The sequence below is a fragment of the Malus domestica genome, chromosome 02 (genome assembly GCF_042453785.1).
Source record: "Malus domestica chromosome 02, GDT2T_hap1".
Lineage (NCBI taxonomy): Eukaryota > Viridiplantae > Streptophyta > Magnoliopsida > Rosales > Rosaceae > Malus > Malus domestica.
In genome coordinates this window covers 14,839,104-14,900,051 of record NC_091662.1, presented here as the reverse complement: position 1 = coordinate 14,900,051, position 60,948 = coordinate 14,839,104, and the positions used below count along the sequence as shown (strand labels likewise).

The 60,948-nt window shown below is 37.2% G+C and overlaps 4 protein-coding genes, 1 long non-coding RNA gene and 1 pseudogene across 11 annotated transcripts in view; 4 read left to right on the top strand and 2 right to left on the bottom strand.

Moving 5' to 3' along the window:
- Nucleotides 1-3,048: 3,048 nt before the first annotated feature.
- LOC103403203 (transcription factor SPATULA-like) lies at nucleotides 3,049-6,317 on the top strand. Of its 6 annotated transcripts, none has more exons than XM_029092008.2 (8): nucleotides 3,049-3,619; nucleotides 3,956-4,051; nucleotides 4,181-4,246; nucleotides 4,343-4,408; nucleotides 5,073-5,387; nucleotides 5,466-5,535; nucleotides 5,696-5,789; nucleotides 5,879-6,317. In XM_029092008.2, the coding sequence occupies exons 1-8, from the start codon at nucleotides 3,278-3,280 to the stop codon at nucleotides 5,910-5,912; spliced, it is 1,083 nt and encodes a 360-aa protein (XP_028947841.1). In that variant the 5' UTR covers nucleotides 3,049-3,277; the 3' UTR covers nucleotides 5,913-6,317. The 6 variants fall into 6 exon arrangements, with proteins under 6 accessions (XP_028947841.1, XP_070672035.1, XP_008340273.1 ...); XM_070815934.1 differs by having other exon boundaries at nucleotides 5,663-5,789; XM_008342051.4 differs by having other exon boundaries at nucleotides 5,657-5,789.
- Nucleotides 6,318-7,525: 1,208 nt separating this feature from the next.
- LOC103403192 (nicotinate phosphoribosyltransferase 2-like) lies at nucleotides 7,526-13,127 on the top strand. Its single transcript, XM_029091984.2, has 15 exons — nucleotides 7,526-7,919; nucleotides 8,056-8,203; nucleotides 8,318-8,437; nucleotides 8,562-8,696; nucleotides 8,809-8,870; nucleotides 9,064-9,139; nucleotides 9,639-9,740; nucleotides 9,986-10,102; nucleotides 10,216-10,274; nucleotides 10,947-11,121; nucleotides 11,325-11,459; nucleotides 11,534-11,632; nucleotides 12,328-12,436; nucleotides 12,576-12,688; nucleotides 12,790-13,127. Exons 1-15 carry the CDS (start codon nucleotides 7,771-7,773, stop codon nucleotides 12,865-12,867), a joined length of 1,677 nt encoding a protein of 558 aa, XP_028947817.1. The 5' UTR covers nucleotides 7,526-7,770; the 3' UTR covers nucleotides 12,868-13,127.
- A 359-nt stretch (nucleotides 13,128-13,486) lies between these two features.
- On the bottom strand, nucleotides 13,487-26,649 carry LOC103403174 (DNA polymerase alpha catalytic subunit-like; annotated as a pseudogene).
- A 12,112-nt stretch (nucleotides 26,650-38,761) lies between these two features.
- On the top strand, nucleotides 38,762-41,885 carry LOC103403182 (probable serine/threonine-protein kinase At1g01540). Its single transcript, XM_008342017.4, has 7 exons — nucleotides 38,762-39,690; nucleotides 40,033-40,137; nucleotides 40,275-40,397; nucleotides 40,502-40,672; nucleotides 40,765-40,894; nucleotides 40,992-41,201; nucleotides 41,401-41,885. The coding sequence occupies exons 1-7, from the start codon at nucleotides 39,068-39,070 to the stop codon at nucleotides 41,557-41,559; spliced, it is 1,521 nt and encodes a 506-aa protein (XP_008340239.1). The 5' UTR covers nucleotides 38,762-39,067; the 3' UTR covers nucleotides 41,560-41,885.
- Nucleotides 41,886-45,715: 3,830 nt separating this feature from the next.
- LOC103403151 (PI-PLC X domain-containing protein At5g67130-like) lies at nucleotides 45,716-50,104 on the bottom strand. 2 transcript variants are annotated; one of them, XM_070815921.1, is made up of 9 exons: nucleotides 49,831-50,104; nucleotides 49,622-49,723; nucleotides 49,379-49,501; nucleotides 49,132-49,269; nucleotides 47,254-47,352; nucleotides 46,807-47,110; nucleotides 46,418-46,641; nucleotides 46,081-46,167; nucleotides 45,716-45,989 (listed from the first exon to the last, which is right to left on the bottom strand). In XM_070815921.1, exons 2-9 carry the CDS (start codon nucleotides 49,700-49,702, stop codon nucleotides 45,804-45,806), a joined length of 1,242 nt encoding a protein of 413 aa, XP_070672022.1. In that variant the 5' UTR covers nucleotides 49,703-49,723; nucleotides 49,831-50,104; the 3' UTR covers nucleotides 45,716-45,803. The 2 variants fall into 2 exon arrangements, with proteins under 2 accessions (XP_070672022.1, XP_070672025.1); XM_070815924.1 differs by having other exon boundaries at nucleotides 49,811-50,078.
- Nucleotides 50,105-57,988: 7,884 nt separating this feature from the next.
- The window catches only part of LOC103419113 (uncharacterized), a 3,332-nt gene continuing 372 nt past the window's right edge, over nucleotides 57,989-60,948 (top strand). The window contains exons 1-3 of the long non-coding RNA XR_003768197.2: nucleotides 57,989-58,451; nucleotides 60,698-60,781; nucleotides 60,926-60,948. The exon at nucleotides 60,926-60,948 is cut by the window's right edge and continues 372 nt beyond it. This is a non-coding gene — a long non-coding RNA (uncharacterized lncRNA). The remainder of the gene's footprint in view (nucleotides 58,452-60,697; nucleotides 60,782-60,925) is intronic.

Sequence of the window (60,948 nt, the reverse complement as noted above, 5' to 3'; positions counted from 1 at the left end):
CAAAATCTTTTGGCCATGAAGGAAGAAGGGGATAGGGAGCAAGAAATGTTCAAAATTAATTTGATGATGGAGGACCTCGACAAATACACTCCAGAGAGGAAGAAGTGCTTACATGGTAAGCAAAATGACATTTTACGAAGGAATGCCACAAGGAGTATATTTCAAGATAATGATTCATCTCAAAACTATCACCCAAGTCAAGATGGTGGATATCATTATTAAGTTTATGTAGTTTATGAGTTTTCGATTGTATTAAGTTTATGTGGTTTATTAATTGTCATTTGTATTAAGTTTATGTGGTTTATTAAATGTCGTTTATGTGGTTTATCATGATTTTCATGTATTGATTTAGTGATTTTTCAAAGTCTATCGGAATTTAAATATTTTTAGGTTAAAATGTTCATAAAATTAATTTAGGATAGTCTACATAATTTTTTTTTAAAGTTAATTTAAAAAAAAAACCTAAAATCATTCTTTAATAATCTGGCGCTAAAATTTTAGGTCAAAATGGTTGAAGTAGAACTATTGTTTTTGGGCTAAAACCTAAATTTTCTAGGCTAAATATTTTTAGGTTTTAGGTCAGAGTTGGAGATGGTCTTAGTGGTGTTGCCTCAATGGTTACTAGCAAGACTTTCGTGGCGACTATGATGGCAGACTCTGCTTTCTGCAGTTGGAGATTAGGGATTAGAGTTTTTGTTTTTGTTTTTGTTTATTTAATTAGGCTAGGCTTTTTGTGTATTTTTCTCCCCCAACATATTTTGGGTTATTTTGCCTTCCTTTGGATTGGGCTGTAATTGGTTTTACTTAATGAATGTTACTTTTCAACAACAAAAAAAGTTTATTTTTTATAAATAAATAGTTTGAAATTTAATTACAGCTTGCTCAGTGGATGGTGTTATTGCATAAATAGTTCACATTTTGTGCCTATATCACGTAAATTTCTTGGTAACATTGTAAATTTTCTTCACGGTATATATCAATGAGTGGTTAGAAAATCAAACGGTTCAATCTTGCATAAAATTCAAATTATTGAGTGAGACGTACTATTATAGCAGATCCGTAACTTATATATACTTTTATAAGTTTTTTTATAATTTTTTTTTTTAGTAAGTTAAAGAGCATACTTGCTTTTGTTCTAATTCTACAAGTCCTAATATTGATTTTTTATTTGAAAAATAATGAATGATAATATAAAATGTAGTGGATTTTGTGAGTAGCTGGTAGCTTCATATGTAGGGAGGGTACAAAAGCACTCAAGAAATTCGCAGCGTTCTTCTTCGGTCGAAATCCAATTCAGACTTGTCAATGTACTTGCGGTCCTTTGCCTCCAAAGATCATGATAACCTTTGATAGGTGGCGATTACTCGACAGAACACAACACCACTGACACGGAGCGTTGTGTCCTTCGGATTCTACTTCCATTTTTGCCTGACATACATTGACATTTGACAACGAGCTCGTCCCTCCTTCTCCCTTTCTTAAAAGGCCTTTTGGGAACTTTGTCAAACTGCAAATACATTACAACATTGAGGCTTGAATCCTATGACAATTAAATTTAAGGAAAACTAATGAAAAATGTTTGAAAACTTTGAGTTTTAATGATAAGGACAAAATAAAAGGTAAAGTGAATAGTAGCAGGTTTGACTTTTTAGTGTAAAAATGTGATTTTTCGTTAAAATGAGCAATACCGTAGGTTTTTCGTTAAAACTCTCTTAAATTTATAAGGTTATTGTTTTATGTTTTGGGGTTCAAGAAAATTAGTGAGTATGAGGTCATAGATTGGAAATGCATGTGACAATAATGAGAGGCCCTAGTATTTTTTGGCTATAACATATTTTGTGAAGCATAACTCGTAAATGAGAAAGAATATGAAAAAAAAAAAAAAAACAACACAACAACGCTGAGTAAAAACTGATATAATTGTAAATTTCAAGTTTTGGCTTGATTCACATTCTTCAAGTGAATTGTTGTTGCAAGTAGAAAAATTTACGGTTCAAAAGTTCTCATATATTGTAGTGTAACTTATGCACCAAAATTTTTAGCCATTAAATTTTGATGTTTTAATTCTAGACTGAGAATCTAATGGCCAGCAGTATGGGTCAATAAAATACACATGGCTCCCATGTTTGCAGTTAGACATACAAAGTTTTCGAAATCTGTAGTGTCCCAATTACTGTTCTAAAAATTCCCGTCAAACGATACTTAGGTGCTAGGTGGTTAGCTACCACCCCAATCAATTCGTAAGCATTTAAAAATTAAGAAAATGTGCATGGACCTACCTTGGCGTTGACCTAGACACTCACCTAGGTAGCGACTCTCATTTAAACAGAAAATAAATAATTTTCGTTTTGCATTTTATGTTTTATTAAATTATAAAGATCTATTGAATACTTTGATGAACACTTATTATATAAGTGTTCTCTATATTTTTAATATGTTCTGACACTTTATAATTTATATGTCACTCTATTTTGCAATTTATGTATCCAATACAATTATGTATTCTTTATAATTAAAACTAAAAAACCGCCCAGTCCCACATAGACACCTAGGTTCTAGAATTCTTAGTGCTACTCGATCTTGTAGCTTTTAGATTTGGACCTGGCTTCTCTGCCACACTCTCATTCCTTCCTATTTTATGCGATCACAGTTAAGTCACGTCAACATTTTATATTGATTTTTTATAGAGATAATAATATAAAAAATAATAATAATATAAAATGTTGACGTGACTTAACTGTGACAGTACAAATAGAAAGGGATAAGAGTGTATGGAAAGTGGGAGGGCAGAGAAGCCAGATCCTTTAGATTTTCCTCCTAATATAAAACTTGGTTCCATTTTCCTAGTTTCCTACAAATGAAACGAAGAATAGGAAAGCTCAATCCGGTTACAACAAAACTAAAACCCCATTCAAATTAGACAAAAATCCTTCTCCGTACGAATTCCACAAAAACTATCAAATTAATTATTACTTAAAATAAACGGAGAGTCAGTTTCCAAAAAAATAAATAAATAAACGGAGAGTCTACACGGATTACGGAGGGAAAGAGTCAGAAGACTCAGAAATCTCTGCAATATTAGTACTCAGTGCCCCTCACCTGCAGTATTAGTACTCAGTGCCCCTCACTCCTCGTCTTCCTTAATTAAATTTTAATTTAATTAGCTTTAGTTTAATCTGCAGACAAATGTAAACCCGCCCACTCCGCCACGCTCCCAGACGCAACAAAAGCTTAAAAATCCAAAGCAACACAAAAAAGCAGAGAAATATTTGCAGCAATGGGGGACACTTACGAATGCGATCATTATTACAAAAACGCCACTTGTTCTTCTTCTCCTCCAGCTGCTCCGCCGCATTCGGCCGCCGACGACATGTCGCTTTTTCTGCAGCAGATTTTGGTGCGCTCGTCTACTTCTTTGGCTTCCGGGAAGGCCCCGCAGTCTTTATTTTCGTCCTCGCCGTCCGTTGGTGCTCTTCTGCCTGGTAATCTCGACCGTCCGTGCCACTCTGGTTTCTTAGGTGACGGCATCCCGGCCGTTGATTCTTTTGCCGCGTTTGTGTCCGGTCATCCCAACGAGGCGAGTGAGAACGAGGCCGACGAGGATGACTGTGAAAGCGAGGTACTTTGTTCTTCTAAGAATTGGAATTTTAGAAAGTTCCATTTTTTTTTTTTAACAAAATTCTTAGTTAAGGTGCGTTTGGTTGCTGAGAAAATGTAGGGAAGGTGCAAGAAAATTGTAGTCTTTACTTGGTTAGTTGAGGTTTTGATCCGTTAAAGTTCATATTTTTTTTCTTCATGGTCCGTTTGGTTAGTGAGAAAATGAAAGAAAAGAAAACATACTTGTTTTGACTGAATCAGTGAGCTGTAAGTTAGAGGCTGTAACTAAGAAGTTAGAAAATAAATAAAATTTTCCCATTTTTGTCTTTTGTTAATGTGAATCTTTCAAGTTGAATAGGAGGGTCTTGAAGCGTTTGTGGAAGCAAGGCCAGGTGGCGGTCGGAGTTCTTCAAAGAGAAGCAGAGCTGCAGAAGTTCATAATTTGTCTGAAAAGGTTGGCCTATAATCTGAAAGCTTCTTAGTAGAATTATGTGATTTGAAAATTTCTGAATTTGGTTTTGCTTTTTCGTGACAAAATCGCGTTGTTCTGATGGTTTTCTGATGTAATCGGTTTGTTGGGCAGAGGAGGAGGAGTAGGATCAATGAGAAAATGAAGGCATTGCAAAATCTTATCCCAAATTCTAACAAGGTAAGCCAGACACACCAACATGCCTTGATTTTTGATCTGTAGTGTATGATTCGTTTTTATTAGTGAGTTGACGGTTCATCTTGTTAATGTGGGCAGACGGACAAGGCTTCAATGCTTGATGAAGCCATTGAGTACCTCAAGCAGCTTCAGCTTCAAGTTCAGGTATTAGCTTTTGTTTTTTCATCTTAGTTTGCGATGAAGCTTCAAGTACTCTTCATAATTCGTTGTCTCGGGTCTCATGTTAATTCTAGTACCCCTTATGTTGAGTGCATTCCCCATTCAATGAAATGTCAAGGTAAGACCTTTGTTGCTGGTTTTATCATGAAATTGAGAAACAGATAGGAAAACACGAATATGATTTGCGTGGTTCGACCATGTGAATGCGCCTAGGGGGATAAATAGGATCCGATAACAGAGCAAGGAGCCAAAGAGAGTCAGGTTGTCACACAATTTCTTGCTGCTCTGCCTTTCAACCTCTTCGAGAAAGCAATTGGTAGATGCGATTCAATGAGGTAGTCAGACTAAAATTAAAGTTTTTAGATGATGCTCTCACTCTCACACGATAAGTCTGTGCTCAGATAACATTTAAGGTCTTTTATTCTTGTATGGTTAGCTTTTGTCAGCCGTGAACCAGATGAGGAGCCCTAATGTTGCATGAAATTGGTCAGCTTTTAGCTTAGCAACATTGACTGCTGTCTGTAGACTCTTCGAAAAATCTTATGTTCTGGTTGAAACTTGCCTATGAAATGCCAGCTGCACTGATGATCGTAGAAATAAAAATCGAGGATTTGGTTTTGATTGATTTACTTTGTGATTTGTATATCAGATGTTATCAATGAGGAATGGCATGAGTCTACATCCTTTGTACCTACCTGGAACTCTGCAACCCGTACAGCTCTCCCAGATGAGAATGGAGCTTGGTGAGGAAAATAGGCCTCTGCATTTGGACATGACAGGCACACTGCATATGAACCTGGAATCCTCAACACAAAATTTGTTCAATTTATCCAACCAGTGCACTGCTGCAAATGAGTCATACGTACCAGACATGTCAAATGTAGTTAATTCAGAAACGTCGTTTGTGTTAGAACCGTCAATTCAGTCTCACTTGGGACCCTTTCAACTGCCAGCCTCATCTCAGGTAAAATTATCGCCCTGTGAACAATGCATACGGAACTAGCAAAGATATTTAACCTTTTTACATTATTTCCATACGAAGGAAATCTGCAGGGACGACCTTTTGCAGCACCAAAAAATTGATGTAAATCATTCGGAGATGAATCTTTCAGGTGGGTCGATGATCCTACAGTTGTCCTTTCAAATAATTCTTAACAGTATGTGTACAGGATCCTAGTGTTGATCTAACATGTATTTCACTATTTTGTTTGTTGGAAAATTTTGAATTGGTAGTCACAGCTACTGTTTCACTTCCCTTTGCACAAGTATCAGATCCGAAGAGCACTTTTGATACATGCATCATAGGAAGGGACAGACAGGAAGTTGGGCTCCTAAGGTCTATAGAACAAAACTTTCACATTGATAGGTAAGTACATTTGATCAATACGATGTTTTATCCTTTCCTCGCATGGTTGCCTACGTTCGCTGTGTAATTTGCATTTAGTATGCGCACAGGAAAAAGGGTCTCGAACGATACCATCAAGACTGAAAGAAGGCACAAATGATGCATGTTAAGCCCGGCTACTCTAGCACATTTTGGATTTGGTGTAGCTACTTGTAACAGCTTTTATAATTCTCCAAACTTTCCTACACCCTCAGTTGCGCACTCGAGTTTTACATATACCTCATAGCAGACCTGCAATTCGTAAGAGTTTTCTCTTCAATGCTTTTGGCAAGGCTTTTCGTAACTGGTAGAAATAGTAAGGTTGGGGGATGAGACACATGTAAACTCCATCTATCCCTTTTTTCTATGGTTTTTTTTATTTGGAATTAAGCTCCTCGTCACGTTATAAATCATCTGTCATGTCTGTGAGAACACACGCCCGCTGTTCGTTATGTATAAACTATATGAAAATCTTGTTCATAACATCAAGCTTTGTATTGTATTGTTTCATTGCTCTGGTATTACTTTATCATTCTGGTTTAGCTTCTTCGAAGCTGCATATAGATTGTGTAATACTTGATTTCTGCAGATGTCTCGGGATCTTCGAGCTTTCGTAAAACGTATTGATCACTGAAACTTAAAAGGTTGAGCTTGAAATGTGCAATGCTTTCCATATTTTTTTTGTTTTCTTTCGTGGTCTGTTCATCGAACAAATGGTTGGGATTGGGATAAACGTTGAAAAAGAAAAGTGGAATTTCCAACAGTTGAAATTTGACTTGGATATCTCCACAGGTGACTTAGAAATTCATACAACTCAGAGGGTCAAGAAAGTTTTAAGAGATAAGTTTCGGGTACAATACGTTAACAAGACTCAAAGTCAACACGAACGACTAAACTGTCCACATAATATTAGACTAACAAATTGATGATGGCTTTTGTCCTTTTTTTATGATGCGTAAGTTATCGTGTCATCATGTTGTTTTTTTGTACCAACTTGCATGTTATAGATGAAGAATTCACACAAACATGACAAAGATATAAATAGATAACACTACAGATTGATACGTTTTATACGCTGATTCAGTATTGTGTTTGTCTTCAACTTTGAAGGAAAGTTCAACGCAAAAAGGGAAGTCAAAGCGTATTACATTCACCGAATTCATCTACTTTTTCTTTCTCTTTATTTTTTCTGGTCTAAAGATTCAACAATACTGGACTGGGGGAATTATTCCCTAGAGTTGGAAAAGAAAAAGGAAGAAAGAAAACTATTTGAGGGTTGTGAACTTGTGAACTAGGTTCTTATCTTGACTTGTTCATTTGGAGCACATTCATTGAACCAACCAATCTATTATATTATATGGGTAAATTATATTTTAAGACTTCAATTTTGGATCACAACATTATTTTTTAACAATGTAAATTCATGAATTAATCCGTCAGATAATGATGTGCCAATTATAAAAATAAAATAGAGCAAATTTTGGGTTTTTTTTTTTTAAAAGACGACTTTAAGTTCAGGTTTAAAATGAAATTAAAATCAAATTCCATGAGTAGGTATAAATAAACCTTGTTTAAAAACAAAATGGACTTGGATGTTTTGACACATGACAAACATATAAAGGCATGAATTACAACAGAAAACAAATGTAAAAAATAAATATAGAAAATAAACCGGAATATATTCAAATATATATGGTTGGTAGACGAAGCTGCCTGCGTAACACCATCAGCGACACGTCAGCAGCACACCCCTTCTCTCTCTCCTTCGCTTGGATGATAGTACGAGAAAGCTCCCTCTGCTTTCTTCTTCCTCGTTTCTGACGCTCTCTCTCCTCTCTTTCTCTCTCTACCCTTTCGGTCATCGTAACTATTTTTCTCTCTCTCTCTCTTTCTATATATATACACAAACACACACATATCTACCAGACGCAGAAGAAGCAAAAGAAAACTAAGCAATACAAAAATGGCGGCGAAATCGAACGGCCCGATTGATACGGGGAGGGTCATTCCGGGCCCCACCAATCCAATGGTCACGCCCCTGCTCACGGATCTCTACCAGTTCACCATGGCCTACGCTTACTGGAAAGCCGGCAAGCACAACGAACGAGCCGTGTCAGTCTTCTCTCTCTGCTTTCTCACTGCGTTTGTTTCCCGGGAAAATTCTACACTTTCCCGGCAACCAAACAGAAGCTTTACATTCTATGGTTGCATAATAATCGAAATATGTTTGTATATGAATTTGTTACAGGTTTGATTTGTATTTCCGGAAGAACCCCTTCGGCGGCGAATACACAATCTTTGCCGGTTTGGAAGAATGCATCAGATTCATTGCCAATTTCAAATTGACTGAGGATGAAATTGCTTTCGTCCGCGAATCGTTGTCTTCTTCGTGCGAGGTAAATCAATTCTGAAACTTTCATTATAAATTTTACTGCTTTCTGTAGTTTCAAATTGTGATTTTGCATGTGTATCGAAAGCTCGAATAATCAAATTGCAATGGTGAACTGTAGGATGGATTCTATGACTATCTTAGAGGAGTTGATTGTTTGGGAGTTGAAGTGTATGCCATTGCTGAGGGTACAGTTGTTTTTCCAAAGGTTCCCCTGATTCGAGTCGAAGGGCCAATTGCGGTGAGAACCGTTAGTCTACTTTTGTTTTCGGGTTTTTGCAACTCTTGTGGTTAGTTGTTGTTGTTGTTGTTTGTCAATCTAGTTGTTATGCTGTGTGTTTTGATTTACAATTTTATTGTTGCAGGTGGTTCAATTGCTCGAAACTCCCTTTTTGAATCTTGTTAATTATGCATCTTTAGTTGCTACGAATGCTGCAAGGCATCGTTTTGTTGCTGGAGAATCGAAGAATCTGCTTGAGTTTGGGCTTCGACGGGCTCAGGTATCTGGAACATGCTTGGGCTGTGACAAGCTCAGGGTTTTCACTTTTTGAGTTCTCTTTTCTGAAGTTCTGAGGTCGGTCGTAACAAAGAAGTCTTTGTTTTGATGTTTAGGGACCTGATGGGGGCATAGCGGCATCAAGGTACTGCTACCTGGGAGGATTTCATGCAACAAGGTAATGCTTTTGGATGATGTTTTTCCTTTTTCTAAAGCATATTACTTCTCTTTATAAATCATATAATCATATTCACACATTTCTGATATTGGAAAATGATGAATTTCATTTTACCTTAAAATTAGCGGCCCTTTTGTTGTTGTCAGTAAAAACCTGGAATAACTTATCTTTATTTCTATGTTATATTTGACAGTAATGTTGCAGCTGGGAAGTTATTCGGGATACCACTTCGTGGAACCCATTCTCATGCTTTTGTCAGCTCATTTGTGGTAGGTAACTCTTGCATTCTTATTGGGAATTCAGAAAGAACAACTTCAAATGCATATAGACTTGGGATCTATATTGCATAACATAATAGGTTACAAAGAAACATTGTAGTTCATATCTACATTTATATCATCAGTGGTAACTAGAAACGAGTAAGTCTGTTTTAACTATTAAAATACCATTGTATTTATATTATAAGGTAGGTTTATCAATGTTTGAGATGCATTTCTTGTATTAGTTGAGCGCTAAAGCTATGTAGTTTCTTCATTAAATCTGAGATAAAACTTCACGACTTTAATGTTATTGTTTTCATCTGATAAGGAAATTACAAACATGATATATCATGAATCCTTAGTAGACTACTCAATTGTGTTTAGTGTCTAGTTCTTGTTCCATGACATTGGAACACTAAATGCTATGAGCATTATGTTGTGGTCATCATGATTTTTATGCCTTTGCATGTGAAGCTACTGTTTTTCTAATTTATCAAACCATTTGCAGAGCCCTGACGAGATTATTGATAAAACACTTCGTAGTAGTGATGGCCAGAGTACTTGTGAGGATTTTGTTAGCCTGGTTCAGACTTGGTTAAGCAAGATTAAGGTGTATGATTTTGTTCTTCACTTTAAAATTCATATGCTTTTCTTTATTTCCACGTTTCTCAATATGTGTTTTTTGCATTCTACTCCTGTTCTAATTTATTCACGAGATTTTGCATATTCATATACACGTCCGCCTTCTTCAGCTGTTTTACACATTTAATCTCAAATTTTTGTTTTGCTATCATAATAGGATCTAAGATCCGATCACTCAGTCCTTGACATCACTAACTCGTGTGTGCTTTGCAGTGGTCAAAATCATTAAATGGCACTTTTGGCGAGACCAATCAAAGTGAACTAGCAGCATTCACATCATATGCATTGGCATTCCCTAGTAACTTTCTAGCTCTTGTAGACACATATGATGTAAGTAAACATTATTCTTCGTAATGTTTAATGATGTGGTTTTGGCCCACTTATACTTTATTGTCTCTTTAAATAAAGTGAATTTTAAAAACATGCCTTTCATTATTTACCAGGTTATGAGGAGTGGAATCCCTAACTATTGTGCCGTTGCTTTAGCACTCAATGATTTAGGGTATGTTCAAAAGATTTTTTATGCAGCATTTTTAACCGTTCAATAGTGTAATGTTATCCATTTGATGATTTTTGTATTGTGCAATCTGGAGTGGAATTAAAAAACTACGTATGCTCTATTGGTTTCAAATGGAAAACTATGCCAACACCAATAAGGTTGATAATGATAACTATGGTTTATAATGTAGGCTCAAAAGCAGTTTGTATGGTAACGCATTTCTTTTTTAAGGGTTAAAGCCAATATTAGTGCTCAAGCATTTAGGTTGTAGGCATTGACCTCTTAATTTTGAAGCCTACTTTTGGGGGGTGTTTTGGTTGCTTTATTGAGTAAAAGGTTCCCTTTTAGAAGTGAGCAAAAGACCATAGGCCGGTTTAAACCATTGGTGCAGGCTTATGTTGATGTTACTTCATAAAAAAATTTGCTGTTTTGAAGGTTACTTTTTAAATAAAACATTGCACACTGAAAAATCTCTTCCAGAAAGCTGACTCCACTCTAGGAACTATTACATTAACCTTGTCTTTCCAATTTTTTATTACCTGTGTGACATCCATATTAATTTATGCAATGTGCATGCAACTTGACGACCCTTGACTTAGTTAGTTTGGTATCTTTAGGCAATGAACCAAGTATTATTGTAGCTCTCATTGATGAGTTAGATGATGGTATGTCCAGGTACAAAGCAAGCGGAATTAGGTTGGATTCAGGTGACCTAGCATATTTGTCTTGCGAGGCTCGGAAGATTTTCCGCATCATTGAGAAAGAATTTGGAGTACCTGAGTTTGGAAAGACCAATATTACAGCTAGTAATGATCTGAACGAGGAAACATTGGATGCTTTAAACAAACAGGTAATGATCTGAACTTATGGGGCTTTAATAAAGTATGTTATGGCTTAAGAACTGTACAAAGTTATTTGATTGCTGTTTTTTTATAGTGTTGATATGGCAACCTTCAAGTTGTTTATCATTTAATCTAGGGATTTATTACCACACGACTAAATAACATTCAGTTGAACTCTAATCTCTCAACTAATTTGCTGTTTCTTGTGTAGGGTCATGAGGTTGACTCATTTGGAATTGGAACCTACGTAGTTACTTGCTATGCTCAAGCTGCTTTAGGGTGTGTTTTCAAGCTTGTTGAGATAAATAATGAGCCCAGAATTAAACTTTCTGAAGATGTTACAAAGGTTTGATCATACTGCCAACAAGTTTCCCAGTACTATTATCTTTAGATTATGATATTTTTCTATCCATATTTTAGGTCTCCATTCCTTGTAAAAAGCGGAGTTACAGACTGTACGGGAAAGAAGGTTATCCCTTGGTAGATATAATGACGGGGGAAAATGAACCACCTCCAAAGGTACCTTGTCAACTTGGCCTCTGCATCCATTACACCACATGCTATCTCAGATTGTTTAGTAGATGTTATATTTCTCGTTCATATATCCGAGTGCATATTGACATATACATGCAAACAGAAACATCTTTCATAATTTGGGTTAGCTATTCCAAAGAGCTTGCAAATTAGTAAATATATTTTGATTATCACGTCAATTATGGGTTTTTCTAATGTCAGAAAGCAGAGTTATGTACTGGAAATCTGGTCTCTCATTTATTGTTGGAATAATAATGGAGTGCATTGAACTTGTCATGCTATATGCTAGTTGACAAGATGGGCAGGAAATTATTAATTTATTTTCCCAAGAGGGGTGGAAAAATACAAAAAATTAAAAGATGAAGTTAATTCTGCACTTATTGTGAGTTCCACACCCATGAGTAGGGGCTCCAGCGGTTAACGTCTTCCTGAAGTAGGGTCGTTCGGGGGGATGGAAAGCAGTTCAGGGGACTTAATTCAAAGAGATAAATGGAAGAGAGTAATATTGCAGACCATCTACTGAGACGTTTATGTTAATTCTTCAAATCCCTAATGGCTTATAATTTCAGTGTACATCATTTGCTTGCTCCTTTGGATTCTATACAAGAGTTTACTCCATGTGATGATCGCTAGAATGATGAAGCATAAAAGTCTTGTTTTATTTACATTTCAACTTGCAGGTGGGAGAAAGAATCCTGTGTCGTCACCCTTTTAATGAATCAAAGAGAGCATACGTGGTGCCGCAGCGCGTTGAAGAACTTATGAAATGTTTCTGGCCAGGGAGTCCAGGTAGACTTTCAGGGTATTTAATAATCGTTGGAAATAGAACATCATCTGAACGTATAGCGTTGAGTAGACTCCCATCCCATTGTTGTTTTTGCGTTATTGGTCTCTATAACGTTTGACCCCGGATTTTTGTTGATTGTAGGTGGAGTAAGAGAAGATCTGCCACCATTAAAGGACATTAGGGAGCGCTGCATTACACAACTCAAGAAAATGCGTCCCGACCACATGAGGAAACTAAATCCAACGCCGTACAAGGTACGAATAAACTGAATCAACTGATACTGATACGTCTGCTGAAATTATTCTCATTTCCAAGTGACTACATATTTAACTATAATTATTTCTATGCCGAGTAGGTTAGCGTGAGTGCGAAATTGTACGAATTCATTCATTTCTTGTGGCTCAACGAAGCACCTGTTGGGGAGTTGCAGTGAGTGTGGAATAGCAAAGGGTTTACCTGAAGCAGTATACGCTTTCCAGTGCAATCGACGATTGAAGTTAAAGTAGTTCCTGTTAAGTAGTCAAAAGCATTTACAACATTGTCCGAAAACGTTTAGTTCAATTGTAGAGGGGTAATTTATTGGCTTTCTCGTTAGTGGAATAATGTTGCTTCCTTCCCTGCATGTTGTTGTTCGACTATGCGATGCATCATTAATTTTTAATAAGATTTAAGATCGAAAATTTTGAAGAAAAATGTAGTGAACAGCATCCCATCCTCTGAGCCACTTGATTGGAATGGATGTGAACTACTTTTTGCCAACTCCCATCTCTAGTGGCAGTAAAAGTTCTATGGTGTTCCGGAGTGTCTTATTTTTCCAACTTTGTAACCGTGAGATTTTGGTTTGTGTTTTTGACAAAAAATTTGACGGCTAAAAAGCTCAAGGTATTTCTATAGCGCACTAGAAAATCCTACTTTCTCTTTTGTTAAAAAGTGGGAAAATTCTTCCCTTTTATTATATCAATTTTTCAAAACCAAAATTTGCAAATCAAATGACTGACGTAGTGATTGATAATCAAAAACCAAATTTGCAAATCAAATGACTGACATAGTGATAAATAAATGGATTTAGAGTTTTGGATTATTACTTGAATTCCTTTTATAAACATTGCTGATAAAACAACCAATCAATCAATATATATATATACACACACACGCACACATTAAACTGTAATGCAAAGATCTTGCAGCTGTATCCATCCGTACGCACAACGGTCCCGAATCCTCTGAACTGTTGAGGCAGCCAAATTCACAACTGACCGAAGTTTGGCCAACTCCATCTCTACCGGTAGTCTAGTGCTTGCCTCCGTCTGCAAATCCAATTGCACCAAAAGATTAAGACTTACTATTCCTAAAAATACAAGCTCCACACCAAGAGCTAATGCCCCGGTGAAGAAAAAAGTTGATTACCTTTTCTATGCAGCGCACTGTATCCAAGACATGGCAGAAAAACGAGAGCTGCTTGTACACATCTGCTTCCGTGTACTGGTGGAGGCGCGTTAACAGCAATACTAGTTAGCTAAACGAAAAGAGAGACCAGAAGAAGGCATTTTTATATTTCTCTTCAACAAGTTTTTTATGCATACCTTTCTTACAAGACGCCCATTGCAGCGAGGGTAGTCTGGACAAACTGTTCCCCTCTCAGCATTGCCAACAAGCCGGAGGTTGAGACTTCGTGTGTTGTACTGGCAAGATTCATCGTCACACTGAAAGTAAAATCAGGAGATTGAGATTTAATTTGAATTTATCAACCAAAATAATCACTACACCCGTGCGGTTCCCTAGTATAATCTGCAGGAGGAAGATTTACCGTCATAAAGCCCCTATAGTACATTGAAACAAAACCGTCTACTTGCCTTTTCACCTGAAAGACAAATACAGTATCCGAAGGAGTGTGTTCATTAGATGCCCGACGACAATTTGGTAATGAAAACCATAAGCACTTTTTCAGACCCCAAATCTCTAAAGATTAACAACTGCCTTGAAGGATAATTATAGTGGCAATGTGCAAAGGGATGAGTTAATCTATATACCTGGTTGGCTATCATTACAGGAGACAGTCTGCCCATGTCTCCTTCCCCGGGGCATTTTGCACATCGTAATGTATACCAAAAATCGCTGGTACACTCCTCGGCTTGTGACTTTGTTTGCTTTTTGGTGATTGACATAGAAATGGAATTCAAGATAGTTGGACAACTAAAAGTATCGGAACAGCTAGGACATGCCAAGATCAAAGGCTCACAACCGCGAAATCTGCAATCCATCACATGAATACATCATCATTTCCAGATAAAATTTTCATCGTGTTCATTTCAATTTTAAACAAATTATAGGATGCATTTTTGCTCACCACCTTACTTATTACCATTGGATGAGTTTAAATTTTGAGCTTTGTGTCTATCCACTACACAAATCCGAAATTTAAACTCATCCAACGGCGATAACTAGGGTGGTGAGCAAAAATATTCCCCAAATTATAGAGTTTAGGAACCAGTGGACAATATGAAAGAATTGAGAAACCAGATATGGTTAACTCTCTTCATCATCAAGAAGAAGGGACAAGTTGGAAGGATCATCTCTGACAGCTTCACTTGAGTCACCTTTGAACTAAAATTTTCCAATTTCAAAGTTACATTACGGTGAAAAATCCTATCAAGCACCTTCAGAGAATGCCTGGGGTGGTGATTTTACCTTAGAAGAGTCAAGTCCTAAACAATCAGCCAAGCGTCCGGGGCTGGTACCCTGAATTGAAGCACAAAGACGTGATACCACAGGATGAATCTGCAGTACAGAATTAAGTCATCAACCAAACCGCAGAAAGTACTACACAAATGACAATACTCCACGACAAGTTAGATTAGAGCAAATAAATAGGATAAAGAACCTGCTGGGACAAGTAGTAATCAATGTCAATCATCCATTTCCCATCTTCTCGTTTTAACTCATCGGGGTGTCTAGCACGTTGAGCAATCACCGTTGAATTACCTAAACTAGTCCCCTGTCCAAGAAATGGGAAGGAAAGTGAGAGGCTAAACATGATTAACATCACCATTTTAATGTTAAAACAGGGCTCAGTGTTCAGTTGTTCACTAAATATTTATTCAATAGAGAACATATTCTACTGCATCACAAACCTGCTCACAGCAAATGATATAGGGGACTGTATCGCCAGCAGAACAACCAGCAGAATAACCACTTTGCTTTAATCTTAATGCCACCTAGGATGTTTGCAGAAGCATCAATGCAACAGAAACATGAAAGAAAAAAAAACCACACACCGAGTTCATGGGACCAGATCAATTAATACTGAACCTAAAATACGCTTCTTGAACTCACCTGAACATGTGGTTGGTTTTTGGCATCTGGGTATGCTTCAGGTGGTTTAGTCAATGACTTAGTGATGACATATTTCTCAAGTGCTACTTGTCCGTTTCTCATCTCCTCTTGCAACAACAACAACAACAACAACAAAGCCTTTTCCCACTAAGTGGGGTCGGCTATATGAATCCTAGAACGCCATTACGCTCGGTTTTGTGTCATGTCCTCCGTTAGATCCAAGTACTCAAGTCTTTTCTTAGGGTCTCTTCCAAAGTTTTCCTAGGTCTTCCTCTACCCCTTCGGCCCTGAACCTCTGTCCCGTAATCACATTTTCGAACCGGAGCGTCAGTAGGCCTTCTTTGCACATGTCCAAACCACCGGAACCGATTTTCTCTCATATTTCCTTCAATTTTGGCTACTCCTACTTTACCTCGGATATCCTCATTCCCAATCTTATCCTTTCTCGTGTGCCCATACATCCCACGAAGCATCCTCATCTCCGCTACACCCATTTTGTGTACGTGTTGATGCTTCACCGCCCAACATTCTGTGCCATACAACATCGCTGGCCTTATTGCCGTCCTATAAAATTTTCCCTTGAGCTTCAGTGGCCTACGACGGTCACACAACACGCCGGATGCACTCTTACACTTCATCCATCCATCTTGTATTCTATGGTTGAGATCTCCATCTAATTCTCCGTTCTCTTGCAAGATAGATCCTAGGTAGCGAAAACGGTCACTTTTGTGATCTTCGCTAGATTGCTCCGGTCATTAATGTGGATAAGTATATAGATGGATAAAGATAGGAAAGCAAACACAAGATGTACGTGGTTCACCCAGATTGGCTACGTCCACGGAATAGAGGAGTTCTCATTAATTGTGAAGGGTTTACACAAGTACATAGGTTCAAGCTCTCCTTTAGTGAGTACAAGTGAATGATTTAGTACAAATGACATTAGGAAATATTGTGGGAGAATGATCTCGTAACCACGAAACTTCTAAGTACCGGAGTGTGGTATCGTCTTGACTTGCCTTATCTGTCTCATAGGTAGATGTGGCATCTTCTCTGGAAGTACTCTTCCTCCATCCAGGGGTGGTATTTGTAACTGGTGGAAATGCACAAGGTAATGTATCAATTTCACTTGAAGCTTACTTGTACTTTCAGGCTTGGTCAAGCGCGATACAAACCATGTAGTAGGAGTCCCCCAAGTCGCCGAGTTAGGGGATCTGCTGAAAGAGGTGATAGACAAGGTAAGCAATCAGAGCTCCGGCTGATTGTTCACATTCTCCCTATCTTGCAGGCAGCATGAAGGATAAAGAGAAGAAAAATGGAAAGAGATGATATGGGATACTTTTGCTTTTGAAGAAGTAACTTTCCACAGGCTTATTCTTGAACTGGGCTGGAGGGTTTTCTGGTTTCCTCCAGAGTATAAGGCCGACTGAAGAATTTGAAGGTCAAAACAAGTCCATCAAATCTAGAGTACGTTCGACCCTGCTGATATTGGATACTTTTGCTTTTGACAGAGTAGTGGATGTATCGGCACGTGTGCTGTTACGCTTCTCCACATGCTTCCTTGTATCCTTCTCACTTGCCCTATCTGTTCCTCAGGCAGATGCGGTATCTTCCCTGGAAGCATAAGATGTTGAAGATGAGTACTCGAGAGCAATGCCAGGTAAGGGGTTCCAGGCAGTCAGTTCCTGGCTGGAAGCTTGATTCCAAGTGCTGACTGATTGCTCTCTTTCTCCTTGTCTTGCAGGTAAGAACAAGGCCAAAGGAAAAGACAGGGAAAAAGCATGATATGGGATACTCTTGCTTTTAACCTTGATGATATGAGATATTCTTGCTCTAGTATAGCTTGTTTACAGAGGTATTATCGGGGGGGAAAGAAAGCTGAATATTTCGAAAGGCTTCGTTGGGAGTGCCCTCTCAGATAAGAGGAAGTGTTGAGCATTTTTGCAGGTCTGCCTGTCCGTTGGGGATGGAGGTCGACATATATAGGAGTCTCCCTAACATCAAGTAATAATGTTATTCCTTTATCCTGCTTGGTCATAGCACGGTAGTGGGAGCTGCCAACTTCACATGTTTAAACTCTGTCAGAGCACTTTGAAAAAGTGGTCTATGGTATCTGGAAAGCTGATGTTGCGTGTGAAGATTACAGACAAGCTTTATCCAAGGAGATCCAGCTTTTGAAGTTGGGAAAGTGGTGCCTCTTCGGTTTTCGAACAAGCAATCTTGTCGGGGATTTGGCTCTCGAGATTCGGAGAACGATGCCTCTTCGATTTTTGAGAAGCAATCCTGCTTGGGGTCTGGCTCTCGAGATTCGGGGAGCGGTGTCTCTTCGATTTTTGAGAAAGTAATCATGTTGGGAGTCTGGCTGTCGAGATTCGGAGGGCGATGCCTTTTCGATTTTGGAGCAAACAATCTTGTTGGGAGTGTTTTCTCGAATGTGAGTAAAGGTTGGGCATGTTTGCTAGTCTACCTTGCCACGAAGCACAGAGGTTGACACACAGGGACTTTCCAATTATCCAGCAGTGGTACTGTTCCTTTACCCTCTCTTCGATTTTTGAGAAAGTAATCATGTTGGGAGTCTGGCTCTCGAGATTCGGAGAGCGGTGCCTCTTCGATTTTGGAGCAAGCAATCTTGTTGGGAGTGTTTTCTCGAATGTGAGTAAAGGTTGGGCATGTTTGCTAGTCTACCTTGCCACGAAGCACAGAGGTTGACACACAGGGACTTTCCAATTATCCCGCAGTGGTACTGTTCCTTTACCCTCTCTTCGATTTTTGAGAAAGTAATCATGTTGGGAGTCTGGCTCTCGAGATTCGGAGGGTGGTGCCTCTTCGATTTTGGAGCAAGCAATCTTGTTAGGAGTGTTTTCTCGAATGTGAGTAAAGGTTGGGCATGTTTGCTAGTCTACCTTGCCACGAAGCACAGAGGTTGACACACCGGGACTTTCCAATTATCCAGCAGTGGTACTGTTCCTTTACCCTTGTGGGTAATAATATGGTAGCTAGACCTTCAAAATTTATGTGTCTAAACTTTGTTAGTGTTGTTTCTTTGCTATTCTTTTACCCTTCTTGGTCAGAGCGATGTAGTGGGAGCTGCAAGCTTCATGTGTCTCAACTTTGTCAGAGAACTTTGGCAAAGTTATCTGTGGTACCCATGAGCTACTGTTGCGTGTGGGAAGTGGGTGATTGAACAGTACGATTCATGTGCTTTCTACTTCGCCAGAAATCTTCGACAGAATGCCCATAATTTCCGCAAAGCTGAGTGTGCGTGTGACAAGTGCTGACAAGGCTGGAAAAGTAGGTGCCTCTTCGATTTCTGAGATGGAAAATCAACAAACAATCAACCCACAATGAGTTCAACATAGAAAACATGGAAAGGACCATGACCTCACCTTCATCAGAGCGTCATGAATTGATTCAACGACATCCTCACATGACCTGTGAGCCAAAAAAGTGACCGATCAGTAACCTCTGCAAAAATCAAACTGACAATATCAAAGAAAAAAGAGTTATAACACAGCGTACCCTCCTGATAAAATTTGACTTAGGCAGAAATCTCCCATTTCCTTTGAAAGTAAGCTCCAGTCCTGGCAAACCATATCAAGACCCTTACGCTCAATAACCTGCACCAGAAAGTATAACTTTTACCATCTCATGAAAGTGTTAACTGAAACTGGAAGTTTGATAATTTTTATCTTACCTCATAGGGCATCTCATTCTTGAATTGCACCTTCACAGCTGCATATTTCTTTTTCTTGAGAAGCAGCATTCTCTTGTACAACCCGTCAAGATCAATTTCCAAACACCTATACTTCTTGTTAACCTAAGATGCAAAAGGAGAAAGAAATCACCCCTCATGCAGACATAAGCTTAGTATAAATAGATAGGAGATAACTCGAATACATATAATCTTGTGACAGATACTGATAAGGTGGAGCTGAAGTATCTCTTTGCATTGTCTAAGAAATAGTTATGGAAACTATGATGTTTTCTGCAGAAACATTTCTCTTTTACTACATCTGTGGACTTTCCCAGAGAGAGTTAAAGAATGGAACTTTCATCACAAATCAAGACACACCAATTGCATCCATTATGAAAATGGTTTTAGGAACAAGAACATTAAACACACAGGAGAAGGGTTTGAAGTGGAAGGTTTACTGACCACATCATATTCAGATTGCACTTTATCATGGTTAGAACCTCACCTCTTGAATGACTTTCCGTGCGATTGCTTTTGCTTTTGCAATATCATCCAGTCCACTATAAATCATCATTGAATCAGTATCACCATAGATCACCTGCAAGATAAAACAATAGTGGCACTTCCTTCTTAATCAGTCAGTTGAGATAACTCAGATGTAATCACTGCTAGTATGATATACAAGAAATGACCTCTAGGTTCAAATTGTTCTGACCAAGATCAACAGTACTTTGCAGAATCTCTCTCCCCTGCGCAACAATTATGGGACTTGCTCAATACTGAATGGAAGCATTTGGTGTAAAAGTCAACATATTTGTTTATATTAGATGTGAACAATCCCCTGCAGTTACAGTGCAAACTAAGCAACGCATATTTCTCTTACTTGCAGTGTTATAAGCTCTGCCAGTGGCTTTGCATAAAATCTCGAATTCGGAAACCCCAAGCATCCATACATACTGCAATACCAACCATATTCACATATATATATTTACATATATGAACTACAATTAATGTGACAACAAAAAATAAAAAGGCAAAACAAACCTATGTGCCGTCAGCTTTAGAGCTTGCTGTTGAATGTCAAGTTGCTGGATCTTGAGACCAGATGCAGTCTTCATCCATTTCTTTACATTTCTCCTCCTTTCAACTAGATCTTTTAACAACTGCAAAGTAGTGGAAAAAGCATATTATATACATGCACCTACTTTCTTGAGAATGAGAAAATGGAAACAAACTATGAGGCATACAATCCATGTTATAACAGATTGTGACAGATATGAAGACAATCTGTTTGAGCTAAAAAGTGCAGGATGAGTAAACAAAGAATTCTGTACTGAGGATGATATCATACCTCAGGTAGGAGCCCAATTTTTTTACAATATGGTAAACGAGGAGCCAATCCTTCTGAAGATCTTTCCACTGTTGTGAAACAGATATTGTATTCCTGTAAAATTAAATCAGTATGAATACTAAAAAAATCTGTATAACCATTTCCCTCACTTTACATCAGGGAGAAGAAATAAATTGAAAGTAGGCATCTAGGCGATGGTGGAGTAAGTAAAGTCCAGAAGTAATATTGCTTACCTGAATAATAGACGGGTAAAGACTATTGAAGTCGAGAAGTAATATATACTTGTCATATAACCCTCTTTTTGGCTCCAATACCAATCCACCTGCATAGGCAGGACCTTTCTTGCCTTTCCCATGATCCTTCTTTGCATCATTATCAAAATTTACATCCAACTCATCAACATTTTTATCATCAACACCATTATCTGTTTTACGCTTTACCGAATCTGTTTCCTTCAGATGCATCTTGTCTGGAACAATATATTTTTTTGCATGGAATGCATGCAGCAAAAGATATTCTACTCTTTGTGCCCTAGCACCCTGAAAAATGCATAGATTAGACTTAGACCACCTATACATTTTAGACCATGTCCATTATCAAAATTTGAATTCATCAAATAGAAAAAACATCATAGGACTCACTTGTAGGGTTTTCCCCCACAGATTACCGCTTATCTTTGTCAGCTGGCGGGTGAGGGGAAGAACACTCAAATGAAACATGAGTTCCATAGACAGCCATGCATCTGTCTCACCATATTCAATCTGAATACATGAAAACAGTATTAGAATCATGGTAGGAAATTGAACCCATTTCACTGATAGTTTAGTTCTATAAAGGTACAAGGTGTCAAGAAAACAAGAATCATGGTTTTATTAGTAAGAGGCTAACATAAATGGTTGGTAAGCATAGTTACATTTTGAAATGGCATTAATAACAAGGAGCAGTAAAATCAGTTGCATTCGGTAGATAACAATCAAAGATTTTCACAGCCATGAATTGTCAGCCAATTGAATAACAGAAGGACCAACTAACATGCAAGATGAACTCTCCTAACACAGTTTTCTGGTACATACATTACAATAAATTGATATTATCGGTTGCATTAAACTTTAAATTGCCTCACTTGCATACCAAATCTCTGATAACACTAGTCTTCTTCTAAGAATAAAATAACTATATGATTTTGTTTCAAAGAGAAGACAGGAAAGTTAAGCTTTTTAACAGAAGGCTAGTGTGAAGAAAGAAATGAGAGAGGTTTAAGAAAAATAGGTTTTGGATTAGAAAACCACAGCCTTTTCACCTAACTACGTATGTATATGATAAGAGGTACTATATAAGCTAGAGATTATAATGACAGCCGTAGTAGTCTAGCATAAAATAACAGAACAATATTAAAACGACTCTAAAAAGACAAACATAGTTTGTAATATAAGTATGAGAACGTACCAGTTCCATTAGAAATTCTGATTTCTGGAACATTCTAGGAATTTCATGCGGCAAGATCTCCTTTCGGTCTTTATTCAGCTGAGTCTTTGCAAGTTGTGTCAAAGAATAGCTAACCTGGAAAGGCAAAACATTGCATACATGAAATGCTGAGAACCTAAACCTAATCAGCAATACCAAGCATATAATCCAAAACACAAGTACTTACCTCCCTTAACAAGTCACGGGAACACAAGTATGTATCACACAAAAGGCGACCAGAAATGCAGGACATGATCCCTTGACTTGCTCCAGATCCAAAAATGGTGCCTCCTTTTGCAAGGTCAGGCATCACAGAACACTTGAGACGGCCTATTTTGGACCACATGGCATTTGGCACCTTACAAGCCTACAAATATTAAACATCTTTAAATATTCACGGGAAATGGTAGCTGATTAAGTGTGCGAACTTACAACTAATGCATAAAAAATAATTTAGCTTTTATTTTTAAATTTTTGGGAAAGGGTGTTACCAATAATACATAGAATTTACATATATGGCACAAATGAATTTTCATGTGGAAAAATCAGGATGAGCAGAAAGAGAAGAATTGCATAACAAGAAACAGGCATTTGAAACAGTGGAAGGTCAAGAAATTTGCAGTGGAACGACACGGAGACAGAAAGCTGCATTTGGAGAATGATATTTTTTGTTCATAGTTTGAAACTTTAAACCAAGTCTTTAGAAAAAGTGTCAATTTTTTTGTTTGTTTTTTAATGCAAAATACAAGATATGTTGCACTGAAACATCATGTAACTGATGACGAACAGCATCTCGTCAGCAGTCTGTATTTCATCCAGTTTGCCTCTAGATGCATGTATTTTAGCAAAAGGATGACCTTATCGATCACAAATGATAGAATGATTTCACCAAACTCATTGCAATAAACATAACAAGGATAGATACAATCAATTTTTAACATAAAGGCAAAAGTATTCCCACCTTAGCTCTACGGAGTAGGACATCCAGGTCAAATCCAGATATATTGTGTCCAACAAGAACATCACTGTCCAACTTGTGTAATTCAATCATCAAACGGTTTAGTAAAGCCCTTTCGCTGCAAAACAAAGTTCAGCTTCAATGGACAGTGAACCTAAAATACAGTTTTTAAAGGAATAGTTGTTATTTTTTCTATTGAGAGCGAAGAAGAGGATTGATTGAGAATTAGATATGCTAGTAAACCCCACGTGCTTTCGATGCTTAAAACATTTGATCCAGCTTTAGAATTCTTTTCTGTAGCCTCCTTAGTGACGCCCATGGGAAATATGCCTCCATCAAGTTTACGGACAACAGTAAAATGGCTCAGCATGCCAGGTCTCGTCCACTCTGATGCCAACACGGGAGTGTCAATCTGAAATGCCAAAGAGCACAATATAAGGATATTGAAAACAATTTTGGTGTAGCAAAAAATTTCAGCAAGTATAGTATATGAATATATGGCTTCAAACTTCGTTGACTGTAGAAGCGAAACAAATGGATGAAATTTATAAACATCAGGTTAGCGGAGAAATTTTCATTGCTTGTTAGTCAGTAGGCTTAGATAATTGTGCATCCCAAGAAGATGCATCAAAAGTCACAGAAAAAAAAAACTAAACTAAACCAAGCAGTGCTAAAAATGATTCTAGAACAAACCTTGGCCTTGTGACAGCAGATAACAGATGCAGAGACAATTTCATCAAAATTAATAGTTTTCAAACTTATTGCAGTAACAACCAACCACTGGGGGAGCCTCTGCAGTTTTCTTTGGGCAATTTGAGACCTGTATGTCTTTTGCAGATTTAACGACCACCTCAAATTTGCACCAACTTACCTGTATGATAGAATAATCAAAGTTATCACAGATGAACCCGAAAACAAGTAAAAATATGAAGCTCATAATCATGGCTAAAATGATAACAGATGTCCAGACTTGGAGATCTCACCCGTTGTGAAACTGTGCGAAACTCAGAACCTGAAACTGATAGCCAAGAAGGTCCTTTTATCTTCCTTTTAACAAGAAAAAGCTCCAACGCACTGTAAGTTATGATATGTTAGGTTTTCTCTAATGTATTAAAGAAAGAGCGCCAAAGTAACATAAGCTAGCTCCATTCTCTAAGGTCACCACTAGGAAAATCCAGGAATATAGATCAGACATCAAACTGGAGGACATGCTATAACTTCTTGTACCTGCTATGTGTTCCTAGAAGAGCATGGAATGTTTCTCCTTTGAGATCTGCTGGAAGTCGGGGATCCTGCGACAGTGCAATCAGTACTCATAAAAATGGAGTCAAATGAACTTTGACACTAAATCATCAAGTCATTAACCATCACTGTCTCACAGCACACTGTAAAGAACAAAAACCTATAACATAGTTGATATGCAAATTGAAGGTGTACTTTATTTCTATAAACTGATTCAATTACAGGTTGAGTGTTATACCTTGAATGGATAATTGATCTTAAGTACATAATTCTCTCCGGCAGGTATGTCAGATCGCTCAAATGCATAGTTTCTCTGTTATATGTGGTCACATAACACTCAATGAGCAATCAAGTGGAACAAATAACGGGAAAGTTCCGCAAAGACTCAATAAACTTGACTGGTTATAATTTAATCAAATTCAAAGTTGGAAATATCTCTATAATTATATTTGCAAACCTTAACCAGTGCCATGCTAAAAGCTGATACATTTTGATCCAACAACTTCTTTGCTATGTCACTCTTTAAACCCAAAGCCATGTCCTGATAACAGGAAAAACAAAAGCATGAACAGCAGCAAAGAAAATTAAATGCTAGTCCAACAAGAACTACATGGTATGTATGTTCCTGCTTGTTGAATAACAAACACCTACATGCAGCTTTGTACGGAATTCTCTGGATGATATCCTCGACTCTTCAGCATCCTTTTCAAGCTTCATGATTTCATCACTGTGAAATACAGAACTGTTTGGAATTGCGTAGACACATCTCTGCATGTTCTCTACAACCACACAACAACTCTGGTATGAACTTCCTGCTTTGGCCTATGGTGCAACATGATCAAACATGCAAGATAAGAACTACACTTTAGAAATGAAACAGATTTACAAACTTTCATTGGTAACGAACCAAACAGAATTTAAGTTACATGAAACTATTGCTATATTTACCTTCCCAAACAGATAAAGCTTGCCCATATTAGCACCATAGAACTCTTCATAAGCATCAATCATGTAAAAAGGCAGTGAACCATGTTCTTCCAGATCACACTGCAAAAGCTCTTCGTTATTTGAGCCACTATTGACCTCCAAAACGCTGCCACCAACATTCCCATCCCCTCCAGTCCTCACGGCCTTCCATCCAGCCATAGCACTCAATGACGGGTCCTTATTATCTTCCTTAATCTTTGCATTCAAAGTGAAAACCTCTTCCTTTTTCTTCACAGGTTCCACTTTCTCTTCAATAAAATTCACATTTTTCTCCTCAATTGCCCCTTCCCTCTCTGAAAAATCATGGATTTCCTCAATTGGGGGATCACCGACTTCAAAAACCACCTCCTTCTTGCCCTCATTTTCTTCAACCCCTTCATAAATCTGCACAGAACCCACCACAGAATCACTACCACTTGCCACAACTCTATCCAATTCAACCTTCATTGCTATATTGACACCCCTATCAGACCCAATTTCACTCTTAACACTCGAATTCAACACAAAAATCTTGTTCAATTGTCCCCTCCGCTTCCCTCTGTCATTCTCATCCGGCGTAAACTCCGCAATCACATCATCGACAATACTATCACAATTCAACCCTTTCCCCCTTTCATTATCTCTATTTTTCCCAAAAATCGACGACGTGAACATCGACGAAAGCCTCTGCTTTCCCATCATCGCAGCCGCCGCCGTGAGCGACGAATTGGACTTTTTGGGCCGAGGCTCTTTGTCCTTGTCTTTTTCCTTTTTCTCGACTTTCTTCCTCTTGGGCCTATCACCGCCGTCTGATTCATCCGATGACGGACCGCCCGGGTCCAGTCCTCTTCCTCGCCCTCATCGCAGTACCCTAGGCCATTGTCGTCTACGATGAAGCCTCGGACCTCTTCCCGTCGTTTGGAAACAATTGCGTCATACTCGTCGTCTCCGACGGTGTCGTAGATTCTATCCTCCATCTTGATTTGGAACCCGCCAGTTTCAGATCGGCGGCCGCCATGACGGAGAGCATTGAGGCGTTCGAGGGCTCCGGCACGGGCCGACGCCTCTGGTCCTCGGCCCCGCCGCCTACCGGTGGCCGCCGTCGCTTGCTCGTCGTCCGCCATTGACTGCGTGGTGGATCTCTGTGTGTGAGTGCCAGTGGTTCTGGGTGTAGTGTCAAGGTTTTGGAGCTCCTTTTTTAATAAATGATATAAACCTGGCAACATTTTGTGGTTTTGGCGGGAAAGGGGTCTTTTATTCGGAGGGAAATGGCGGGATCGTATTTGGATTTTTTTTTTTTTTTTTCTTTTCTTTTTGGGCAAAAGACTGTTACTACCCTCATGTTTCGTGGTTTTCAAGATTTAGTACATCAAGTTTTTTTCGTCCCAGAGTCATACCTAAAGTGTAAATTTTGGGACAGTCTCATACATCCGTTAGTCAAACTGTTAAGTCTTCCGTTAACTGATGACGTGGCATCTACGTGGACAATGATTGGGTGCCACGTGGATTAAAATTTTTAAAATAAATAATAAAATAATATTAATTTTTTTTTTAAAGGGTCTTCTTCACCCACCCCCACCCCTTCCCCGACACCCCATCCATTCTCCCTCCCTCCTCCCTCCCTCCCTTCTCTTCTCTGCACCCACCCAACCCTTATCTCCTCTCCGACAGCCCCGTGAGCTCAAACCTTCGTGCCCCACCTTGGCAAAAGACACCGGCTTTTCCTAATTTTTTGACCCATCTTCATCTGTACCGTCTTCTTCTCCGGCACCTGCCTCGCTGTTCTCAATTGGGTTCATCCTCCTGGCGAACAACTCGTCAGTTTCCAAGTCCGCCATGAACTTGATCGCAGCCACTCCGCAGAGAACCAGCGACGGGATGACCGAGGCGGAGGAGAAATCGACGTCGCCGCCGGAGGCGTGCCACAGCTTCGATCTCGCCGCAAATCTGGAGGCGCACGGCTGAAGATGGAGGGGGAATGGTGGATTCGCAGGGACCAGGATCCTCGCGCGGATCTTTCTCTGCGGATCCAGTGGGGATCAATCCATCCGAACCGTTTAGCTCATATCCTACGGCCCAAGATTATTTTGAATTTTTTTTTTTCAGCTTCTCCGTTTCTTTCTCTCCCTTCGTCCCCAAACCCCTCGACATTCGTTTTTCTTTTCCCATTCCAAAAGGCAAAAAGGAAGGATTAATCAAAGAATTAACCCATCAAACAACCCAAAAGAGCAAAAGACTTCTCATATACCCAAGAATTAATCCATCCATTTCCCAGAAAACACAAATAAAATCTTTAGCGCCTGCAATGGTTTCAAGCAAGAATAGGGAAAAATTAACGGAAATGGATTTGGGAAAAATTTCAAGGGCAAACTCCATAGATGAAGAATTCGAATTCTACAAATCGGTATGATAGGCATATCATTCGGCCTGCTTCATTTTCCCCTTCGATCCCTCCGCCGGTGACCGACCAGGTATTCGTACACCATCATCGCCGGTGGCAGCGAGAGGAAGATGGGTCTGCTGGTAGCGAGGGCGAAGGTAATGAGGTCCGTGCTGAGCTTTTCCCTTCGTCCCCCAAACCTCTGCTGAGGATTACTCGGTCGTGAGGGCAACCTTGCAAGGGTTGCTGGGTAGTTTTTGGGTGAGAGAGCAGGAAAGAAACCAACAGGAAAGGAAAAAGAAGGAAGAGGCATCGCCAGCGCCTTCCTTCCTCAAGACATAAATTGAAATTTTTATTTTTAAATTTTTGTAATTTTGTAATTTTTTTTAATTTTGTAATTTTTAATTTTTAATATCCACGTGGGACCGTTTTTGACACGTGGCGTCCAATCATTGTCCACGTGAGTGCCACGTCATCAATTAACAGAAGACTTAACAGTTTGATTAACGGATGTATGAGACTGTCCCAAAATTTACACTTTAGGTATGACTCTGGGACGAAAAAAACTTGATGTACTAAATCTTGAAAACCACGAAACATGAGGGTAGTAAACAGTCTTTTGCCCTTTCTTTTTTTGACTCCCTTGCTAGGTGGCACTAGTCTAGATATTTTTATAAGCATCGAGTATTCAAGTGAAATTATAAATATCATAATACAAATAGTTAAAATGATATATTTTTCATGTTCTTTGCCTTATTTTACGAATTTAAGCCCAAATAAGGTAAATTTGGTCTAATCAAACCAAAATTGAAGTAAACCAGTTATTTTGTTCGTTTCGACTTCTGGTTTTGTAAACTGCACAAAATCGAAATAGAAAAGTAATATGGAAATAACAAATAAACAAACTTTTTGCACTTCACATTGCGAGTGTGTAAAATAGTAGTATTTGAGGCAATAACTTCGAATTTACTTGCTCTCACATTACTCTTGATGAATTTAAATTTGGAAAGTGATTTTCACACTTTTTCAATTTTTTACACACCCTTCTTTATATATGGTTATTGAATTAATTAAATCAAACAAAATTAATGGCTAATATTATATAGATGTATAATAAGCTAAAAAGAGTGTGAAAATCACTCACGTAACTTGTCTACCATCGGCAACATCATTGAAGACTCTAAGTTCTGGCTTCCTACGATCACTTAAGGAGTTTGTAACCATATACGTCGCCAAGCCAATATCGTGGCCTATGTATGGCTCGTTACATTTTGAACATCAGAGATCAATGTGTGGCTGGACTACCCTTCGTCATTTATCACTGACCTCCTTGTTGAGGACCTGATGTAATTTGCTGTATGTTTTAAATAGGGGTAAATCTCTGTTTACTACCCATATGTTTCGTGGTTTTCAACATTTAGTACATCAAGTTTTTTCGTCCAAGAATTCTACCTAAAGTGTAAATTTTGGGACAGTCTCATACATTCGTTAGTCAAACTGTTAACTCTATCGTTAACTGATGACATGGTGCCTATGTGGACAATGATTGGACGCCACTATCATTTAAGGTCTATGTGGAAATTAAAAATAATTATAAATAAATTAAAAATTAAAAAATTAAAATAAATAAATAAATAAATTTCTGGGTATGGGCGTTCACCCCCTCCCTTCCTCCCTTCTCTTCCCTGCACTCGTCCTTCCCGCACACCTACCCATTCTCCTCATTCTCCCTCCCTTCTCTTAGGTTTACACGACGGACCCGATCCCCAAACCTCGATCCCAGTATCCACCCACTTATTCGCCGTCTGATTGGGTTTGCTCCAAAATCGATGGCCCTCAATGCGCCTCGCTCCGACCCCCAATCCGCCGCCTAGAAGGTCGTCGTGGTGATCAGGTCCAAGTACGATCTCTGCAACGACATCCGACTCATCACGTACAAGCCCATGCTCATTGACCTTGACCCGACCCGGACCCGCAACCTCGTTGTCCTTGGCGGGCCTGTCATGCCGGACGTCTCTACCTCCATCAGGTGCGATAAAGGCGATTGCACCAGGTTACGCTTCGACGTCATTTCGTTTAATCAAGTATTGTTTTTTCCTTTCTTGGGAAAGGAAATTCGTTAGCCTGCGAAATGGTTTATGGGTTTTGATTGTGGTTGGTTTTGACTGGTATTTAGCTGATGAAGAAGGGATGGAGAATGAAGGGAATGGGTGGGTGTGCAAGGAGGATGGGTGCGGGGAAGAGAATGGAGGGATAAGGAGGGGGTGAACACGGTGGGATCCTGGGGAAGATGAAGGTTTTTTTTTATTTTTTAATTTTATTTATTTATTTATTTTAAATTTCCATGTGGATGACACGTGGCACCCAGTCATTGTCCACATGGCGTGCCACGTCACAGTTAACGGAAGACTTGACAGTTTGACTAACGGATGTATGAGATTGTCCCAAATTTACACTTTAGGTATGACTTTGGGACGAAAAAAAACTTAATGTACTAAATGTTGAAAACCACGAAACATGAGGGTAGTAAACATAAATCTACCCTTTAAATAGCGTTTTGAACTATCCTTTGTAAACTCTTTTGGGTTTTGAAGTCAATTTGGCTTCTACCCTTTAATGAAATACCTATAATAGAGTAGGTTAAAAAACAAAGTAATTAGGATAAGAGTATGGTTTCTGTACATATTAGAGATAGCATGTGTTTAGGATTAGGAATGGTAATGAAAACTTTTTGTGAGAGAAGATGTGTTACTTAATCCAAAAGTCTTAAACTCTTTTTTTATCATTTTGGGTAATACTTGAAACGGATATCTTAGCCTTGAACAATTTTTTGTAGGATTTGGTACTCACTCATACTTGTTATTACTGGGTCTTTTTCAGCCCACAAAATGGTGTGCTCGGGGAAAAAGGTTCTGAAAGTCCAATTGAAGTCAAAACCCAGAAAAGATTGAGAAGCCTAAGGCCCAATGGAGTTAAAGGAAGACTTATCCGAGTACTAAAGTCATCTGCTTGCCACCTTAGTCTGATTAAGGCTACATAAATTACTTTCCAACCGCTAGATGCACGTGGACAAACTGACAATTTTATGGCACAAGGTTTGAAGAGCATCATACTCAGACACTAACCAGGCCATGTGTCAACCAACAATCAAAAGCAAGAGCTTAGGACGGGACATAAAGGTAGTTGGGCTGCTGCTCGGAGCGACAAGGTTAGATAATCAAGGCCGAGAAGGTCACTCAACACATATAGCTCTAGAAGAGCGTGTAATCCCGACTGAGTAAACGTCACTTCACTGCTGAATGTCAAACTGATGGTTAAAAAGTTATAAGCACATTGGTCGATAGGGGTGGCACATTAAATGCTAGAAAAGTGAGACTAGGTTTGCCCAAGGCTTATGGGTTCATTGAGGACTTACATAAAGGGGTGGGAAACTCTTGTAAGGAGGTCGACGACTGAAGTGAGAGAGAATTTTAGTCTTAGCCAAGTGCTACAGTGGATGTAGCCCACTTTTGAAGGGTGAATCACATAAATATTGAGTCTATTTCATTCTAATTTTTATCCCAAGCCCACCAATGACTAATTATTTTAATTTGTTAACTTGCAAGTTTTGAGCATTGACAATATTGTTAATGTTAGCGCTTAAGAAAATGCATATTTATTAATATTTTTGAAAATAAGAATGATATGGAACAATGCGAGAATAGTTTGTCAGAAGAATTGAAAGTTTTAAACTCGTAATCTCAAACTTTGGATTAAGTAATTAACTTGAGAAGAAAGCATCTCAGAATGCTCTCTGTTAACACAGCTAATTCATTTAACTGAAAATATGACTTTAGCCTCTAAAACTTAATTTTCTCTACATAAAATCCGACATAAGTTTTTTTCTTGAATAAAATCCATTGACTAGATTCCACATCAGCAAATTCATTAATTATGTTTGACTTCACACATTAAAAATACTCGGATGCCTAAAATACCCCTATTTGTTTTTTTATTATTTTTATTTTTATAAACCCTATTTGAATGATGTACATAATTAATGCTATGCGAATGGATGGTAAGGGAGAATTAATGATTTTACAAAAAAAAAAAAAACATTAATGTTATAAATTCATTGCCTAATATATAATAACATAAAACATGTCTAATATATGTTATTATACATGCTTAATTAAGTCAATAAAATTATATTTTACATATTAATGTAGGTAAATTATTTCTCACACACACACACACACACATATATATGCTTGATATATGTAAAATTCATGCAAAATAATTTACCTACAAAAAAAAAACATTTGATTCAAATAGTGCACCTACTATTAAAATTTTAAAATGTTAGATTGCTTAAAAAAAGAAAAATAATATACCCAGTATATGTAAAATACATAAAAAAATAATTTACCTACATAATAACAAACCCATATATACAAAATACATGCAAACTAATTTACCTTATAAATTAATTGTTTAATTTTTAAAAGAAACAATGTTTTTATACTTTTTTTTTTTCCAAAAATAAAGTACCTATTATTTAATTTTTACGAAAATTGTGTACCTATTGTGTAACTTAAAAGAAATTACATATTGTTTATTGTTTTTATGAAAATAATGTAACTATTGTTTAGTTTTTACAAGAAACAATGTGACACACCCCGACCCAGAATGTCCACTAAGACTTCGAATCGAACTGTGATGGCCGACACCTGGAAGGTGACGAAGCCATAAAGTATATTGATGTGAAAAATGTGAATAAATTTAAACCTAAAAGTGCCTAAAGACAAGAGTGCGTTGTGAGTGGGAATGAGCCCATTTCACACTCGACGTCAGAGCATAAGTAAAGTACAGTAATGTGGGTAAGGATCATACCCTAAGAGGTAGCCACCTATACTGAGATTCGCCATGAATCCTCTTCGATATGAACTTTCAGCAGCTAAAACCTGGAGGGGCGTAAAACAAGTGTGAGGGGGACTGAAAATAAAGTTTTTAATAAAAACCCTTTGAAAACGTTATAATCACTCGCCGTAAAACCCGTATAATTTCCCAGAAAATAGTAATACATATCTATATAGAAATCATGCTCGAGAGTAATGAAAACTAAATATATGCCATGTCAAGTATCTCAGCAATGAAATAAGTAAGCCAGGTGAAATAAATCAATGTAAAATGATATGCCAGTCGGAGTCGCCTAACGTGACCTGTATGGCTGAAACTATAGCTCATTAACTAATTCTTGCACACAAGTCGGAACCACCTAATGTGGTCTGTACGACAGGGATAAGTGTAAATAAGTACGCTCAAGTGTTATGATCACGTGAAGGCTGTGCGAATAATCACGGGTCACCTAAGAGTTGGAACCACTTAATGTGGTCTGTACGACAAGGCTGTGCACCAAACTTGGATCCAAGGTGAGCGTGCGGTGCGGGAGGTGAACATCATGTAAATGATTGTGTCCTGACCACGGGTGGGAGCACTAACACCGGGGTGCAGGATAATTAGCTATACATGCCTATATGTATAACCATAACCAATGCAACCACTAACATCATACAGTACTCACCTGAAACTTACCTGGCCTCTGCAACATCATACAATAGTTTACATATACATACCAATGCATATAATAAAATGAAATGCAAGCATGACATGACATTTAAAAGAATACGCTCGTATAAAACAGTTTATGGGAAAATGTAAAGCATATACACGTATATATATATATATATATATAGAAAACCAAAAGCCCACTCACCTCGAGTTCGCACTACAACTCCCTAGCACAACCATCAAGGCGTCACGAACAATCGACGCCTAGAACAATTATCAAATCATGTATTAGAATTCTTATCAATAGAACATGTAACTTACATATCATATTCAGGAAGATCCGTAAGTCGGATTCCCGATCCGTAAGTTTCTAATATCCTTAAATATTACGTATTATAACGTATCAAAGTTTGGTGACAATCCAACGGTCGGATCGTCATTTGTTATAATAATCAAGTGGCGGACCTTAATGGAACTAGGATCAAATGACGGAATTTCATCAATCGGACTTCACAAACGGAACCAAGGTATTCAAATTTATCCTAAGAAGGTCAGGGGACACCTCGGCCCCTCGCCGGAAATTCAACTATTTCTAAAAATTCTCAAACTTTACAAGAATGAAGATCTCAATGAGTGGAGTAACTTTCATACATGTGACCAAAGCCAATTTGGTCGGGAAAAGCCTCAATTTCATGAAAACCCACCGGAACCCCATAAAGGGTGATTCTTGATTCAACTCCAAACAAGTTCTGACGCCTTCAAAGGACTTTGCTTAAAAAATTGGCGAATTGCCACCAAGAACACCACGGTGCTGCCGGTGCCATTCCCACGAAACCAAGACCAAATCTTGTCTAATTTGTGTGGAAAATCAAAAAGGGAAAGCTGGTCAGAAGTTCCTAGGTGATACCTCGGCGTAAATCGTCAGAAATTAGCCGGAAAAACCATCGAAATCCATCAAGTTTCACAGTCTCTGCGAGTCAGGTTGAAGAGAACCGGTAAAGGATCCATGATCCCGTTCTTCTCACCCTTCTCTTTCCCCTCCTTTCTTCTTTCTCCATTGGTCACTCACCATCTCTCTCTTCTCCCGGTTGGCTTTCACCTTTCCCTCATTCTCTTCATTATCTGCCATCTCCACAGCCCAACCACTCTTTCTTTTAATCTAGGCCACACACGTGGCTCACCAAATTTTGCTCCAACCACACACGTGGCTCACCTAATTTTGCTCCAAAAATCTGGAGCCTTCCAGAAAATATTCAATTTACCATTTTGTCCCTATTTTTACTCGCCCATAACTTCTTCGTTATAACTCCAAATTGCATTCCGTTTGCGCCCATGCATCCGTAGCGACTAGTACTATGGGAATACACCAAGAAAATGAACTTTACGTGACACAACACAATAGTCAACAAAAGTCAACACTTTGTCTCGAAGGGCATTTTCGTAAATTCATTTTTTAAAATTATAAAAATCATAATAATTGGGGACGGGTCATTACACAATGTATCTACTAGTTTATTTTTACCTTTTTTAAAAAAAAATCACAAGTTAATGTATCCACTTTTTCAATAGAATGTATATTGAACTAATTAGATTTGGATTAGGCGATTTCACATAAAAGAAGAAAAAAACTTCTTCTTTCTTTCTTTTTTAATTAAAAGCAAAAAAAATTAAATTAATTGAATGTTGTTGACAAACAAAAGACAATAAATGAAAAGTCTACAAAAAAAAATTGTAACAGCCATATTAATGTTGGTGGCATGGTGTTGTAAATAAATTTAAATGTAAGGACATCTTTTATCTTACATGGCATCAAATTCAAATTTTGGGTTTTATTTAGATGTTGTAAGGGGCTAAATCTAAAACACCCTTGATTTAATTAGTTGAATTAAATGTAATGAAAAAATGTATCAGCATAGTAATTTTTAGGGAGTATAATGAAGGAATTCTTAATGTGGTATGTTCCAACAAATTAGAATAAAATAAGGAAAAATAATGAAAATGACTTGAAAACTTTGAGTTTTAATGATAATGACAAAATAAAGGGTAAAGTGAATAGTATCATGATTGATTTTTTAGTGTAAAAATATGGTTTTTCGTTAAAGTGAACAGTACCGAGAGCTTTTCGTTAAAATTTCCAATAAAATATGGGGGCAGTTTGGAGTAGAGTGGATTCCAATACGTAAATAGGTGATCACTCATATACGATGCATCATAGTTGTTGAAACATAAAATCATCCCACTATAAACAAATCTAGTAGTTTTATCAATTTAAGTTAATAAAGTAGAAGTTGATCCATGCCAATATAAAAGAAAAATCCTACCACAAATTTAGATATTTTAGATATATCTTTAGGAGAAATATTATATTCAGAGTTGTGATATCCATACATGTATTTTTACATCTTGCACACTCTCAATTTTCTGCCGTTGGTTCGAATAATAGATCAATGAACAAAAATTACTAGAGATGTGTATGAGGTAAAATGAAATGTGTGAATAGCACTATCGTAATTTGTTTATAGTCATGTTATCTGTATATGCTCTAAATTGACAGTTTAATAACATAATTTCAGAAGAATATTGCTTGCATGTATATATATGAAATGAATGAAGGTCGTAGGTAGCTTTTAAAACTAAAATTATGACATTAATGGATTAGTTGTATAAAGAGAGAGAGAGTTGCATGAGACATTGAGACCGTGACTATAATATTGTATGACATTGAAATTGTCCCTCCACCTAAAAACGATGGAACGTAGGAAGATGCCATCTACAGATTACGTACGTATTAAGTGTTTTCCAATGTAAGCTGGTGAAAAGAAAAAAAAAACAAGAAATAGGTTCGTCACAAATCATTGCCTAATACACAATCAAGTGAGAAACCAAGGAAACGAAAAGAAATAGTTAAGTGTATGGTCCGGGTGGTTAGAGTTTTTTCGTTTAAGTAACTGCGTCTCGAGTACGAAGAAGAAAAATTGCTTAAATTCGACTCTATAGTGGGTGGATAGTATAGAGTTATCAATATGCTAAAATGATGAAAATTAAAATTTTTGATTGCCAAACTAATGGGACACCCTGTCTAGACCAATCTTATTACTTTTGTAAACAATGATGAATTTAGGATTTGAATCTTGGGGGTCCCAATGTTAAAGGTCCAAGTTTTTTAGATAGAAATATGACACGAAGCGCGAAAACAAATTTAAGTTTATTTACGGAAGTATTTCATAAAAAACTTGGTGGGCTTGTTATCATAACGAACCATGTTGTGCACATGTCAACATATTTTTTACGTTTGTTGAAGCAATCTGATGAGTGCTATCGAGAGCATTTGTTGAGTGTTGTCGACATAACCTGCCGAGTGCTTCCGAGATAAGCCTGACAGACATTACATCAAATGCTTAATGGGTAGAAAAGGAACTTGTACCATATTTTCGAAGGATCGTTGAAGAATCTTCACATGCTTGTTTCCTAACCTCGGGTGGTCCTTGAACCACCTTGATCCCAATGTGCATCTGCACTTGCTTGTAAACCCATCATTTAAAAAAAAAATCAGTTAATTCAACACTTGAATTGAATGTTGTAGAATTATACAACAATCGGTTCTTCCTAAAATTTCTCCCTATTGAGCAAGATATGACATTTTACTTCATTTTGCATCATCACATTGGCCATGCTTTGAACATTGTGTAATTTTAGTTGCCAACTCACTTGATACTTTATCAAAGGAGAATTCACTTTCTACATTAGGAAAGTGCTTCATTATATATCTTTCATACAAAGGAAAGCTACCAACTAATTATCAACACTTATTATGAGACTTAGTGTTAATAGTAGATTATATATCTTTAAACTTACAAGTCTTGTAATAGTCGAGTGTTTATCTTCAAATTAACAAAACTTCGATCCGTGATCCTTTATAGGTTCAACATGGTCCACCACCATCATTACAGATAGTGTTCTAACTTAACCACCTATAATTAGGTGTTGTGTTTTATCATAAAAGGTTTCGGTAATATTAAAGGTGCAAACTCTCATATATTAATCGTATATTAATTGTATATTACCTTGTCATATGAACAATGTAAGATTTTATTCGCCAACAGTTCTTTTCTTTCTTTGAAAAAAAAAATTATATCAATGTTTGTATATATTTTTTCATAGCAATGCACAAACCCCATTTACCAATTGTTTACATAACTCTTTGTTAGTTGGAAATGCGAAACTTTGAACCTCTTTAAATATCGGAAATATCAAGGGACCAAGAGTCTAGGGACTTATAACTTAAGATGTTTAAGAGTATCCGCACATGCACTTAAGATCCAATATAGTCATTTCTCAAGATCACTTGTATATAAAAATAAGGGTAAAATGCAGTATAACCCCTGAACTATTACCCCAGTTGAAATTGACCCCCTGAACTATTTTTTTGGTAAATTAACCCTCTGAACTATTTAAAATCAGCCAATTAACCCCTTGATGTTAGATTTCGCTCATCATTCCATCAAATTAAAGGGCAAATTAGTCATTTCATCATCAATTCTTACTTGTCTGACAACCAACAATAAAATTATGACATATAGACACAAAATAATGTATAAAACATATAGCATAATAAGAAAACGTAAAAAAATCGAACGTGTACATAACATACAATTTTCCAATGTCATTACACATTATTTTGTGTTCATATGTCATAATTTTATTAGCGGTTATAGTTGACAAGTAAGAATTAATGATGGAAAGAGTAATTTGCCTTGCATTTTAACGAAATAGTAGATGAAATCTACCGACAAGGGGTTAATTGGCTAATTTCAAATAGTTCAAGGGGTTAATTTATCAAAAAAATAGTTTAGGAGGTCAATTTCAGCTTGGGTAATAGTTCAAGGAGTCAAACATCAATTTATCCTAAAAATAAATAAGTAAAATATATAATGAAAAGGTTGACAACTAGCTAACTTAGAGCATTTGCTAACATATATGACACGTTTATGTTATTTTAAAAGTTTGTCACTCTACCTGATCGGCTAACCCTAATATCTTTGAAAATAACATGTAGGTTTATTTTAAAAGCTACTTTAACAAAAAAGCAGAGTTGAGCCATTAAAATATCTTTAATTCATGTAAAAAGATCATTAATTTTAAACAATAACATTATTTATCATTCTATACACTGTTTTTGATACTCCCGACACTTTTAAAAATACAGTTTATCAAACGTTCAAATGTTTTATTTTGCAGTTAATTATTTTTAAAGCATAGCAGAATCAAATCCCAAACTGGCCCTGGTAGGCAAAATTAGATTTTTAACTAAAGAAAGAATGTTTAGAACAAACGACTGATTTCCTGTACTTTATATTACATCACAACACTATTAAGCAATTCCTCTTATTCTCCTTAAATTGGGGCTTAAGCAATGAATTCCATAGTGAAGTTACTATTTTTGCACATTGAATGCATTTGAGGAAGCTCCCCAACCAACTACCAAATCCAACCGCGCGCGTAGTTACCTTTTCACTCGAAAGCAGCCGCAGCAATTCTACTCTCTCTCTCTGTGCTTGCAGACAGACGCACATCTTTTTCCGATTCCAAATAGTCCCATCACGCCAGCTGCCATAACTTTCCTTCTCCCTCTCCACTCTTCCTCTACTCTCACAGCTTCTTCACACAAGCACTTATGAAAAAAGCACCAGAATTCTAAATGTCGGATGTAACACAAGAGCCCATGAGCGACCAGCTTTCCGAGCAGACCTCTATCTTCGGCCTCCGTCTCTGGATTGTCGTTGGAGTCTGCGTCGGCGCCGCCTTCGTGCTCCTCCTCGTCCTCATTTCTCTCTGGTTCGCCGCCAAGCGATCCAAGAACAAAACTTTAGCAAAACCCACAACCCCAATCGTCTTCAAAGAGATCCAGGAGATCCGGGTTGACCATGTCCGGACCCAAACCCAAGCTTACTCGTACCCGAAGCCCGACCCAGTTCCCAGAATCGAGAGGCAACACTTGCTGAAGCCGACGGAGGAAGAGAGCCCAATTGGGTACCAGAAAGTGCACATTGAGATTGGGAAGGACCACCGGATTACTTACCCAGTTGGGTCCTCTTCTTCGCATGGAAGCGGGGAGGCGCGTGCGGTTGAGCAGACCGGTATGGTGGGACCCGAAGTTTCTCACTTGGGGTGGGGGCATTGGTACACTCTGAGAGAGCTTGAGGTTGCGACCAAAGGGTTTGTGGATGACAACGTTATTGGGGAAGGAGGGTATGGGATTGTTTACCATGGTGTTTTGGAGGATAAAACCCAGGTTGCTGTCAAGAACTTGCTCAACAACAGGTGCTTTCTTTGAATTCAATTTAAATGCGTCTTCAGGAAGCACTTCACTTTAAGCACTTCCAAGTGTTTTTTCGGGTAGCCCTTGGATTTTGAATAAAAATTTGATTGTGTTCGTATTCGTAATAAAAGAACTTCTAGCATAAATGCTTACGAGAAAAAGTGTTTTCCAGAGAAGCAATCCCAAACCCGCCCTAAGTTCTTTTATAATGAGGTTTATTTTGTGTTTGGTTTATTTGACTTTGTTAGAATTTGTGTTGTACTAATTGAGTAATTGATTGATGACTGTGATAATGTGAGCTTTTGTAATTAAATTAATGGATTAGAAGTTGGGTTATTTTAAAGGGGGCAAGCTGAGAGGGAGTTCAAGGTTGAAGTGGAGGCAATCGGAAGAGTTCGGCATAAGAATTTAGTGAGATTACTTGGCTTCTGTGCTGAAGGAGCTCATAGGTACTCTGTTTTTTTGCCTAATTACACTCTATCTCCATTATCTCAAGTGTAGCTTTTGATCTCGTAATTATAGTTTATTAAGCCTACAGCAATCAGAATATCGACTCAAAATCTTTTAACCGCGTTTATGTTGATAGGATGCTTGTGTATGAGTACGTCAACAATGGGAACCTAGAACAGTGGCTTCATGGGGATGTAGGGCCTTGCAGTCCGCTTACTTGGGAGATCCGAATGAATATCATACTGGGAACCGCGAAAGGGTACAATGCAGATCAATTTAGAATTCACATGCTTTTGTTCCTTGATATTTTCTTCTTTCCCGCCTTCATTGGTGGCATTCATCATAACTGATTTCATTTTGTAGGTTAACATACCTTCATGAAGGACTGGAACCCAAGGTTATTCACCGTGATATAAAATCGAGCAACATTTTACTTGACAAGCATTGGAATGCCAAGGTGTCAGATTTTGGCCTTGCTAAGCTCATTGGTTCTGAGATGAGCTACATCACGACGCGTGTTATGGGAACATTTGGGTATGGTGGACCCTCCATGTGCATATATGTATGTTTGTGCGCTTACATTTTCTTGTGTTGACGCGATAATAATCTGTTTCTGCCTGTTGAAGCTATGTTGCTCCCGAGTATGCGAGTACGGGCATGTTGAATGAGAGAAGCGATGTGTATAGTTTTGGGATTCTTATCATGGAGATACTATCGGGAAGGAATCCAGTTGATTATAGCCGGCCTCCAGAAGAGGTCTGAATCCTTAAGATATCCTTTCTACTGGTTTCCGGTTTTCTGTCTTTCCTGAGTTTCCTTTGATGTTTCTTTTAATTAAATGCGATATTTTCAGGTGAACTTAGTGGATTGGCTTAAGAAGATGGTTGCTGACAGAAATGCAGAGGCAGTATTGGATCCCATGTTACCTGAGAAGCCTTCTTCCAGGGCATTGAAGCGGGTTCTTCTTGTAGCTTTACGTTGTGTGGATCCAAATTCGCAGAAGCGGCCAAAATTGGGACATATTGTATATATGCTAGAAGCTGAAGAGTCCCCATTCAAAGATGTATGCATTTCTGATTGAAAATCAATTTATGTTCTCTGTCTCTCTCTCGTTTGATTTCATTTGGCACTAGTTATACTTTTATGTTCGATGCACTAAAGTGACTTATCGTATCTATCCCCTTTGATGCTATTAATTCTCTCATCTAGATCTTTTGGTTCAGTTTCGCTATTGATCGAGTTTTGTGAAACACTTATTTTAGGATCGTAGATCCAAAAGGGACGCAGAGCACTTGGATGGTGACAATGTGAAAAATGGGCCGAAAGAGAAGCAGGTAACTGAACCAGGTGATAGCAGTGGGTATGAAAGAGGCATTGCAGGGTTTGGGAATAAAAACAGTGCCAATGTCACCAAAGTTTGACGCGGGTGACGGTTCTTGCAGTCATTCGGTAGCCGGCCATTGCAAACGGTGACGAAGTTATCCAATTACATACACGGGGTATTACTCCACAGTGTTTTCTGATTCTATAGCTTGTGTTTTGCTCCATATAGTTTCACAAGAAGAGCTGATTCAAATTGTTTAGGCAAATGCCATTTTTCAGAGGAGCTTTTTGAGCAATGAGTGTATAATGTAATTTATTAGTCCCACTATTGCTCACTTTTGTCATTGTTGAATAAAATGTAATATATATTATGTATGTATTTATATATCAAATTTTCAAATCCAAATGATAGTTTCTTGAATCATCTTGTGGCATTTTGTTTACATCTATGAAGAGGCAAACATTTTTATTCCTTAATATGTTTTTGTGACAGACTATAGAATTATTATATTAAATTCGTCTAAACCAGGAAGAGACGAGATTTAAAACTTATGTGCAGAGAATAAAATATACTGATTTAATAGATTTGACTAAATTGTTTGCGAACCAGGATCCTCTCCTGAGCAGTTCTCTAGGGATCCCGTAATCTTGTCTGTTCATTTTATATCGTGCGGTCAGTTTTCGTTAGGTACTATTCATATTTGAATTTTAAAATTTACATTTTATATAATTTCTAACCGCACGATATACGATGAACGGACATGATTGCGGGATCCCTAGAATCCCTAGGGAACTGCTCAGCAGAGGATCCTGGTTCATTGTTTGCATGCAAGCGTGATTTATTTTCAATCATTGTTATTTGATTTTATTCAAATTAAAAGTAACTTGGTAAAGCAAAATTCCCCAAAAGTGCATGATTGAATGGTCTTTTACCGATGAAAATCATGGTAAAAGTAGTTGGAGGCTGTGGCCCCGCCAGTAACATGGTTTTTGTTATGAGTGGGGGATCCTGTAGTTGTAAACCGATACAGCTTGACAGCCTGCAAGTAAATAGCTCCGCGCCTCGTGAGAGTTTAGTTGACAAATTTTTCAGTTTTACATCATTACTGTTTCGTGATGTTATTAATTCACTTAATATTAATAATATTTTATAAATTAGATATTACTGATAATTCACGAGCTACTCAACTGGTAACATCATGAAACGGTGTAATATGTAGGGTTTAGAAAACTTTATTGTACATTATCTGAGTAGATAATATATTGATAACATATCCCCAATAGTATATAGATAACACATCCTCATTATATTATCATAAATATAGTAGGGATACATTGATGTGATATTGAGAGAATATCGGGTGTCGTTTTTTTTTTAAATTTTGTTATTATTAAGGGGAAGTGAGAGGATTCGAATAATACAATAATAAGAAATTTTATTTGAACTCATATAACTTCTTTCTACACCTAACTTAAGCTGTAAATGTAATTACTTTATTACCTTATTGCATAATTATCATAAAGTACAAAATGAAACTAATAATTAAAATAAGATTATATATAAACACACACCCAATAATCAAACCTAACCATCACCATCACGCATCATTGTCACATCCCGGCCCGGGCCCCCATCACATCTCGAGCTCGACTCTCCCATGGTACGATATTGTCCGCTTTGGGCCCTGACCACGCCCTCACGGTTTTGTTTCTAGGAACTCACACGAGAACTTCCTAGTGAGCTCTCAAAAAACCTCGTGCTAGGTAGAGATGAGAATATATATATATATATATATATGGCTTACATGATCCACTCTCCTGGGCGATGTAGGATGTTACAATCATTCTCATACGCTCAATTATGACAAAAATCATAAGACACTCTCATAGTAAAAAACAAGCCCTTTTGTATGGATTGATAGTAATTTTGAACTATCGACAATCTATACTAAGCCAATTACCCCTTCTCCTATACCCGGCTGAAATGGAAACCCATGGAGTGGACAGGAAAGGGAAGGATTTTTTATTTTGGGAGACTTTGGATGCGGTCCTTAGTTATGAATATTCTTTGATTGAAACCTTATTGGTTTTTAATTTTTGATCAAAGTCTCTGAAATTAATGTGATAATTTATTTCTATGTACGTTACTAAATTTTTTAAATTAAAAATTAGAAATTTTAGTTGTTTACATAAATGAGATTTTTAAATAAAAAATCATAATTTGTGTGATTAAAAATATTAAAATATAAATATACTATTGTGTGTGTATATATAAACATGGGTACATTCATCAAAATTAACCAAAAAATTTATTGTATCAAAACATGGGTACATTCTTCAAAATCACAAAAAAAGAAAAGAAAAAAAAGATATTAGGCTTAATAACATTAGTATATTTATTCGATTACACTTTACATGGATACATTTTAAAATCAAAGAAAAAAGAATGTACCCATATAAGTTTAAAAATGGATTAGAAAAAAATTGAATAGATTTTATATAAAAAAAGGGTACATTTTACATATAACAAATTGGTATATTTAAGAATGAGTACATTTTAAGATTAAAAAGTTTTACATGAATGGGTACATATAATTAGCATGGGTACATTCAGTAACGGAACTATAGAGGGACCTGGGAGGTCCCAGGACCCCTCGGCAATCCTGAATCGTTCCTTAAAATTTTATAGGGACCCCTTGCACTCGAGGAGGAAATCTTGTGTACATAAGCTGCAACGGCTGAGCAGCGACGTCTTCGGAGAAGACAACCGTGTGAAGAAGTTTTCTTTTATAAGGCTTGGCCCAAAACACTCATTTTGGCCAATTGTTTTAATTTGTTTTAATTAAAACAATATACAAAACGTAGTGGTTAGTGTATATTTTGTTTTAAATTCCCAGCTAGCACTTCCCTCAAGTCCCACCCTTCCTCGTCCCTTCCCCCATCCCATTGCTTTGATTTTCACATCTAATCCCCAATTCCCTAATTTTCAAAACCCTAAAATTCTAAATCCTACCCAATCCCATATTCAAACTTTACTCCAATATCATACCTCAATTTGTTTCAAATCTCCACACCATCACACAAAATTCATGCAAGTTTTTTGGTATTCTAATCTAATCTCAATTAAATTATATTAGATATTGATGGAGGTTTATAGTCAATTATTTGATATGATTATTGATATGTTTTATGTTTGTATACTTATGTAATTATTGGAATTTAGATGGAATTTTTGTTTATTGGTTAACTAGTATATGTTTTGTGTTTTTTTATCAATTGTGTAACGTAGAAATAAGAAACATGGAAAGATTTTTCACCAAAGCCAATAGCACCCTCTATAAATTCGGATAATTTAAGTTCAAGAAAAAATAAGTGTTACATTGATTTGAATAATCTTGAAAGAGACCCAAGAATAAAACTTCAATGTTATAATTAAACTTGTCAATGTTATTTTTGTCTATTAATTTGTTGACATTTATTATTGGGACCCTCCGTATTTAAAATCCTGGATCCACCACTTGGTACATTTGGCAAAATAAAAAGTACAAATACAAAAAAAATATATGGTTACAAATACAAATAAACTTTAAAAAATATTAACACAAAAAGAAATTAATATATGGATACAAATTAAAACTGAAAATAAATTGGTACAAGTTAAAAAAGAATTACAAACTAAAAATGGGTGCAAACTAAAACTAAAAATATATGATAAAAATTTTAGTCATAAATATAAATATACTAATTGTAACATTTTTAACATTAAATGAATATATTTAGAAATAAAAAAATATTTTATTATTGAAATAATAAATGATGTTATTAATACCCAAGGATCTTGATAAAAAATTGAAAAGAAATAAGATTTTAATCAATGGAGTAGCAAAAGGAAGGATGAAAACCTACTTTCTCCTTTTATTTTTTTATATGCAACGGCCACATTATAGGACCGTTGATCCAATGATACATATTCAATTTTTTTTTTTATAGTTACATTTACTCGAACAATTATGATCGAATATGAGCATATCTAATGGTAAAATTTTGTGATCCAAATTAGTCTCGTAGTTAACACGACATGTCTTGGGTTCGATTTCTGACGCTGGTAAATCACATGGTAGTGACCAGGAGGAGGCTGAAATGCCTCTGTTAGTCTTCCTAACTTTCAGAAGGGTGGACTGCAATGACAAAGTAGCTGACCCTTACAAAAAAAAAAAAAAAAAAAAAAAAAAGAGGGGGTTGCACATGGTCTCATAATAGAGGAATCAAATTTTTCTCCAAAAAAATGTCTCGTGTGGTTTAAAAATTACAAGGGAGGTAGCAAGCAAAAGTAGAGAATAAATTACATCTGAATTGAGAGAGTTGTAGCCAAAATTGTTCCGCACAACCACAACAACTGGACTGATTTGCCCCGGGAAACAAAGTTACCGGAACCTGGTTGAGAGGATGTGGTGGTGGCGGCAGCAGGTGGCGGGGGAGCAAGTTTTGGGACGTCGCATGAACCAAATGTAACGTTACCACCATTTACCTGCTCATACAAGATAGATTGGAAAACTTAGATGACTTTCATATTTCCCTTGTTTGACAAGTTATAAAGTCTAATTGTAAATTTTGTAAACCTTGCAGTAAGTGATTCTGTCACAGCCACATATCAGATGGCCACTGGCTTCATCCACTGCTTCTGGAGCACCACCACCATCACTTTTCTGCAGCAAAGAAACCAGAATAGGTTAGGCAAATGCATGCAAATATGTCTTTTTTTTGGAAAGTAATTCACTCTTATTTTCTCTCCTGCACTCCTCCATTTTTCTCGTCTTTTGATTGAATAAATCACCGGAGAACTTAGGGACAAAGAGGAGTGCATAAGGAGAAAACAGGAGTGTGTCACTACCCATGTCCATTTATCTACTTGACACTATTTCCAGGAGTTTCCAGTGGAAATGTCTCAATCAATACCTCATAATAATCAACAGCAATGAAGTTTGGCCACCGTTTCCCAGCTGCTTCATAGCAAGTTTTCGACGCGCTCAGTAAGGGAGCTGAATTTTCCATGCAAGATGCTGATGCATTTGGAAGATCGCGAAAATAGTTCACGAGAACTAGTGATTTAGACATTGTGTCCATTGGAGATGATTCAGCACGACTTGGACATGAACCAGGTACCATCCCTCCATTTCCATCTGAGAATATAGTACACGAAACAAAATCGGGGAAAATCTTCAGCTAGGAATTAATCTTTACACGCGCATTAAAACAAAGTTGAGGAAAATTTTAGGAACAAATATTGAACAAACAATCTGGTGAAGTGCTTGACATCTTGAAAAGTATGAAAATATAGGACTTACATTGATTTTCGACAACATAGTTCCACTCATAAGCAATTCCCTCTGAAGCCTCCTTAGCTTTCTTAGAGGTGAAGACCACCAACCGCTGATTATTCTGGACCATATCATCAACAGTTGGCCAATCGCTCCCATTCTTTGGCATCTGAGCAAGTGGGAACCAAAATTTTTTGAGGTCAGCTGCCTCAAAGACCTTTGTCAGGCCCGATGGAGATTCCACATAATCTTCGATAAAAATGGTGACAATCTCTGAGGGGTTGGATTCCAAAAAGGTTTTAATATCTCTCAGCACGTTAATAGCAGGTTTCTGCAGAGAAAATTGGTGCACACAAGCAAAATCAACCGCAGCATTTCAGTTTTCAAATCCCAAACGGACTCTAAATATTTAAGCACGATGTTTTTCTTGTAATACCAATTCAATTTGGCAAAAGCATAATTTGAAGAACTTACAAATGCAGTGAAGTTGGAACATTTGCCACCATACGAGTGACATAACCAGACGTCGTTGTTGAAGTCATACATATCCAGCATCAACCCTCGGACACCATTCTAGCAATCGACAAAATAAAACATAGGAAATATCGGTCTTTAGCATAGCAGTTGAAACAAGTCTAAATCGACCAAATTATAATTTTTAACACAAAATGGTAAAAGTAACCGAAAAACAAAATTCCAAAATAAATAATTCATTTTTATTAGCATAATTCAGGTGCACCAACGAAAAGCAAGAGTTCTAAGGTGAAACGGCCATATCAGCCTAAGCGTGTGCAACTGATCTAAGCATTTATTGGAGAGTAAAAAGGGCATGAATCAGCCTACACGTGTGCGCAACTTATCTTAACATTTCGTAAACTAGCAAAATATGTGGTAGGTAGTAGTCCGTCTTGACAACACATGGAAAGTGAAGTGTTTCAGGTGGATTAGGTGGATGCTTCTCCTTTAATCAATATAAATACCCAAATGATTCCATTTCTTAATTTTTAAAAGGGACAGGTAATTTAGCAAAAAGAAAAAAAAAAATGACAGCTACGCATGTGCTTCAATAATCACTCAGACACCCACATGCTTAACCTGACATCTTTTTCATTTTTTTTCAGACATTTTTATTTATGCCCTGAATTAAATTTTTAACGACTTGGCTACGGTATATGTATTTACTTAATACATTTGTCATATATGCAAAATTACAAAATATAGGTGGGATTCTCTTGGTTTAAAATATTTTACCGTAAAGTCTGCATGCAAAACAACACAACACACACCACCAAGGGTTCAACATGAGCTAGCTTGACCTAGATGTGTCAGACGGGTGAGCCGGCATGATCACGGCATGGGCACGACCCACTTATATAAGGCATGTCACGGTCTAAGCCCATTTAAATAAGGCACAACACGACACGATTCGTAAGAAATGATTGGACCGGGCCTAAGATTTTGTCCAATGAGCTGACTGGCCCTCGCCCCGTTGGGCCCATCATGGGCCGAGCACGGCCGCAGCCCGTTAAAGAAAATCTTATTTATTCATTATTTTCCAATTAAAACATATATTTCTTTTTTTTTTTTTCTGTCAAAAATTAAAACATACATTTTAATGTTAGTAAAACTTAATATTAGCGCGGCATTTAGCTCAATAACATGTTCAAATAAGTTTTTATTAAATTTTAAATAACTAAAGTTTATTTTGCCGAAGTCGGCCCGTTTAGTGACCCTGCAAGGCATGACCTAGGTCTTAATCGGGTTTTATTAAGCGGGTCGGCCCAAGCGCGAATCATTTGATACATACGACATCAACGGAGTGACAAACTGCCACGTCATAAAAAATATATTGATTTTGTCAAAACCAAGAAATAAGAGAATATAAGAAGGACAAACCTAGAAAATCAAACATTTGTCTGGTCAACTTTTCCATCATTTGACTACCGTTTGATTACACACCAGCCACTTTGTGAGAAATTTTTAGTTGTGACAGGAATATAAGTGGTACACCATGTGTTTTAATAAAAATTAAGAAAACTTTTTTTTTTAAGTTATTAATTTTTTGGCACACATATCCCACAATTTGTTTAATAACACGTATATATCATCCCGTGTACCAATCACGCTAAAAAACCTCTCCACCTTTGCCTCTTGGCATCTAAGAACACAATGCCTCGTGAAATTAACTAGAGCAGCGTGAATTTTAATTTTTTTATACGTAATTCAGACACTAAATATAGTGTGACAACAAAATTGCATTCACTAAAAAGAAAAAAAAGTCCAAAAATAAATAGAAAAAGGGTAAAAAAAAAAAAATGCAGGGTAGAGATTATTTGAAGAAGAGAAACTTACTTTGAGTTGGTTGGCAACGGTGTCGTTCTGGTTCATGGGAGCAACAATTAAGGAACCGGTGGCGGACCTAACTCCAGCTTGAGCGTATGAGTTGTGGGTGGTTAGCCATGAATACCGATTGAATGGCAGACCTTTCACCTATAATTAATCACCATATGCAAATTAATTAACAATATTAAAACCAAACCCACCTGCGCAAACCAAACCAATATTAAATTACGTAATTGATTAAGGGAAAAATGATTACCTTTGATGTGGGACTGGTGGGTTGAATCCGGGTGCATCTGGGTCGGGTGTTGCCATTTGCAGCGCAGGTTTGGCAGCTCAGACCGGCGTCGCAGTCGCTGTCTTTCGAGCACGTCTCTCCGATCTGTTTGGCATTTGGGAAAAACCCAGAAAAGGTAAGAAAAAGTGATTCCCAGAAAATTAATTATATTGAGAATTTGAGATAACACGAGCTAATTAGATATGGTCAATAAATAAATAAAACCTGGAGACACAAGGAGGAAGAAAATAGGCAAATTGCAATGAAGAGAGCTTGAAGCTGGAGATTAGTTAATAAAGTTGCCATCTTTTGATATTCTTTGAGATCCTGCAATTGTGAGGTAACAAAAGAAGAAATGGGTAAAAGGGTTTTATGGGTTTGCAAGAAACGAAAGAGAGATTTTAAGAATGTTACCAAAAGGGGGAAGCTTTTACCTCAAATCCCCAGGCTTCTCTCTGCTTTTGGAGACAATTTCAGGGTATTGGTTTATCTTGAGAGAGGTGGAGATGGGGGGGAGAGAGAGAGAGAGAGAGAGAGAGGAGGAGATATAGAGAGGGTGGCAGAGTGAGATGAGATTTAAAAAAAAAAAAAAACAATAAAAAAAATATAAGAGGAAGGAAGCGATTGAAAGAGAGAGAATGGGAGTTGGGTTTGGGTTTAATCTCAGTTTCCTGAGGAAGGTGGGGGTTGGGATGCTGGAATGTGGGGATGTTTTTATTTTGGACAGACTTCTCCTGAGGCTACTATATTACAGTTTTATCTATGCATCTCATTTTATTTTTCACACTTTTTGATAATTTTTATGTATCGATTTTTTTCATTTTATCTGATTCGACAATAAAAAATTAAAAAGATACGTGAGAAGTAAAATGGGATGTATGGATATCATACATCTTTTTAAATTTTTACAACAGATGAGATTTATGGGAAAGGGAAAAGGAAAGTGAACGAGGAGAATCGGAATGGGCATTGGGAATTGGGGAGAAGAGAGAGAGAGAGAGAGAAACAGAGCATGGAAGGTGGCAATTGGTGATAGGTTGTTTTAGGGTACAGGTCAGGAGGAAGGAAATGCGTCGGCATCCGTTTGGGTGCGGTGTTCTTTTGTCTCTTTGGCATCTGCCATTTCTTTGCTTTTCCTTACCTTTGCAGAAAAAAAAAATTATCAAGTGGCTCATTCTTTAGATTATCTCAAGGTTAGTTAAAACTTAAAATTTTTAACTTGAAAAATTTAGATTTTGTTGCAGAAATATTTTTTCTGCGACGATTGTTCGAGTTAAATTTTTAGCCTCAGATCATTAAAGAAGAAATTTAAGAAAATATTTTTTTAAAATAACTTAAGAAATTTATATACACCATTCTAATTAAATTTTATGAACATTTTAACTTAAAAATATTTAGATTCGGATAAATATTGAAAAATTATTAAACCGATACCATGAAACTCGTGGAACATTATAAAAGAATATGAAACACATAAAATAATTAAAAAAAATATTTTAGCCTTTTGATTTAAATTTGAACCGTTAGATCTTTTTGTTTATCGTTGGATTTGATCATAATAAATCTTAGCATTTAGAATATGAATTTATAAATATAAAATTAAAAAAACACAAATATATGGTGGGCCAGCCCACTAACTTAGGAAAAACTCTGCGAAAATTTGCCCCAAAGAGAGTTTTTGGTTAAAACTCATATTTGGCCTAAAGGTTGGAGCAAGTTAGAGTAGATTTAAAACCTAAAATTTGAGTTTTATTCCAACAGTTGGGGTAGGTCTAAATATTAAGTTTAAAGAATTCTATTATTTTTACAATAGTTTTATATAATTTTCTTTTAATTCAAAATGCTATCATTTTACAATTTTATCTCTATTAATTTCAGTATTTTTTTATATATATGTAATATCGTTTGTTCAAAAAATTAGAGAAATGCATTTTTAGTATATTGAAAACTACACTATTAAATGCTGGCTTTATATAAAAAGATTATTAGTATTTATTAGTATTTTTTAATTTGCTAGACAACTCAAACCCCCTACACCTGAAACTCGTGGAATGGAACAAAAAAAGAATATTTACTCGAAAAAGAAAAGGATTTACGGAGTCTGCATGGAGTATAGAAAGTTGAAAAAATCCTAAACCAAAAAGTATGGCAACAAAGAATTGGCATCTGAATAAATATTATTCAATTCCACTGCTTCCACACGCATTAAGAATGAGTAATAAAGCATTATTATTGATTAGTTTTATTTAGACTTTTGCTTTTAGCTCGCATTTTCAACAAAAGAAGAGCATAATAATCTCCAAACAAAAGCAATAATTTAATTGATAAAACGATCAACAATCTAAAATTAAGATGACGATCATCGGGCGCCAGTTACTGGTACAGAATAATTTCAACAACAAAAAAAGGATAAAAAATAAAATATTTCCTTACCGTTGAATTACATACCTCAAAAAATAATTTGATTTCAAGATATACGTCTTGTTTTACTCGAGCCAATTTGTAGTTTTACTTTTCTTTTTGGCTAAATATGAAATTTCATGGATTAATTGTACTGTTAATTGGTTTTGTAAAACACCAAATAAAAGAATAAATACTCTCTATTACTAATTGTTTGTGCAAAATGACAAATATTTATTTGAGAAAATACAAGTTTTATGAATGCTAATATGGCTTACTTAGTTGCTGACAAGGGTTTGCTCAGTTGGTAAGGTCCCTATCTTATGTGCTGTTTTACTAAGGTTCTTCGAGTCTCGCTGCCATCAGTTTTTATTAGTGTGCGATATGTAAATTCCTACTTAAGTCCATACATGTGGCAGCTAGCAGTTTAAATGTCACATGTAAGTACTTCCGATTTGAAGTTGTGAGTATGCCCTGATGCTAGTAGAGAGAGTAACCAATCTTCCTCTAAGTTTTTTTAACCACAAAAAAAAAAAAAAAACAAGATACGGCATCCTTAGTTACATTGCTCCGGATGAGAAATAAAGCTTGATAGTCGTCTTTAACTTTTATTTACTTACTTTAAGTGGAAAACTTGGTACAATGGAAAGGGCAAAGAGGAGGAAGAAAAGCAACACGTTTTGAGTTCTAGAAACATATAATTTTCAGCCCTCTCATGTCGAGGTAACGGGTCCATATTAATTAATTAGCAAATCCTTAAACAAATCAACATTTAAATCAATGCTTTGTATTTGCAGATCCTTGTACGACTGAATTTGTCCAAGTATATATGAACTATGAAGCATTGCCGACCTCATTCACCTATCGTTAGTTTCAATTTTCTTTAATTATATTCTAATATATTGCATTCTAGAACTCTTGACTTTTAAAAGCAATATATATATATATATATATGTGTATGTATATATGTATATATGTATTATATATATATGTATATATGTATGTATATATGTATATATATGTATATATATATGTATATATGTATGTATATATGTGTATGTATATATGTATATATGTATTATATATGTATGTATATATGTATTATATATGTATGTATATATGTATGTATATATGTGTTTGGACCTAAATTTACATCATCGCCCCAAGTACTCGAGGCCGTTGAGTGAGCATAGCTCTCAACCGTTGGATCGGAATAGTTAAGATAATTATTATTGAAGGATATATTGACACACCCCGATCCGGAGGATCCAGGTGTGCTGGCCGTCACGTAACCATCGGCGCGACACGGAAGCAAAATAACAATATAACTCAGCAGAAATTCAAACCAAACTCAAACATAACCACCTACGAACATAACTGGACGAGTTATCAGGTAAACACATAAGTTCAGAGCATAGGTTAACTGCAGTCAAGTAGGACTAAAATAAAATACATCACCCTCAGGTGAGTCCTACATGTCGAAGGTCTGTCAGAAAGCCGGAAAAGACCTCGAAAGCCACCAACCGCTAATTTAGAACCTGGAGGGGCGCAAAACAAAATGAGTGGGTCAGTAAAACCAAAGATTTTCCAAAACATTTCAATTAAAACATTTCTAACCCCTCATCGTAAAACCTGTATACATTCCCCAGAAAAAGTAGATATATATAAAACCATATGAAGTCTCAAAACTTAAATCCCAAATCTTTAACATTTTTCAAGGAAACATGCCATGCAATAAATCAAAATATAAATCAGGTGAAATAAGGAATCAATCGGAGACCCTGCAGTTGGTCCTATACGATTAATTCAACAGCTCAATATCCCACTAAGCCGGAGCCACCACAGTGACCTGTACGGCCCTACTCTGCACATCACTCGGAACTACGTGAGGTAGTCTGTACGATGAAAGGTGTAAAAATACGCTCTAGTGCTTCTCTCATCATATCATCAGCGCGCATATCTAAGGTCACCCACCAGTCGGAACCCCTCTAATGGTCTGTGCGACTGGCATGTCGGAACCCTCACATGGTCTGTACAACATCCACCTACTTGGATCCAAGGCGAGCGTGCGGTGTGGTGAATAAAATAAGCACTAACACCTAGGGTGCAGGTTATGAGCTTGAAACATCTTATCAACAATCAATTAAATGAATAATGAACTCACCTGACTTACCTGTGCCTCCACAGCACCATGCAACATGTATGCATCATATATCAATCATATAACTCATATGAAATTCACATTTTCCAAATAATTCTATGCATGGCATTTTCAAAACATAATTTCGTATAAATTCATCTTCTGGGAAAAATTAATAGTATAAAGGTAATACGAAAACAAAACTGCCCACTCACTGATAAGTCGACGGGTCGTAACCCCCGTGGCGTCCCTGGATGCGGTCGTCCTCAGGATACGTCTCACCTATATGCGAAATAACTATAAAAACGTTAATTTTAAACACATCACCAATATTTCGAAATAATTTCTCATACGATGCTCAATTTGGGCATATGAATATACCACATCGACCTACTCGACGTCACGAGCGTCGAGAAATTTTTAGAAACTGATTTGGACTCCCCACGCGCCCTCACGCGCCGGCTAGAGCTCGGCTCTACGCGCAGGCCACGCGCAGCCACGCGCGGCACGTGTCATCGTCTTCCCCAGGGTTCGCCGGACTGGTTTTTCCGGCGACCCAATTCCGGCCAAACTTTAAACCTCTTGTTCTCCTTCGTTTTTCACCCATTTTCTTCGTATTTTATACCAAATTGAAGCCCTAAGAGTGTACTATCACGTTGGACTAGTTTTAGGGTCTAAAAATCAAGAAATCTCACCGAGCAAAATCCAAGAATTCGGCCAACTTTGAAACCCACGATCCCGACGTCCAAATCCTTCAAACGAACATCCCCGAGCTTCCTTAGGACCTCACTAAGCTTGCTATAAGCTTGAATTCCCCTGAAACACAACATTTTACGTTCGCATGAACAGCACCCAAAAATGGAGGTTTCAGATTCCACGTGAAATCGAAGGTCTCACTTCCTAAAACTAGCACCAATGAACTCAGGACGTCAAAAGGATGAAGATACATACCTTATTTGCCTCGATCCGTCAAGTTTTGAAGGGTTTTGGTGGTGGTCCGTACGTGGAGGGTGAGGGAAAGAGAGAGATCGTGAGGGAGAGAGACAGAGAGTGCTACGGGAGGGAGAGAAGACAGGGAGTGCGTGTGTGTGTGATTGTGTGGTCCAACAAAATCCTCACCATCCATCCAAATCCCTAACCACAAAAATTCCAATTCCAATAGTTTAATCCCAAAACTTACAAAATTAATTCAGATAATGTCACACACACGTACCCAAATGTCCGCCAAGGGTAATTACGTCAATTCACGCCCCCGATATAGAAATCCCGGGACGGGCTGTGACATATATTGTGGTTTTAATCATGATATATCTTTTAATAATATATCAATTTATCTAAACTAAATATGATCGATATCACGGTGTTTGTTTGAAATCAAACTTTGCATGGGATTATATTAAATGAGAATGGTTATAAAAATCAACAGTCAGAAGAAGAATTGCCATTCATTTGCAATTCTTCAATGGGATATGCATACACGTGGAAGGGAATTGCCATTCATTTGCAATTTTTCAGGAGGACATGCATACACATGGAAGGGAATTGCCATTCATGGAAGGCAAACGACGTGATCAAGGTGGTTTTTTGGCAGTGCTTTCTTTATTGCCGAGTCTAGGAGATAATGATGGTATCTAAAAGATAGGGTGTTGCTTATCTGGAGAAGGTTTTGACTTGGACTCTAGCTGACGAGTTTGAATTGAAATCAAATCTTGTAGTAGTGTGAAGATGCGCCACACAACATTTGTTCATATAAATACAAAGGCAGTACATCATTAAGGGGAACCTCCAATTCAACACACAACTGCCCTGCGCAAACTCTCTCAACAACTTTGATATTTTTTATTTTCTCTTTTCGCTGACACATCTTCCGTTGGCATCAACAGCACTGTGAAAGCAACCGGTGATATCTTCAGTCGGTATAGATAGCTCTGTCACCGTAGAATCAGCCGATCTTGCAGCATCTTCCGTTGGCATCAACAACACTGCAGCGAGGGCGGTTGGTTACCTATCCAAGTCTCGGTCGAAAAGGATTTCCGAATCCTTATTGGTCGAGGTCATCTCATTAGACTTTTCGGCAAAGTGAGGTGTTACAAGTTACTACATTTGGCACATTGAAAGCCGAATTTGATATTGAACTTCACTAAGTTAGCAGCCTTGTCTTCAGGCTCTAGAACCCGAAGGCCGAGACAAGTTCCTTCCTCGGTCGCAGTCGCAAGATTCAGAAGTTAGTAGCGCACCTAACGCAATATCAACAAATTTTACTCCTCGGCCGAGCTCGGCCGACGAGTTGGCATGCCCCGCATACAACCGAAGGACGTAGTTAACTTACTAATTACTCGGCCTGCGCGTCACGTAGGCTTGGTAGTTTTTAGGGTCAACAATATGTATTATATATATGTATGTATGTATACCGAGCCCTTGTTCAAATGAATCTTCATTTTTGTTTTAAAATAGGGACTACTTGTGAGACTTATTATACATCAAACTTCAAGGATCTTGTTCACGTAAAAGGTTAGCTCGATTTAAGCCAAAATGGATGTAAAGAGAGTCCAACGTTGGAGAAGTGCAACATCTAAGGTTTAAATATAAGTGTTCCACTTTTAATTGCCCCGATGTCTTTTAAGATAAAACCCTACACCTGAGGTCTATTGGGCTTGATACCACCCAACGGATTGTGCCTTAAATGGTTAAGTAGAGACAATTTTCGGTGCATGACAACCTTAGCAGTAGACATTCGAGAGCCCGTGACACAATAGATTCAAACCGTTTATTTTTGAAGTCTTTATTTATAGATCATCCTTACAATAAATCAATTCAATCCAAAATCATTTACTCCATTTGATTGTCATGGTGAAATTTTGATGTTTCTTAAAATATAGTGTTACGTCAATTTCTTTGAACTCAATTAGATTCCTCAAGCATTTCCGATTTGACTAATATTTTACAAGAATGTTCTATAAAATGCAATATGAAAAAAATGAACGATTCAGTTTGTTGAAATTCAAATGTGAAGTGGACCCCAAATACTACAACTAGCCCTCATTTTTACCTCAAATAAGATTCCTTTGGATAAAGCATACATTATACATATACTAAGAGCAAGTCCACCCCTAAGGACTTTGTGCCAGCACCCAGCCTATTTATCTACTATAGTAAACAGTAGTAGACTATAATTAACAGTAATAGGCCAATGCATCTCCACTCCTAACAAAAAATAGCCTAGTCAAATTTATTAAAACATTATTATTTTTATTATAAAATAATTAAAAAAAATTTTTATTTTTAATTTCTGACTTTAATCTTTGTAAGCTCTTTGCAGCTTCTTCTTTCCCAACCTCACTTCCACACTCCAAAACCCAAATCAACGACGCGATAATCCCGCCCTCTCTACAACATCAATCGACAGCAGGTCCTGCACCGACATATCTCCCGGTTCCACAACACTGAGTCTGGGCTCGACGGCTCTTATGACGACGAATCTCGGAGCAGCAGCATCAAAATATTGTTTTATGAGTGCGAGAGAGAAAATCGGATGATTGAGTTTCGTGAGAGGGCGGTAAATGGGATAATCATGGCTGATAGAGGATGAGCAAATCAGAGAGCAGCAGAAGCATGCGCTCATGATCGGAAATTTGGTCTCAGAAAAAGAGAGATGCTTTCAGCTTTCCACTTCCGAAGCATGTCTTTTTATCCAGGCTCCATGGTTGCTTGCCCTCCTACACCACGCTGGTATCAGCTAGGCGTCACTTGGGCCGATCCCAAGGTCTATCAAATTTAGGCCGGCCTGTGGACTGGCTTGGGCTGGGTGCCAGTTGATTCCACGGGCTGGAATGGATTGGTTGAGTCTCAGCTTGTTTTTTCTACTGGGTGCCGGCCTATCCCACCCCCAGTGAAAATGCTCTAAAACTCAGTTCGGCTGACACTGTTTTTCACTGTTCGGGAACAGTGAAATGGCGGTAATGCCCTTACTTGCTTCTCTATTTTCCATTTCTGTATAGCGAAGTGGCGGATTTACCCTTGCTGCACGCATCTCTCATCGCTTCACCTTATGTTTCTCGACTCTTCTACTTGATTCCACTCTCTCATTCAAAAAATCAGATCACTCATCGCTGCTTCTCCAAACCTATGCTTTGACTACAACTTCTAGATTTTTCCTTTTGTGTTCACTTCTCTCACTCAAATCTCTGCTTCCGTCGCACTCTATCTTCTTCTTTCGCTTCTCCTGTGAAAATCTCAGCATTAAATTAGTTTTCATGTGTCCTTAAAACGTTAATCTTTAGCCTCTCTAAAAATCCATCTGAAAAAATGTATAATGGGTATTGTTTCTCTCTACAGGTTACTTGGAGAAGTCTGTGAAGGGTCAATAGGACAAGGTGGATTGCGTTTCAAAGTACAAAAAATACAGGGCCTGCCTCTCTATGCGTTTCCAGTCTTCCAAAAATCGTGTTCGTGGAGGCGATTTGAGACAGATTTGAAGCTCGGCTACAGAGATTTGATTCAAATTGGTGGATTTGGGTAAGAAACTAAGAAACCCTAATATTTTCTTTTGGTTTTAAGAGAACTATCATAAAATCCCTCCGAAGTGTTTGTGATTCCAAATCTAATCAACTTTTCCTAAACGCATCCCTTTCCCATGTAGCAAATCACAGCTCTAAAATATTCCAATTAATTAATTAATTATGATAAGCTTTTTTTAGAGTACTACTTCCATATATCTTTTGTTGCAATGGACTTGAAGTTTCCTGGGCCTGATTCTTGGAGTATTCCCTATTGTTCGCTGCTAAACATCTGCCTTTCGTTTGCTATCTCGCATGGTGTTTACGACTTACTGCAAAACTGAGTTCTCTGGCTGGATTTTGTTGTTGTTTAAAAGGTTTGATTTTCTCTGAGGTTTGTCGTTGAGCAAAGAAGAACTCAGCATATTGTATGTCACTCCTCCCCAATATTTTCTGTATGTTTTCTTCAATTATTTGTTTTTGGGTTTATTGCTTTCCCGAGAATAAAAAGAAAGAAACAGAAAAAATATAATATTGGATAGTTAATTTGTTAGAGTAAAATTGGCAGTTCCTAAACAAAACGCCTGAGTCTGTAATCTTAGACTAGTGCTTGTTTTCAGTTGTAATTATTTTAGTCTAAGTTTGTCTCACGTGCTCTCGATCACAAAATGGCAAGCGTTTCAGAGACATCCACTCAAGTAAGTTTGACATGCATATGCATTCACATGATATAAGTTTTTGTTCAATGGGCTGTTTAGCTTAAGTTTATAACAATTGAGGTTTGGGCTTTACATATTAATTAATTTGCTACGACTTCATTTAGCTTAATTAAAGGTCCATACATTAATATGAGAATTATATATTTGGAGTTAGATGCCATGCATTTAATATGTGGATAAATTTCGAATGGTCTTTAGTTTATCTCTTCACTTAGAGATCACTTCAAACTCTATTGGATTAGTTGTTTTAATTGATTAGGATGACAAGTCTGATCTTTCTTTTTTCTTCGGCCACGTGCTTAATCTAACCGACCTATATATATATAGATTCATCAGGTTAGGGTTTGTGGGTTGCTGCTCCGTATCAGAACATATATATACACTGAGAGCAGACATTTATTTGAGAGAGCATGCGTTAGGTTTTCAGAAGTCATCATCGTATCATAATTGTTGGTTTTGGTTGCTGCAGCATGCATTGGAATAGGCTTTGTTTTTGGGCTGTCGTTTTTGTGCGTTAAAGGGATATTTGAGCTTTAGTCAGCAACACTAGCAGCACGGCATATATTCCTTTAGTGTTTTTTTTGTTGTCCATGCGCCGCATATTTATGTATTTATAAGGGAGGTCAGGAACTGTTTTGAGGGAAGCCGCATATGCATATAACCTGTTTTCCTTGTTGTAAGTTTGAGAGGCAACATCTTGGTGTTTTGAATAAGGAAAAATATTTTTGATATTGCTGCTGTCTTGTGGTTTCAACAGCATGGGTTTTTAAAAGAGAAAATATTGTTTTCATGCTGCTTTCATTTAAGTTTTTAATTGAATGTCAATTATGAAAATGTGCCTTGTGATTTTCGTAATTGATTGTTTTTTCAAATAAGCACTTCATCATATAAACATTCTGCATGATCGAGTTAGCATCCTGCAAAGTTCGAGGGAAAGGTGATTGACGGCTGCGTTAGTGTCGTGCCACTTCAACTCGAAGACTGAAGAAAGATCGAGTAGCAAAGCGCGGAGACAAAGCTGCCAACTGGTATGAGTGTCTAGTTGATGAGTTTTGTAAGTCTTTATGTATTCTTTCTTTCTTAGTGCTTCCTGGCTTGGTAGCCCGAGGATTTTCCCAGTGGTGGGTTTTGCCTCGTAAAATCCTACATCCTGTGTGCACATTTTATTTATCTTTATAATTGCATATGTGTAGGATAGTTTATATGTGATGTGAATGTGGATTAATTTGAGAACTGAAAATTAAATTGAAATTTGAATTGGACTTTTAAATTGGAACCTATTCAACCCCCTTTAGGTTAAACTAGTACCATCCTAGAACTTTCATAATTATTTATCTTGGGAATGTTATATTTATTCAAGGCATCCAAGGAATTAAGTACTTAATTGATTGATTACCTGATTGAATTTCTTTGATTTTTCTGAAAGAATTTGTTTTTTTTTTCTCTGGGGTTTGGATGTTTTCTTTAATTTTACACTGGTTGTGGCTTCCATTCAAATTTTAATTTAATTTAATTTTTTGGGTATTATAGCAAATTATATATATAGTTTGCAGGTGCTTCCAAGGGACCTGCTCTATGCTCTCGCTTCCCAATTGCCTCTGTTGGGTTTGGAAAAGCTACAGACAGCATTGTAAGTCGAAAACTAATCGATAAGTTTTAGAAATTTTGAATTTTTTGATGATTTGGTTTTCAAAATCTGATTATGCTTGGATTTTATCCGGTTTGGTGTGCAAGAATTGAGTTTTTTTTGTTTTGTGTGGTTGAATGTAAATAGGAATTGGAAGAATGATGAAAGTG

Excerpts from the sequence above, each read along its gene's own strand:
- LOC103403192 (XM_029091984.2), top strand. The coding sequence starts at position 7,771 with ATGGCGGCGAAATCGAACGGCCCGATTGATACGGGGAGGGTCATTCCG. Across the intron at positions 8,204-8,317 it reads CGTTGTCTTCTTCGTGCGAG|GATGGATTCTATGACTATCT; the intron begins GTAAATCAATTC and ends GGTGAACTGTAG. Across the intron at positions 12,437-12,575 it reads TTTCTGGCCAGGGAGTCCAG|GTGGAGTAAGAGAAGATCTG; the intron begins GTAGACTTTCAG and ends TGTTGATTGTAG.
- LOC103403151 (XM_070815921.1), bottom strand. The coding sequence starts at position 49,702 with ATGGCAACTTTATTAACTAATCTCCAGCTTCAAGCTCTCTTCATTGCA. Across the intron at positions 46,642-46,806 it reads CTATGTTGTCGAAAATCAAT|ATGGAAATGGAGGGATGGTA; the intron begins GTAAGTCCTATA and ends CTATATTCTCAG. Across the intron at positions 46,168-46,417 it reads TTGCTGTTGATTATTATGAG|AAAAGTGATGGTGGTGGTGC; the intron begins GTATTGATTGAG and ends TCTTTGCTGCAG.
- LOC103403182 (XM_008342017.4), top strand. The coding sequence starts at position 39,068 with ATGTCGGATGTAACACAAGAGCCCATGAGCGACCAGCTTTCCGAGCAG. Across the intron at positions 39,691-40,032 it reads AAGAACTTGCTCAACAACAG|GGGGCAAGCTGAGAGGGAGT; the intron begins GTGCTTTCTTTG and ends GTTATTTTAAAG. Across the intron at positions 41,202-41,400 it reads AAGAGTCCCCATTCAAAGAT|GATCGTAGATCCAAAAGGGA; the intron begins GTATGCATTTCT and ends CACTTATTTTAG.
- LOC103403203 (XM_008342036.4), top strand. The coding sequence starts at position 3,278 with ATGGGGGACACTTACGAATGCGATCATTATTACAAAAACGCCACTTGT. Across the intron at positions 3,620-3,955 it reads AGGATGACTGTGAAAGCGAG|GAGGGTCTTGAAGCGTTTGT; the intron begins GTACTTTGTTCT and ends CAAGTTGAATAG. Across the intron at positions 4,409-5,072 it reads AGCTTCAGCTTCAAGTTCAG|ATGTTATCAATGAGGAATGG; the intron begins GTATTAGCTTTT and ends TTTGTATATCAG.